The sequence below is a fragment of the Schistocerca piceifrons genome, chromosome X (genome assembly GCF_021461385.2).
Source record: "Schistocerca piceifrons isolate TAMUIC-IGC-003096 chromosome X, iqSchPice1.1, whole genome shotgun sequence".
In the NCBI taxonomy this organism is placed as follows: domain Eukaryota; kingdom Metazoa; phylum Arthropoda; class Insecta; order Orthoptera; family Acrididae; genus Schistocerca; species Schistocerca piceifrons.
Genome location: NC_060149.1, coordinates 940,513,069 through 940,585,157, shown reverse-complemented (window position 1 = coordinate 940,585,157; position 72,089 = coordinate 940,513,069).

Below are 72,089 nucleotides of genomic sequence, written 5' to 3'. Positions count from 1 at the left end.
GGACTGTAACTCTCTCTTTCTATGATTTGAACCTCTCCTGTGAGTCCAGTTTTAGATTCCGATGGTTCACTTCAGGTTTACTGTAACCCTTGGACCTTCTTATTGACGATAAAACACAGAAATTGCATTCGAATTTGATACAAAAGGCACAATGCCGACTTAAGTAAAAGAGGACTGACACTCTCTCTTTCTACGATTTGAACCTCTCCTGTGAGTCCAGTTTTAGAATCGGATACTTCACTTCAGGTTTACTGTATCCCTTGGACCTTCTTACTGACGATGAAACACAGAAATTGCATCGGAATTTAATACAAAAGGCACAATGCCGGCATAGGTAAAAGAGGACTGACACTCTCACTTTCTCTGATTTGAACCTCTCCTATGAGTACAGTTATAGATTCCAATGCTTCACTTCAGGTTTACTGTATCCCTTGGACCTTCTTATTGACGATAAAACACAGAAATTGCATCCGAATTTAATACAAAAGGCACAATGACGACTTAAGTAAAAGAGGACTGACACTCTCTCTTTCTATGATTTGAACCTCTCCTGTGAGTCCAGTTTTGGATTCGCATGCTTCACTTCAGGTTTACTGTATCCCTTGGACCTTCTTATTGACGATGAAACACAGAATTTGCATCGGAATTTAATACAAAAGGCACAATGTCGTCTTAGGTAAAAGAGGACTGACACTCTCTCTTTCTATGATTTGAACCTCTCCTGTGATTCCAGTTTTAAATTCCGATGCTTCACTTCAGGTTTACTGTATCCCTTGGACCTTCTTATTGACGATGAAACACAGAAATTGCAACTGAATTTAATACAAAAGGCACAATGCAGACTTAAGTAAAAGAAGACTGACACTCTCACTTTCTATGATTTGAACCTCTCCTGTGAGTCCAGTTTTAGATTCAGAAGCTTCACTTCAGGTTTACTGTATACCTTGCACCTTCTTATTGACGATGAAACACAGAAATTGCATCGGAATTTAAATCAAAAGGCACAATGCCGACTTAAGTACAAGAGGACTAACACTCTAACTGTCTATGATTTGAACCTCACCTGTGAGTCCAGGTTTAGATTCCGATGCTTCACTTCAGGTTTACTGTATCCCTTGGACCTTCTTATAGACGATGAAATACAGAAATTTCATCCGAATTTAATACAAATGGCACAATGCCGACTTAAGTTAAAAGGGACTGACACTCTCCCTTTCTATGATTTGAACCTCTCCTGTGAGTCCAGTTTTAGATTCCGATGCTTCACATCAGGTTTACTGTATACATTGCACCTTCTTATTGACGATGAAACACAGAAACTGCATCGGATTTAAATTCAAAAGGCACAATGCCGACTTAAGTACAAGAGGACTGGCACTCTAACTCTCTATGATTTGAACCTCTCCTGTGAGTCCAGTTTTGGATTCCGATGCTTCACTTCAGGTTTACTGTATACATTGCACCTTCTTATTGACGTTGAAACTCAGAAACTGCATCGGAATTTAATTCAAAAGACACAATGCCGAATTAAGTACAAGAGGACTGAAACTCTAACTATCTATGATTTGAACGTCTCCAGTGAGTCCAGTTTTAGATTCCGATGCTTCACTTGAGGTTTACTGTATCCCTTGGACCTTCTTATTGACGATGAAATACAGAAATTGCATCCGAATTTAATACAAAAGGCACAATGCCGACTTAAGTAAAAGAGGACTGTCACTCCCTCTTTCTATGATTTGAGCCTCTCCTGTGAGTCCAGTTTTAGATTCCGATGCTTCACTTCAGGTTCACTGTATACCTTGCAACTTCTTATTGACGATGAAACACAGAAATGGCTTCCGCCTTTAATATAAAATTCACAACGCCGACTTAAGTACTGGAGGACTGACACTCTCACTTTCTTTGATTTGAACCTCTCCTGTGTGTCCAGTGTTAGATTGCGATGCTTCACTTCAGGTTTACTGTATACCTTGCACCGTCTTATTGACGATGAAACACAGAAATTGCATCGGATTTAAATTCAAAAGGCACAATGCCGACTTAAGTACAAGAGGACTGACACTCTAACTGGCTGTGTTTTGAACCTCTCCAGTGAGTACAGTTTTAGATTCCGATGCTTCACTTGAGGTTTACAGTATCCCTTGGACCTTCTTATTGACGATGAAATACAGAAATTGCATCCGAATTTAATACAAAAGGCACAATGCCGACTTAAGTAAAAGAGGACTGTCACTCCCTCTTTCTATGATTTGAGCCTCTCCTGTGCGTCCAGTTTTAGATTCCGATGCTTCACTTCAGGTTTACTGTATACTTTGCACCTTCTTATTGGCGATGAAACACAGAAATTGCATCGGAATTAAGTTCAAAAGGCACAATGCCGACTTAGCTACAAGAAGACTGACACTCTAACTATCTATGATTTGAACGTCTCCAGTGAGTCCAGTTTTAATTTCCATTGCTTCGCTTCAGGTTTACCGTATCCCTTGTGCCTTCTAATTGACGATAAAACACAGAAATTGCATCCGAATTTAATACAAAAGGCACAATGCCCACTTTAGTAAAAGAGGACTGTAACTCTCTCTTTCTATGATTTGAAACTCTCCAGTGTGTCCAGTTTTGGATTCCGATGCTTCACCTCAGGTTTACTGTATATGTTGCACCTTCTTATTGACGATGTAATACAGAAATGTCATCGGAATTTAATACAAAAGGCACAATGCCGACTATAGTACATGAGGACTGACACTCTCACTTCCTATGATTTGAACCTCTCCTGTGAGTCCAGTTTTAGATTCCGATGGTTCACTTCAGGTTTACTGTATACCTTGCACCATCTTATTGTCGATCAAACACAGAAATTGCATCCGAATTTAATACAAAAGGCACAATGCCGACTTACGTACAAGAGGACTGACACTCTCCCTTTCTAAGATTTGAACCTCTCCTGTGAGTCCAGTTTTGGATTCCAATGCTTGACTACAGGGTTTGCTGTATCCCTTGGACCTTCTTATTGACGATGAAACACAGAAATTGCATCCGAATTCAATACAAAAGGCACAATGCCGACTTAAGTAAAAGAGGACTGACACTCTCTCTTTCAATGATTTGAACCTCTCCTGTGCGTCCAGTTTTAGATTCCGATGCCTCACTTCAGGTTGACGGTATATCTTGCATCTTCTTATTAACGATGAAACACAGAAATTGCATCGGAAATTAATACAAGGGTTACAATGCCACTTAAGTACAAGAGGACTGACACTCTCACATTCTGTGATTTGAACCTCTACTGTGACTCCAGTTTTAGATTCCGACGCTTCACTTCAGGTTTACTGTATCTCTTGGACCTTCTTATTGACGATGAAATACAGAAATTGCATCCGAATCTAATACAAAAGGCACAATGCCGACTTAAGTAAAAGAGGACTGACACTCCCTCTTTCTATGATTTGAACCTCTCCTGTGAGTCCAGTTTTAGATTCCGATGGTTCACTTCAGGTTTACTGTAACTCTTGGACCTTCTTATTGACGATAAAACACAGAAATTGCATTCGAATTTGATACAAAAGGCACAATGCCGACTTAAGTAAAAGAGGACTGACACTCTCTCTTTCTATGATTTGAACCTCTCCTGTGAGTCCAGTTTTAGAATCGGATACTTCACTTCAGGTTTACTGTATCCCTTGGACCTTCTTACTGACGATGAAACACAGAAATTGCATCGGAATTTAATACAAAAGGCACAATGCCGGCATAGGTAAAAGAGGACTGACACTCTCACTTTCTATGATTTGAACCTCTCCTATGAGTACAGTTATAGATTCCAATGCTTCACTTCAGGTTTACTATATCCCTTGGACCTTCTTATTCACGATGAAACACAGAATTTGCATCGGAATTTAATACAAAAGGCACAATGTCGTCTTAGGTAAAAGAGGACTGACACTCTCTCTTTCTATGATTTGAACCTCTCCTGTGATTCCAGTTTTAAATTCCGATGCTTCACTTCAGGTTTACTGTATCCCTTGGACCTTCTTATTGACGATGAAACACAGAAATTGCATCTGAATTTAATACAAAAGGCACAATGCAGACTTAAGTAAAAGAAGACTGACACTCTCACTTTCTATGATTTGAACCTCTCCTGTGAGTCCAGTTTTAGATTCAGAAGCTTCACTTCAGGTTTACTGTATACCTTGCACCTTCTTATTGACGATGAAACACAGAAATTGCATCGGAATTTAAATCAAAAGGCACAATGCCGACTTAAGTACAAGAGGACTAACACTCTAACTGTCTATGATTTGAACCTCACCTGTGAGTCCAGGTTTAGATTCCGATGCTTCACTTCAGGTTTACTGTATCCCTTGGACCTTCTTATAGACGATGAAATACAGAAATTTCATCCGAATTTAATACAAATGGCACAATGCCGACTTAAGTTAAAAGGGACTGACACTCTCTCTTTCTATGATTTGAACCTCTCCTGTGAGTCCAGTTTTAGATTCCGATGCTTCACATCAGGTTTACTGTATACATTGCACCTTCTTATTGACGATGAAACACAGAAACTGCATCGGAATTAAATTCAAAGGACACAATAATGACTTACGTACAAGAGGACTGACACTCTAACTCTCTATGATTTGAACCTCTCCTGTGAGTCCAGTTTTGGATTCCGATGCTTCACTTCAGGTTTACTGTATACATTGCACCTTCTTATTGACGTTGAAACTCAGAAACTGCATCGGAATTTAATTCAAGACACAATGCCGAATTAAGTACAAGAGGACTGAAACTCTAACTATCTATGATTTGAACGTCTCCAGTGAGTCCAGTTTTAGATTCCGATGCTTCACTTGAGGTTTACTGTATCCCTTGGACCTTCTTATTGACGATGAAATACAGAAATTGCATCCGAATTTAATACAAAAGGCACAATGCCGACTTAAGTAAAAGAGGACTGTCACTCCCTCTTTCTATGATTTGAGCCTCTCCTGTGAGTCCAGTTTTAGATTCCGATGCTTCACTTCAGGTTCACTGTATACCTTGCAACTTCTTTTTGACGATGAAACACAGAAATGGCTTCCGCCTTTAATATAAAATTCACAACGCTGACTTAAGTACTGGAGGACTGACACTCTCACTTTCTTTGATTTGAACCTCTCCTGTGTGTCCAGTGTTAGATTGCGATGCTTCACTTCAGGTTTACTGTATACCTTGCACCGTCTTATTGACGATGAAACACAGAAATTGCATCGGATTTAAATTCAAAAGGCACAATGCCGACTTAAGTACAAGAGGACTGGCACTCTAACTTTCTAAGATTTGAACCCCTTTTGTGAGACCTGTTTTAGATTCCGATGCTTCACTTCTGGTTTACTATATTCCTTGGACCTTCTTATTGACGATGAAACACAGAAATTGCGTCCGAATTTAATACAAAAGGCACTATTCCGACTTAAGTACAAGAGGACTGACACTCTCCCTTCCTATAATTTGAACCTCTCCTGTGAGTCCAGTTTTAGATTCCGATGCTTCACTTCAGGTTTACTGTATATCTTGGACCTTCTTATTGACGATGAAACACAGAAATTGCATCCGAATTTAATACAAAAGGCAGAGAGACGGCTTTAGTAAAAGAGGACTGACACTCTCACTTTCTGTGGTTTGAACCTGTCCTGTCAGCCCAGTTTTAGATTCCGATGCTTCACTTCAGGTTTACTGTATACCTTGCACCTTCTTATTGACGATGAAACACAGAAATTGCATCGGAATTAAATTCATAAGGCACAATGCCGACTTAAGTACAAGAGGACTGACACTCTAACTTTCTAAGATTTGAACCCCTTTTGTGAGTCCTGTTTTAGATTCCGATGCTTCACTTCTGGTTTACTATATTCCTTGGACCTTCTTATTGACGATGAAACACAGAAATTGCGTCCGAATTTAATACAAAAGGCACTATTCCGACTTAAGTACAAGAGGACTGACACTCTCCCTTCCTATAATTTGAACCTCTCCTGTGAGTCCAGTTTTAGATTCCGATGCTTCACTTCAGGTTTACTGTATACCTTGCACCTTCTTATCGACGATGAAACACAGAAATTGGATCAGAATTAAATTAAAAGGCACAATGCCGACTAAAGTACAAGAGGACTGACACTCTAACTTTCTAACATTTGATCCTCTCCTGTGAGTCCAGTTTTAGATTCCGAAGCTTCACTTCAGGTTTACTGTATCCCTTGGACCTTCTTATTGACGATGAAATACAGAAATTTCATCCGAAATTAATACAAAAGGCACAATGCCGGCTTAAGTAAAAGAGGACTGACACTCTCTCATTCTATGATTTGAACCTCTCCTGAGAGTCCAGTTTTAGATTCTGATGCTTCACTTCAGGTTTACTGTATACATTGCACCTTCATATTGACGATGAAACATAGAAATTGCATCGGAATTAAATTCAAAAGGCACAAAGCCGCCTTAAGTACAAGAGGACAGACACACTAACTATCTATGATGTGAACCTCTCCTGTGAGATCAGTTTTAGATTCCGATGCTTCACTTCAGGTTAACTGCATCCCTTGGACCTTCTTATTAACGATGAAACACAGAAATTGCATCCGAATTTAATACAAAAGGCACAATGCCGACTTTACTAAAGAGGACTGACACTCTCACTTTCTGTGGTTTGAACCTCTCCTGTCAGTCCAGTTTTAGATTCCGATGCTTCACTTCAGGTTTACTGTATACCTTGCACCTTCTTATTGACGATGTAACACAGAAATTGCATCGGAATTAAATTCAAAAGGCACAATGCCGATTTAAGTACAAGAGGACTGACACTCAAACTTTCTAAGATTTGAACCTCCCCTGTGAGTCCTGTTTTAGATTCCGATGCTTCACTTCAGGTTTACAGTATCCCTTGGACCTTCTTATTGACGATGAAACACACAAATTGCATCCGAATTTAATACAAAGGGCACAATGCCGACTTAAGTAAAAGAGGTCTGTCACTCTCTCTTTCTAAGATTTGAACCTCACCTGTGACTCCAGTTTTAGATTCCGATGCTTCGCTTCAGGTTTACTGTGTACCTTGCACCTTCTTATTGACGATGAAACACAGAAATTGCATCCGAATTTAATACAAAAGGCACAATGCCGACTATAGTAAAAGAGGACTGACACTCTCACTTTCTGTGGTTTGAACGTCTCCTGTGAGTCCAGTTTTAGAATCCGATGCTTCACTTCAGGTTTACTGTATACCTTGCACCGTCTTATTGACGATGAAACACAGAAATTGCATCGGAATTAAATTCAAAATGCACAATGTCGACTTAAGTACAAGAGGACTGACACTCTAACTTTCTAAGATTTGAACCCCTTTTGCGAGTCCTGTTTTAGATTCCGATGCTTCACTTCAGGTTTACTATATTCCTTGGACCTTCTTATTGACGATGAAACACAGAAATTGCGTCCGAATTTAATACAAAATTCACAATGTCGACTTAAGTACAAGAGGACTGACACTCTCGTTTTCAATGATTTGAACCTCTCCTGTGTGTCCGGTCTTAGATTCCGATGCTTCACTTCAGGTCTACTGTATACCTTGCACCTTCTTATTGACGATGAAACACAGAAATTGCATCCGAATTTAATACAAAAGGCACAGGGCCGATATAAGTACAAGAGGACTGACACTCTCCCTTCCTATAATTTGAACCTCTCCTGTGAGTCCAGTTTTAGATTCCGATGCTTCACTTCAGGTTTACTGTATCCCTTGTACCTTCTTATTGACGATGAAGCACAGAAATTGGATCGGAATTAAATTAAAAGGCACAATGCCGACTAAAGTACAAGAGGACTGACACTCTAACTTTCTAAGATTTGATCCTCTCCTGTGAGTCCAGTTTTAGATTCCGATGCTTCACTTCATGTTTACTGTATCCCTTGGACCTTCTTATTGACGATGAAATACAGAAATTGCATCCGAATTTAATACAAAAGGCAAAATGCCGGCTTAAGTAAAAGAGGACTGACACTCTCTCATTCTATGATTTGAACATCTCCTGTGAGTCCAGTTTTAGATTCCGATTTTTCACTTCAGGTTTGCTGTATACATTGCACCTTCATATTGACGATGAAACATAGAAATTGCATCGGAATTAAATTCAAAAGGCGCAATGCCGACTTAAGTACAAGAGGACTGAGACACTAATTATCTATGATGTGAACCTCTCCTGTGAGTCCAGTTTTAGATTCCGATGCTTCACTTCAGGTTAACTGCATCCCTTGGACCTTCTTATTAACGATGAAACACAGAAATTGCATCCGATTTTAATACAAAAGACACAATGCCGACTTTAGTAAAAGAGGGCTGACACTCTCACTTTCTGTGGTTTGAACCTCTCCTGTCAGTCCAGGTTTAGATTCCGATGCTTCACTTCAGGTTTACTGTATACCTTGCACCTTCTTATTGACGATGTAACACAGAAATTGCATCGGAATTAAATTCAAAAGGCACAATGCCGACTTAAGTACAAGAGGACTGACACTCAAATTTTTACGATTTGAACCTCTCCTGTGAGTCCTGTTTTAGATTCCGATGCTTCACTTCAGGTTTACTGTATCCCTTGGACCTTCTTATTGACGATGAAACACAGAAATTGCATCCGAATTTAATGCAAAAGGCACAATGCCGACTTAAGTAAAAGAGGTCTGTCACTCTCTCCTTCTAAGATTTGAGCCTCACCTGTGAGTCCAGTTTTAGATTCCGATGCTTCACTTCAGGTTTACTGTGTACCTTGCACCTTCTTATTGACGATGAAACACAGAAATTGCATCCGAATTTAATACAAAAGGCACAATGCCGACTTTAGTAAAAGAGGACTGACACTCTCACTTTTTGTGGTTTGAACCTCTCCTGTGAGTCCAGTTTTAGAATCCGATGCTTCACTTTAGGTTTACTGTATACCTTGCACCGTCTTATTGACGATGAAACACAGAAATTGCATCGGAATTAAATTCAAATGCACAATGCCGACTTAAGTACAAGAGGACTGACACTCTAACTTTCTATTATTTCAACCTCTCCTGTGAGTCCAGTTTTAGATTCCGATGCTTCACTTCAGGTTCACTGTATTCCTTGGACTTTCTTATTGACGATGAAACACAGAAATTGCTTTCGCATTTAATATAAAAGGCTCAATGCCGACTTAAGTACTAGAGGACTGACACTCTCACTTTCTATGATTTGAACCTCACCTGTGAGTCCAGTTTTAGATTCCGATGCTTCACTTCAGGTTTACCGTATACAATGCACCTTGTTATTGACGATGAAACATAGAAGTTGCATCGGAATTAAATTCAAAAGGCACAATGCCGACTTAAGTACAAGAGGACTGACACTCTTACTCTCTATGATTTGAACCCCTCCAGTGAGTCCTGTTTTAGATTCCGATGCTTCAGTTCAGGTTTACTGTATACCTTACACCTCCTTAGTGAGGATGAAACACAGAAATTGCATCGGAATTAAATTCAAAAGGCACAATGCCGACTTAAGTACAAGGGGACTGACACTCTATCTATGATTTGAATCTCTCCTGTGAGTCCAGTTTTATATTCCGATGCCACACTTCAGGTTTACTGTATCCCTTGGACCTTATTGGGGACGATGAAACACAGAAATTGCATCCGAATTTAATACAAAGGTCACAATGCCGATTTTAGTGAAAGAGGACTGACTCTCTCTCTTTCAATGATTTCAACCTCTCCTGTGAGTCCAGTTTTAGATTCCGATGCATCACTTAAGGTTTACTGTATCCCTTGGACCTTCTTATTGACGATGAAACGCAGAAATTGCATCGGAATTTAATACAAAAGTCACAATGCCGACTTAAGTAATAGAAGACTGACAATCTCTCTCTCTATGATTTGAACCTCTCCTGTGAGTCCAGTTTTAGATTCCGATGCTCCACTTCAAGTTTACTGTATACCTTGCACCTTCTTATTGACGATGAAACACAGAAATTGCATCCGAATTTAATACAAATGGCACAATGCCGACTTAAGTACAAGTGGACTGACACTCTCACTTTCTATGATTTGAACCACTCCTGTAAGTCCAGTTTTAGATTCCGATGCTTCACTTCGGGTTTACTGTATACCTTGGACCTTCTTATTGACGATGAAACAGAGAAATTGCATCCGAATTTAATTCAAAATGCACAATGCCGACTTTAGTAAAAGAGTACTGACACTCTCACTTTGTGTGGTTTGAACCTGTCCTGTCAGACCAGTTTTAGATTCCGATGCTTCACTTCAGGTTTACTGTATACCTTGCACCTTCTTATTGACGATGAAACACAGAAATTGCATCGGAATTAAATTCAAAAGGCACAATGCCGACTTAAGTACAAGAGGACTGACACTCTCGATTTCTATGATTTGAACCTCTCATGTGGGTCCAGTCTTAGATTCCGATGCTTCACTTCAGGTCTACTGTATACATTGCACCTTCTTATTGACGATGAAACACATAAATTGCATCCGAATGTAATACAAAATGCACAGGGCCGACATAAGTACAAGAGGACTGACACTCTCCCATTCTATAATTTGAACCTCTCCTGTGAGTCCAGTTTAAGATTCCGATGCTTCACTTCAGGTTTACTGTATCCCTAGACCTTCTTATTGACGATGAAACACAGCAATTGCTTTCGCATTTAATATAAACAGCACAATGCCGAGTTAAGTACTAGAGGACTGACACTCTCACTTTCTATGTTTTGACCCTCTCCTGTGAGTCCAGTTTTAGATTCCGATGCTTCACTTCAGGTTTACTGTATTCGTTGGACCTTCTTATTGACAATGAAATACAGAAAATGCATCCGAATTTAATACAAAAGGCACAATGCCGGCTTAAGTAAAAGAGGACTGACACTCTCTCTTTCTATGATTTGAACCTCTCCTGTGAGTCCTGTTTTAGATTCCGATGCTTAACTTCAGGTTACTGTATACCTTGCCCCTCCTTATTGACGATGAAACACAGAAATTGCATCGGAATTAATATCAAAAGGCACAATGCCGAGTTAAGAACAAGAGGACTGACACACTAACTATCTATGATGTGAACCTCTCCTGTGAGTCCAGTTTTAGATTCCGATGCTTCACTTCAGGTTAACTGTATCCCTTGGACCTTCTTATTAACGATGAAACACAGAAATTGCATCCGAATTTAATACAAAAGGCACAATGCCGACTTAAGTACAAGAGGACGAACACTCAAACTTTCTAAGATTTGAAACTCTCCTGTGAGTCCTGTTTTAGATTCCGATGCTTCACTTCAGGTTTACTGTATCCCTTGGACCTTCTTATTGACGATGAAACACAGAAATTGCATCCGAATTTAATACAAAAGGCACAATGCCGACTTAAGTACAAGAGTACTGACACACTCGTTTTCTATGATTTGAACCTCTCCTGTGGGTCCAGTTTTAGATTCCGATGCTTCACCTCAGGTCAACTGTATACCTTGTACCTTCTTATTGACGATGAAACACAGATATTACATCGGAATTTAATACAAGAAGCACAATGCCGACTTAAGTACAAGAGAAATGACAGTCTAACTTTCTATGATTTGAACCTCTCCTGTGAGTATTGTTTTAGATTCCGATGCTTCACTTCAAGTTTACTGTATCCCTTGGACCTTCTTATTGACGATGAAACACAGAAACTGCTTCCGCATTTAATTTAAAAGGCACAATGCCGACTAAAGTAATAGAGGACTGACACTCTCACTTTTTATGATTTGAACCACTCCTGTGAGTCCAGTATTTGAATCCGATGCTTCACTTCAGGTTTACTGTATACCTTGCACCGTCTTATTGACGGTGAAACACAGAAATTGCATCGGAATTAAATTCAAATGCACAATGCCGACTTAAGTACAACGTAACTTTCTATTATTTCAACCTCTCCTGTGAGTCCCGTTTTAGATTCCGATGCTCACTTCAGGTTTACTGTATCCCTTGGAATTCTTATTGACGATTAAACACAGAAATTGCTTTCGCATTTAATATAAAAGGCACAATGCCGACTTAAGTACTAGAGGACTGACACTCTCACTTTCTATGATTTGAACAACTCCTGTGAGTCAAGTTTTAGATTCCGATGCTTCACTTCAGGTTTACTGTATACCTTGCACCTTCTTATTGACGATGAAACACAGAAATTGCATCGGAATTTAATACAAAAGGCACAATGCCGACTTAAGTAAAAGAGGACTGACACTCTCACTTTCTAAGATTTGAACCTCTCCTGTGAGTCCTGTTTTAGATTCCGATGCTCACTTCAGGTTTACTGTATCTCTTGGACTTCTTATTGACGATGAAACACAGAAATTGCTTTCGCATTTAATATAAAAGGCACATTGCCGACTAAAGTACAGGAGGACTGACACTCTCGTTATCTATGATTTGAACCTCCCCTGTGAGGCCAGTTTTAGATTCCGATTCTTCACTTCAGGTTTACTGTATACCTTGCACCTTCTTACTGACAATGAAACACAGAAGTTGAATCCGAATTTGATACAAAAGGCACAATGCCGACCTAAGTACAAGAGGACTGACACTCTACCTTTCTATGATTTGAACCTCTCCTGTGAGTCCGGTTTTAGATTCCGATGCTTCACTTCAGGTTTACTGTATCCCTTGGACCTTCTTATTGACGATGAAACACAGAAATTGCTTTCGCATTTAATATAAAAGGCACATTGCCGACTAAAGTACAGGAGGACTGACACTCTCACTTTCTATGATTTGAACCTCTCCTGTGGGTCCAGTTTTAGATTCCGATGCTTCTCTTCAGGTTTACTGTATACATTGCTCCTTCTTATTGGCGTTGAAACATAGAAATTGCATCGCAATTATATTCAAAAGGCACAATGCCGACTTAAGTACAAGAGGACTGACACTCTAACTCTATGATTTGAAACTCTCCTGTGAGTCCCGTTTTAGATTCCGATGCTTCACTTCAAGTTTACTGTATCCCTTGGACCTTCTTATTGACGATGAAACACAGAAACTGCTTCCGCATTTAATATAAAAGGCACAATGCCGACTTAAGTACTAGAGGACTGACACTCTCATTTTCTATGATTTGAACCTCTCCCGTGAGTCCAGTTCTAGATTCCGATGCTTCGCTTCATTTTTACTGTATACCTGGCACCGTCTTATTGACGATGAAACACAGAAATTGCATCGGAATTAAATTCAAAAGGCACAATGCCGACTTAAGTACAAGAGGACTGACACTCTAACTGTCTATGTTTTGAACCTCTCCTGTGAGTACAGTTTTAGATTCCGATTCTTCACTTCAGGTTTACTGTATCCCTTGGACTTTCTTATTGACGATGAAACACAGAGTTTGCATCCGAATTTAATACAAAAAGCACAATGACGACTTAAGTACAAGAGGACTGACACTTTAACTTTCTATGATTTGAACCTCTGCTGTAAGTCCAGTATTAGATTCCCATGCTTCATTTCAGGTTTACTGTATACCTTGGACCTTCTTATTGACGATGAAACACAGAAATTGCATCCGAATTTAATACAAATGGCACAATGCCGACTTAAGTACAAGTGGACTGACACTCTCACTTTCTATGATTTGAACCACTCCTGTAAGTCCAGTTTTAGATTCCGATGCTTCACTTCGGGTTTACTGTATACCTTGGACCTTCTTATTGACGATGAAACAGAGAAATTGCATCCGAATTTAATTCAAAATGCACAATGCCGACTTTAGTAAAAGAGTACTGACACTCTCACTTTGTGTGGTTTGAACCTGTCCTGTCAGACCAGTTTTAGATTCCGATGCTTCACTTCAGGTTTACTGTATACCTTGCACCTTCTTATTGACGATGAAACACAGAAATTGCATCGGAATTAAATTCAAAAGGCACAATGCCGACTTAAGTACAAGAGGACTGACACTCTCGATTTCTATGATTTGAACCTCTCATGTGGGTCCAGTCTTAGATTCCGATGCTTCACTTCAGGTCTACTGTATACATTGCACCTTCTTATTGACGATGAAACACAGAAATTGCATCCGAATGTAATACAAAATGCACAGGGCCGACATAAGTACAAGAGGACTGACACTCTCCCATTCTATAATTTGAACCTCTCCTGTGAGTCCAGTTTAAGATTCCGATGCCTCACTTCAGGTTTACTGTATCCCTAGGACCTTCTTATTGACGATGAAACACAGCAATTGCTTTCGCATTTAATATAAACAGCACAATGCCGAGTTAAGTACTAGAGGACTGACACTCTCACTTTCTATGTTTTGACCCTCTCCTGTGAGTCCAGTTTTAGATTCCGATGCTTCACTTCAGGTTTACTGTATTCGTTGGACCTTCTTATTGACAATGAAATACAGAAAATGCATCCGAATTTAATACAAAAGGCACAATGCCGGCTTACGTAAAAGAGGACTGACACTCTCTCTTTCTATGATTTGAACCTCTCCTGTGAGTCCTGTTTTAGATTCCGATGCTTAACTTCAGGTTACTGTATACCTTGCCCCTCCTTATTGACGATGAAACACAGAAATTGCATCGGAATTAATATCAAAAGGCACAATGCCGAGTTAAGTACAAGAGGACTGACACACTAACTATCTATGATGTGAACCTCTCCTGTGAGTCCAGTTTTAGATTCCGATGCTTCACTTCAGGTTAACTGTATCCCTTGGACCTTCTTATTAACGATGAAACACAGAAATTGCATCCGAATTTAATACAAAAGGCTCAATGCCGACTTTAGTAAAAGAGGACTGACACTCTCACTTTCTGTGGTTTGAACCTCTCCTGTCAGTCCAGATTTAGATTCCGATGCTTCACTTCAGGTTTACTGTATACCTTTCACCTTCTTATTGACGATGAAACACAGAAATTGCATCGGAATTAAATTCAAAAGGCACAATGCCGACTTAAGTACAAGAGGACAAACACTCAAGCTTTCTAAGATTTGAAACTCTCCTGTGAGTCCTGTTTTAGATTCCGATGCTTCACTTCAGGTTTACTGTATCCCTTGGACCTTCTTATTGACGATGAAACACAGAAATTGCATCCGAATTTAATACAAAAGGCACAATGCCGACTTAAGTACAAGAGTACTGACACACTCGTTTTCTATGATTTGAACCTCTCCTGTGGGTCCAGTTTTAGATTCCGATGCTTCACTTCAGGTCAACTGTATACCTTGTACCTTCTTATTGACGATGAAACACAGATATTACATCGGAATTTAATACAAGAAGCACAATGCCGACTTAAGTACAAGAGAAATGACAGTCTAACTTTCTATGATTTGAACCTCTCCTGTGAGTATTGTTTTAGATTCCGATGCTTCACTTCAAGTTTACTGTATCCCTTGGACCTTCTTATTGACGATGAAACACAGAAACTGCTTCCGCATTTAATTTAAAAGGCACAATGCCGACTTAAGTAATAGAGGACTGACACTCTCACTTTTTATGATTTGAACCACTCCTGTGAGTCCAGTATTTGAATCCGATGCTTCACTTCAGGTTTACTGTATACCTTGCACCGTCTTATTGACGGTGAAACACAGAAATTGCATCGGAATTAAATTCAAATGCACAATGCCGACTTAAGTACAACGTAACTTTCTATTATTTCAACCTCTCCTGTGAGTCCCGTTTTAGATTCCGATGCTCACTTCAGGTTTACTGTATCTCTTGGACTTCTTATTGACGATGAAACACAGAAATTGCTTTCGCATTTAATATAAAAGGCACATTGCCGACTAAAGTACAGGAGGACTGACACTCTCGTTATCTATGATTTGAACCTCCCCTGTGAGTCCAGTTTTAGATTCCGATTCTTCACTTCAGGTTTACTGTATACCTTGCACCTTCTTACTGACGATGAAACACAGAAGTTGAATCCGAATTTGATACAAAAGGCACAATGCCGACCTAAGTACAAGAGGACTGCCACTCTACCTTTCTATGATTTGAACCTCTCCTGTGAGTCCGGTTTTAGATTCCGATCCTTCACTTCAGGTTTACTGTATCCCTTGGACCTTCTTATTGACGATGAAACACAGAAATTGCTTTCGCATTTAATATAAAAGGCACATTGCCGACTAAAGTACAGGAGGACTGACACTCTCACTTTCTATGATTTGAACCTCTCCTGTGGGTCCAGTTTTAGATTCCGATGCTTCTCTTCAGGTTTACTGTATACATTGCTCCTTCTTATTGGCGTTGAAACATAGAAATTGCATCGCAATTATATTCAAAAGGCACAATGCCGACTTAAGTACAAGAGGACTGACACTCTAACTCTATGATTTGAAACTCTCCTGTGAGTCCCGTTTTAGATTCCGATGCTTCACTTCAAGTTTACTGTATCCCTTGGACCTTCTTATTGACGATGAAACACAGAAACTGCTTCCGCATTTAATATAAAAGGCACAATGCCGACTTAAGTACTAGAGGACTGACACTCTCATTTTCTATGATTTGAACCTCTCCCGTGAGTCCAGTTCTAGATTCCGATGCTTCGCTTCATTTTTACTGTATACCTGGCACCGTCTTATTGACGATGAAACACAGAAATTGCATCGGAATTAAATTCAAAAGGCACAATGCCGACTTAAGTACAAGAGGACTGACACTCTAACTGTCTATGTTTTGAACCTCTCCTGTGAGTACAGTTTTAGATTCCGATTCTTCACTTCAGGTTTACTGTATCCCTTGGACTTTCTTATTGACGATGAAATACAGAGTTTGCATCCGAATTTAATACAAAAAGCACAATGACGACTTAAGTACAAGAGGACTGACACTTTAACTTTCTATGATTTGAACCTCTGCTGTAAGTCCAGTATTAGATTCCCATGCTTCATTTCAGGTTTACTGTATACCTTGGACCTTCTTATTGACGATGAAACACAGAAATTGCATCCGAATTTAATACAAATGGCACAATGCCGACTTAAGTACAAGTGGACTGACACTCTCACTTTCTATGATTTGAACCACTCCTGTAAGTCCAGTTTTAGATTCCGATGCTTCACTTCGGGTTTACTGTATACCTTGGACCTTCTTATTGACGATGAAACAGAGAAATTGCATCCGAATTTAATTCAAAATGCACAATGCCGACTTTAGTAAAAGAGTACTGACACTCTCACTTTGTGTGGTTTGAACCTGTCCTGTCAGACCAGTTTTAGATTCCGATGCTTCACTTCAGGTTTACTGTATACCTTGCACCTTCTTATTGACGATGAAACACAGAAATTGCATCGGAATTAAATTCAAAAGGCACAATGCCGACTTAAGTACAAGAGGACTGACACTCTCGATTTCTATGATTTGAACCTCTCATGTGGGTCCAGTCTTAGATTCCGATGCTTCACTTCAGGTCTACTGTATACATTGCACCTTCTTATTGACGATGAAACACAGAAATTGCATCCGAATGTAATACAAAATGCACAGGGCCGACATAAGTACAAGAGGACTGACACTCTCCCATTCTATAATTTGAACCTCTCCTGTGAGTCCAGTTTAAGATTCCGATGCCTCACTTCAGGTTTACTGTATCCCTAGGACCTTCTTATTGACGATGAAACACAGCAATTGCTTTCGCATTTAATATAAACAGCACAATGCCGAGTTAAGTACTAGAGGACTGACACTCTCACTTTCTATGTTTTGACCCTCTCCTGTGAGTCCAGTTTTAGATTCCGATGCTTCACTTCAGGTTTACTGTATTCGTTGGACCTTCTTATTGACAATGAAATACAGAAAATGCATCCGAATTTAATACAAAAGGCACAATGCCGGCTTACGTAAAAGAGGACTGACACTCTCTCTTTCTATGATTTGAACCTCTCCTGTGAGTCCTGTTTTAGATTCCGATGCTTAACTTCAGGTTACTGTATACCTTGCCCCTCCTTATTGACGATGAAACACAGAAATTGCGTCGGAATTAATATCAAAAGGCACAATGCCGAGTTAAGTACAAGAGGACTGACACACTAACTATCTATGATGTGAACCTCTCCTGTGAGTCCAGTTTTAGATTCCGATGCTTCACTTCAGGTTAACTGTATCCCTTGGACCTTCTTATTAACGATGAAACACAGAAATTGCATCCGAATTTAATACAAAAGGCTCAATGCCGACTTTAGTAAAAGAGGACTGACACTCTCACTTTCTGTGGTTTGAACCTCTCCTGTCAGTCCAGATTTAGATTCCGATGCTTCACTTCAGGTTTACTGTATACCTTTCACCTTCTTATTGACGATGAAACACAGAAATTGCATCGGAATTAAATTCAAAAGGCACAATGCCGACTTAAGTACAAGAGGACGAACACTCAAGCTTTCTAAGATTTGAAACTCTCCTGTGAGTCCTGTTTTAGATTCCGATGCTTCACTTCAGGTTTACTGTATCCCTTGGACCTTCTTATTGACGATGAAACACAGAAATTGCATCCGAATTTAATACAAAAGGCACAATGCCGACTTAAGTACAAGAGTACTGACACACTCGTTTTCTATGATTTGAACCTCTCCTGTGGGTCCAGTTTTAGATTCCGATGCTTCACTTCAGGTCAACTGTATACCTTGTACCTTCTTATTGACGATGAAACACAGATATTACATCGGAATTTAATACAAGAAGCACAATGCCGACTTAAGTACAAGAGAAATGACAGTCTAACTTTCTATGATTTGAACCTCTCCTGTGAGTATTGTTTTAGATTCCGATGCTTCACTTCAAGTTTACTGTATCCCTTGGACCTTCTTATTGACGATGAAACACAGAAACTGCTTCCGCATTTAATTTAAAAGGCACAATGCCGACTTAAGTAATAGAGGACTGACACTCTCACTTTTTATGATTTGAACCACTCCTGTGAGTCCAGTATTTGAATCCGATGCTTCACTTCAGGTTTACTGTATACCTTGCACCGTCTTATTGACGGTGAAACACAGAAATTGCATCGGAATTAAATTCAAATGCACAATGCCGACTTAAGCACAACGTAACTTTCTATTATTTCAACCTCTCCTGTGAGTCCCGTTTTAGATTCCGATGCTCACTTCAGGTTTACTGTATCTCTTGGACTTCTTATTGACGATGAAACACAGAAATTGCTTTCGCATTTAATATAAAAGGCACATTGCCGACTAAAGTACAGGAGGACTGACACTCTCGTTATCTATGATTTGAACCTCCCCTGTGAGTCCAGTTTTAGATTCCGATTCTTCACTTCAGGTTTACTGTATACCTTGCACCTTCTTACTGACGATGAAACACAGAAGTTGAATCCGAATTTGATACAAAAGGCACAATGCCGACCTAAGTACAAGAGGACTGACACTCTACCTTTCTATGATTTGAACCTCTCCTGTGAGTCCGGTTTTAGATTCCGATCCTTCACTTCAGGTTTACTGTATCCCTTGGACCTTCTTATTGACGATGAAACACAGAAATTGCTTTCGCATTTAATATAAAAGGCACATTGCCGACTAAAGTACAGGAGGACTGACACTCTCACTTTCTATGATTTGAACCTCTCCTGTGGGTCCAGTTTTAGATTCCGATGCTTCTCTTCAGGTTTACTGTATACATTGCTCCTTCTTATTGGCGTTGAAACATAGAAATTGCATCGCAATTATATTCAAAAGGCACAATGCCGACTTAAGTACAAGAGGACTGACACTCTAACTCTATGATTTGAAACTCTCCTGTGAGTCCCGTTTTAGATTCCGATGCTTCACTTCAAGTTTACTGTATCCCTTGGACCTTCTTATTGACGATGAAACACAGAAACTGCTTCCGCATTTAATATAAAAGGCACAATGCCGACTTAAGTACTAGAGGACTGACACTCTCATTTTCTATGATTTGAACCTCTCCCGTGAGTCCAGTTCTAGATTCCGATGCTTCGCTTCATTTTTACTGTATACCTGGCACCGTCTTATTGACGATGAAACACAGAAATTGCATCGGAATTAAATTCAAAAGGCACAATGCCGACTTAAGTACAAGAGGACTGACACTCTAACTGTCTATGTTTTGAACCTCTCCTGTGAGTACAGTTTTAGATTCCGATTCTTCACTTCAGGTTTACTGTATCCCTTGGACTTTCTTATTGACGATGAAACACAGAGTTTGCATCCGAATTTAATACAAAAAGCACAATGACGACTTAAGTACAAGAGGACTGACACTTTAACTTTCTATGATTTGAACCTCTGCTGTGAGTCCAGTATTAGATTCCCATGCTTCATTTCAGGTTTACTGTATACCTTGGACCTTCTTATTGACGATGAAACACAGAAATTGCATCCGAATTTAATACAAAAGGCACAATGCCGACTTAAGTACAAGAGGACTGACACTCTCACTTTCTATGATTTGAACCTCTCCTGTAAGTCCAGTTTTAGATTCCGATGCTTCACTTCAGCTTTACTGTATACCTTGGACCTTCGTATTGACGATGAAACACAGAAAGTGCATCCGAATTTAATACAAAGGGCACAATGCCGACTTAAGTAAAAGAGGATGACACTCTCACTTTCAGGGATTTGAACCTTTCCTGTCAGTCCAGTTTTAGATTCCGATGCTTCACTTCAGGCTTACTGTATACTTTGGACCTTCTTGTTGACGATGAAACACAGATATTGCATCGGAATTAAATTCAAAAGGCACGATGCCGACTTAAGTACAGTAGGACTGACACTCTAAGTTTGTAAGATTAGAACCTCTCCTGTGAGTCCAGTTTTAGAATCCGATGCTTCACTTCAAGTTTTACTGTATACCTTGCACCTCCTTATTGACGATTAAACACAGAAATTGCATCCGAATATAATACAAAAGGCACAATGCCGACTTAAGTACAAGAGGACTCACACTCTCACTTTCTGCGATTTGAACCTCTCCTGTGAGTCAAGTTTTAGATTCTTATGCTTCACTTCGGGTTTACTGTATACCTTGCACCTTCTTATTGACGATGAAACACAGAAATTGCATCGGAATTTAATACAAAAGGCACAACGACGACTTAAGTACAAGAGGACTGACACTCTCACTTTCTATGATGGAACCTCTCCTGTGAGTCCAGTTTTAGATTCCGATGATTCACTTCAGGTTTACTGTACACCTTGCACCTTCTCATTGACGATGAAACACACAAATTGCATCGGAATTTAATACAAAATTCACAATGCCGACTTAAGTACAAGAGGACTGACACTCTTACTCTCTATGATTTGAACCTCTCTTGTGAGTCCAGTTTTAGATTCCGATGCTTCACTTCATGTTTACTGTATACCTTGCACCATCTTATGGATGACGAAACACAGAAATTGCATCCGAATTTAATACAAAAGGCACAATGCCGACTTAAGTACAAGAGTACTGACACTCTCTCTTTCTATGATTAGATCCTCTATTGTGAGTCCAGTTTTAGATTCCGATGCTTCACTTCAGGTTTACTGTATCCCTTGGACCTTCTTATTGACGACGAAACACAGAAATTGCATCCGAATTTAATACAAAATGCACAATGCCGACTTAAGTACAAGAGGACTGACACTCTAACTTTCAATGATTTGAATGTCTCCTGTGAGTCCAGTTTTAGTTTCCGATGCTTCACTTCAGGTTTACTGTATCCCTTGGCCCTTCTTATTGACGATGAAACACAGAAATTGCATCCGAATTTAATACAAAAGGCACAATGCCGAATTAAGGACATGAGGACTGACACTCTCATTTTCTAAGATTTGAATGTCTCCTGTGAGTCCAGTTTTAGATTCCGATGCTTCACTTCAGGTTTACTGTATCCCTTGGACCTAATTATTGACGATGAAACACAGAAATTGCATCGGAATTTAATACAAAAGTCACAATGCCTACTGAAGTACAAGAGGATTGACATCCTAACTTTCTATGATTTGAACCTCTCTTGTGAGTCCAGTTTTAGATTCCGATGCTTCACTTCTGGTTTACTGCCTACCTTGCACCTTCTTATTGACGATGAAACTCAGAAATTGCATCGGAATTTAATACAAAAGGCAAATTGCCGACTTAAGTAAAAGAGGTCTGTCACTCTCTCCTTGTAAGATTTGAACCTCACCTGTGAGTCCAATTTTAGATTCCGATGCTTCACTTCAGGTTTACAGTTTCCGTTGGACCTTCTTATTGACGATGAAACACAGAAATTGCATCCGAATTTAATACAAAAGGCACAATGCCGACTTAAGTAAAAGAGGACTGACACTCTCCATTTCTGAAATACGAACCTCTCCTGTGAGTCCAGTTTTAGATTCCGATGCTTCACTTCAGGTTTGCTGTATACCTTGCACCCTCTTATTGACGATGAAACACAGAAATTGCATCGGAATTTAATACAAAACGCACATAGCCGACTTAAGTAAAAGAAGACTGACAATCACTCTCTCTATGATTTTAACCTCTCCTGTGAGTTCAGTTTTAGATTTCGATGCTCCACTTCAAGTTTACTGTATACCTTGTACCTTCTTATGGACGATGAAACACAGAAATTGCATCGGAATTTAATACAAAAGGCACAATGCCGATTTAAGTAAAAGAGGACTGACACTCTCACTTTCTATGATTTGAACCTCTCGTGTGAGTCCAGTTTTAGATTCCGATGCTTCACTTCAGGTTTACTGTATCCCTTGGACCTTCATATTGACGACGAAACACAGAAATTGCATCCGAATTTAATGCAAAGGGCACAATGCCGACTTAGGTAAAAGAGGACTGACACTCTCACTTTCTGTGCTTTTAACCTCTCCTGTGAGTGCAGTTTTAGATTCCGATTCTTCACTTCAGGTCTACTGTATACCTTGGACCTTCTTATTGACGATGAGACACTGAAATTGCATCCGAATTTAATACAAAAGGAACAAAGCCGACTTAAGTAAAAGAGGACTGTCACTCTCTCGTTCTATGAATTGAACCTCTCCTGTGAGTCCAGTTTTAGATTCCGATGCTTCACTTCAGGTTTACTGTATACCTTGCACCGTCTTATTGGCGATGAAACACAAAAATTGCATTGGAATTAAATTCAAAAGGCACAATGCCGACTTAAGTTCAAAAGGACTGACACTCTAAATATCTATGATTTGAAGCTCTCCTGTGAGTCCAGCTTTAGATTCCGATGCTTCACTTCTGGTTTACTGTATCCCTTGGACCTTCTTATTGACGATGAAATACAGAAATTGCTTCCGAATTTAATACAAAAGGCACAATGCCGACTTAAGTACAAGAGGACTCACACTCACGTTTTCTTTGATTTGAACCTCTCCTGTGAGTCCAGTTTAGATTCCGATGCTTCACTTCAGGTTTACTGTATACCTTGCACCTTCTTATTGACGATGAAACACAGAAATGGCATCTGAATTTAATACAAAAGGCATAATGCCGACTTAAGTACCAGAGGACTGACACTCTCCCTTTCTATGATTGGAACCTCTCCTGTGAGTCCAGTTTTAGATTCCGATGCTTCACTTCAGGTTTACTCTATCCCTTGGACCTTCTTATTGACTATGAAACACAGAAATTGCATCCGAATTTAATACAAAAGGCACAATGCCGACTTAAGTAAAAGAGGACTGTCACTCTCTCGTTCTATGAATTGCACCTCTCCTGTGAGTCCAGTTTTAGATTCCGATGCTTCACTTCAGGTTTACTGTGTACCTTGCACCTTCTTATAGTCGATGAAACACAGAAATTGCATCGGAATGTAATACAAGAGGCACAATGCCGACTTAAGTCCAAAGGACTGACAGTCTAACTTTCTATGATTTGATCCTCTCCTGTGAGTCCAGTTTTAGAATCCGATGCTTCACTTCAGGTTTACTGTATACCTTGCACCGTCTTATTGACGATGAAACACGGAAATTTCATCGGAATTACATTCAAATGCACAATGCCGACTTAAGTACAACTTAACTTTCTATTATTTCAACCTCTCCTGTGAGTCCAGTTTTAGATTCCGATGCTTCACTTCAGGTTTACTGTATCCCTTGGACCTTCTTATTAACGATGAAACACAGAAATTGCTTTCGCATTTAATATAAAAGGCACAATGCCGACTTAAGTACTAGAGGACTGACACACTCACTTTCTACGATTTGAACCTCTCCTGTGAGTCAAGTTTTAGATTCCGATGCTTCCCTTCAGGTTTACTGTATACCTTGCACCTTCTTATTGACAATTAAACACATAAATTGCATCGGAATGAAATTCAAAAGCCACAATGCCGACTTAAGTACAAGAGGACAGACACTCTGACTTTCTATGATTTGAACCTCTCCTGTGAGTTCAGTTTTAGATTCCGATACTTTACTTCAGGTTTGCTGTATACCTTGGACCTTTTTATTGACGATGAAACACAGAAATTGCATCCGAATTTAATACAAAAATCACTTTGCCGACTTAAGTAAAAGAGGACTGACACTCTCACTTTCTGTGATTTGAACCTCTCCTGTCAGACCAGTTTTAGATTCCGATGCTTCACTTCAGGTTTACTGTATACCTTGCACCTTCTTATTGACGATGAAACACAGAAATTGCCTGGGAATTAAATTCAAAAGGCACAATGCCGACTTAAGTACAAGAGGCATGACACTCAAACTTTCTAATATTTGAACCTCTCCTTTGAGTCCTGTTTTAGATTACGATGCTTCACTTCAGGTTTACTGTATCCCTTGGACTATCTTATTGACGATGAAACACAGAAATTGCATCCGAATTTAATATAAAAGGCACATTGCCGACTTAAGTACAGGAGGACGGACACTCTCGTTTTCTATGATTTGAACCTCTCCTGAGAGTCCAGTTTTAGATTCCGATGCTTCACTTCAGGTTTACTGTATACTTTGCACCTTCTTACTGACGATGAAACACAGAAATGGAATCCGAATTTAATACAATAGGCACAATGCCAACTTCAGTACAAGAGGACTGACACTCTCCCTTTCAATGATTTGAACTTCTCCTGTGAGTCCAATTTTAGATTCCGATGCTTCAGTTCAAAATAACTGTATCCCTTGGATCTTCTTATTGACGATGAAACACAGAAACTGCTTCCGCATTTAATATAAAAGGCACAGTGCCGACTTAAGTACTAGAGGACTGACACTCTCACTTTCTATGATTTGAACCTCTCCCGTGAGTCCAGTTCTAGATTCCGATGCTTCGCTTCATTTTTACTGTATACCTGGCACCGTCTTATTGACGATGAAACACAGAAATTGCATCGGAATTAAATTCAAAAGGCACAATGCCGACTTCAGTACAAGAGGACTGACACTCTAACTTTCTATGATTTGAAGCTCTCCTGTGAGTCCAGTTATAGATTCCGATGCTTCACTTTGGGTTTACAGTATCCCTTGAACCTTCTTATTGACGATGAAACAAAGAAATTGCATCCGAATTCAATACAAAAGGAACAATGCCGACTTAAGTACAAGAGGACTGACACTCCCACTTTCTATGATTTGAAACTCTCCTGTAAGTCCAGTTTTAGATTCCGATGCTTCACTTCGGGTTTACTGTATACGTTGCACCTTCTTATTGACGATGAAACACAGAAATTGCATCGGAATTTGATACAAAAGGCACAATGACGACTTAAGTAAAAGAGGACTGACACTCTCACTTTCAGTGATTTGAACCTCTCCTGTCAGTCCAGTTTTAGATTCCGATGCTTCACTTCAGGCTTACTGTATACTTTGCACCTTCTTGTTGACGATGAAACACAGATATTGCATCGGAATTAAATTCAAAAGGCACGATGCCGACATAAGTACAGTAGGACTGACACTCTAATTTTCTAAGATTAGAACCTCTCCAGTGAGTCCAGTTTTAGATTCCGATGCTTCACTTCACGTTTTACTGTATACCTTGCACCTCCTTATTGACGATTAAACACAGAAATTGCATCCGAATATAATACAAAAGGCACATTGCCGACTTAAGTACAAGAGGACTCACACTCTCACTTTCTGCGATTTAAACCTCTCCTGTGAGTCCAGTTTTAGATTCCGATGCTTCACTTCGGGTTTACTGTATACCTTGCATCTTCTTATTGACGATGAAACACAGAAATTGCATCGGAATTTAATACAAAAGGCACAATGCCGACTTAAGTAAAAGACGACTGACACTCTCACTTTCTATGATTTGAACTTCTTGTGTGAGTCCAGTTTTAGATTCCATGCTTCACTTCAGGTTTACTGTATACCTTGCACCTTCTTATTGACGATGAAACACAGAAATTGCATCCGAATGTAATACAAAAGGCACAATGCCGACTTAAGTACAAGAGGACTGACACTCTCACTTTCTGCGTTTTGAACCTCTCCTGTGAGTCCAGTTTTAGATTCCGATGCTTCACTTCGGGTTTACTGTATACCTTGCACCTTCTTATTGACGATGAAACACAGAAATTGCATCGGAATTTGATACAAAAGGCACAATGACGACTTAAGTACAAGAGGACTGACACTCTTACCCTCTATGATTTGAACCTCTCCTGTGAGTCCAGTTTTAGATTCCGATGCTTCACTTCATGTTTACTGCATACCTTGCACCTTCTTATGGACGATGAAACACAGAAATTGCATCCGAATTTAATACAAAAGGCACAATGCCGACTTAAGTAAATGAGTACTGACCCTCTCTCTTTCTATGATTAGAACCTCTATTGTGAGTCGAGTTTTAGATTCCGATGCTTCACTTCAGGTTTACTGTATCCCTTGGACCTTCTTATTGATGATGAAACACAGAAATTGCATCCGAATTTAATACAAAATGCACAATGCCGACTTAAGTACAAGAGGACTGACACTCTAAATTTCTATGATTTGAATGTCTCCTGTGAGTCCAGTTTTAGTTTCCGATGCTTCACTTCAGGTTTACTGTATCCCTTGGACCTTCTTATTGACGATGAAACACAGAAATTGCATCCGAATTTAATACAAAAGGCACAATGCCGACTTAAGTAAAAGAAGACTGACACTCTCCATTTCTGAAATACGAACCTCTCCTGTGAGTCCAGTTTTAGATTCCGATGCTTCACTTCAGGTTTGCTGTATACCTTGCACCTTCTTATTGACGATGAAACACAGAAATTGCATCGGATTTAAATTCAAAAGGCACAATGCCGACTTAAGTACAAGAGGACTGACACTCTAACTTTCTAAGATTTAAACCTCACCTGTGAGTCCAGTTTGATATTCCGATGCTTCACTTCAGGATTACTTTATACCTTGGACTTTCTTATTGACGATCAAACACAGAAATTGCATATGAATTTAATACAAAATGCACAATGCCGACTTAAGTACAAGAGGACTGACACTCTAACGCTCTATGATTTGAACCTCTCCTGTGAGTCCAGTTTTAGATTCCGATGCTTCACTTCAGGTTTACTGTATACCTTGCACCTTCTTATTGACGATGAAACACAGAAATTGCATCGGAATTAAATTCAGAAGACACAATGACGACTTAAGTACAAGAGGACTGAAACTCTAACTATCTATGATTTGAACCTCACCTGTGAGTCCAGTTTTAGATTCCGATGCTTCACTTCAGCTTCACTGTATACCTTGGACCTTCGTATTGACGATGAAACACAGAAAGTGCATCCGAATTTAATACAAAGGGCACAATGCCGACTTAAGTAAAACGGGACTGACACTCAAACTTTTGGTGATTTGAACCTCTCCTGTCAGTCCAGTTTTAGGTTCCGATGCTTCACTTCAGGCTTACTGTATACCTTGCACCTTCTTGTTGACGATGAAACACAGAAATTATATCGGAATTTAATACAAAAGGCACAATGCCGACTTAAGTAAACGAGGACTGACACTCTCACTTTCTATGATTTGAACTTCTTGTGTGAGTCCAGTTTTAGATTCCATGCCTCACTTCAGGTTTACTGTATACCTTGCACCTTCTTATTGCCGATGAAACACAGAAATTGCATCCGAATTTAATACAAAAGGCACAATGCCGACTTAAGTACAAGAGGACTGACACTCTCACTTTCTGCGAATTGAACCTCTCCTGTGAGTCAAGTTTTAGATTCCGATGCTTCACTTCGGGTTTACTGTATACCTTGCACCTTCTTCTTGACGATGAAACACAGAAATTGCATCCGAATTTAATACAAAAGGCACAATGACGACTTAAGTACAAGAGGACTGACACTCTCACTTTCTATGATTTGAACCTCTCCTGTGAGTCCAGTTTTAGATTCCGATGATTCACTTCAGGTTTACTGAATACCTTGCACCTTCTTATTGATGATGAAACACAGAAATTGCATCGGAATTAAATTCAAAAAACACAATGGCGACTTAAGTACAAGAGGACTGACACTCCAACTATCTATGATTTGAACCTCTCCTGTGAGTCCAGTTTTAGATTCCGATGCTTCACTTCTTTTTTACTGTATCCCTTGGACCTTCTTATTGACGATGAAACACAGAAATTGCATCCGAATTTAATACAAAAGGCACAATGCCCACTTCAGTGAAAGAGGACTGACACACTTCCCTTCTATGATTTGAACCTCTCCTGTGAGTCCAGTTTTAGATTCCGATGCTTCACTTCAGGTTTACTGTGTACCTTGCACCTTCTTATTGACGATGAAACACAGAAATTGCATCGGAATTAAATTCACAAGACACAATGACGACTTAAGTACAAGAGGACTGAAACTCTAACTATCTATGATTTGAACCTCACCTGTGAGTCCAGTTTTAGATTCCGATGCTTCACTTCAGCTTTACTGTATACCTTGGACCTTCGTATTGACGATGAAACACAGAAAGTGCATCCGAATTTAATACAAAGGGCACAATGCCGACTTAAGTAAAACAGGACTGACACTCAAACTTTTGGTGATTTGAACCTCTCCTGTCAGTCCAGTTTTAGGTTCCGATGCTTCACTTCAGGCTTACTGTATACCTTGCACCTTCTTGTTGACGATGAAACACAGAAATTATATCGGAATTTAATACAAAAGGCACAATGCCGACTTAAGTAAACGAGGACTGACACTCTCACTTTCTATGATTTGAACTTCTTGTGTGAGTCCAGTTTTAGATTCCATGCCTCACTTCAGGTTTACTGTATACCTTGCACCTTCTTATTGCCGATGAAACACAGAAATTGCATCCGAATTTAATACAAAAGGCACAATGCCGACTTAAGTACAAGAGGACTGACACTCTCACTTTCTGCGATTTGAACCTCTCCTGTGAGTCAAGTTTTAGATTCCGATGCTTCACTTCGGGTTTACTGTATACCTTGCACCTTCTTCTTGACGATGAAACACAGAAATTGCATCCGAATTTAATACAAAAGGCACAATGACGACTTAAGTACAAGAGGACTGACACTCTCACTTTCTATGATTTGAACCTCTCCTGTGAGTCCAGTTTTAGATTCCGATGATTCACTTCAGGTTTACTGTATACCTTGCACCTTCTTATTGATGATGAAATACAGAAATTGCATGGATATTAAATTGAAAGGGCACAATGCCGACTTAAGAACAAGTGGACTGAAACTCTAACTCTCTATGATTTGAACCTCTCCATTGAGTCCAGTTTTAGATTCCAATGCTTCACTTCAGGTTTACTGAATACCTTGCACCTTCTTATTGATGATGAAACACAGAAATTGCATCGGAATTAAATTCAAAAAACACAATGGCGACTTAAGTACAAGAGGACTGACACTCCAACTATCTATGATTTGAACCTCTCCTGTGAGTCCAGTTTTAGATTCCGATGCTTCACTTCTTTTTTACTGTATCCCTTGGACCTTCTTATTGACGATGAAACACAGAAATTGCATCCGAATTTAATACAAAAGGCACAATGCCCACTTCAGTGAAAGAGGACTGACACACTTCCCCTCTATGATTTGAACCTCTCCTGTGAGTCCAGTTTTAGATTCCGATGCTTCACTTCATGTTTCTGTATCCCTTGGACCTTCTTATTGACAATGAAACACAGAAATTGCATCGGAATTTAATACAAAAGCACAATGCCGACTTAAGTAAAAGAGGACTGACACTCTCTCTCTCTATGATTTGAACCTCTCCTGTGAGTCCAGTTTTAGATTCCGATGCTTCACTTCAGTTTTACTGTATACCTTGCACCTTCTTATTGACGATGAAACACAGCAATTGCATCGGAATTTAATACAAAAGTCACAATGCCTACTGAAGTACAAGAGGACTGACATCCTAACTTTCTATGATTTGAAACTCTCCTGTGAGTCCAATTTTAGATTCCGATGCTTCACTTCAGGTTTACAGTATCCCTTGAACCTTCTTATTGACGATGAAACACAGAAATTGCATCCGAATTTAATACAAAAGGCACAATGCCGACTTAAGTAAAAGAAGACTGACACTCTCCATTTCTGAAATACGAACCTCTCCTGTGAGTCCAGTTTTAGATTCCGATGCTTCACTTCAGGTTTGCTGTATACCTTGCACCTTCTTATTGACGATGAAACACAGAAATTGCATCGGATTTAAATTCAAAAGGCACAATGCCGACTTAAGTACAAGAGGACTGACACTCTAACTTTCTAAGATTTAAACCTCACCTGTGAGTCCAGTTTGATATTCCGATGCTTCACTTCAGGATTACTTTATACCTTGGACCTTCTTATTGACGATCAAACACAGAAATTGCATATGAATTTAATACAAAATGCACAATGCCGACTTAAGTACAAGAGGACTGATACTCTAACGCTCTATGATTTGAACCTCTCCTGTGAGTCCAGTTTTAGATTCCGATGCTTCACTTCAGGTTTACTGTATACCTTGCACCTTCTTATTGACGATGAAACACAGAAATTGCATCGGAATTAAATTCAGAAGACACAATGACGACTTAAGTACAAGAGGACTGAAACTCTAACTATCTATGATTTGAACCTCACCTGTGAGTCCAGTTTTAGATTCCGATGCTTCACTTCAGCTTTACTGTATACCTTGGACCTTCGTATTGACGATGAAACACAGAAAGTGCATCCGAATTTAATACAAAGGGCACAATGCCGACTTAAGTAAAACAGGACTGACACTCTCACTTTTGGTGATTTGAACCTCTCCTGTCAGTCCAGTTTTAGGTTCCGATGCTTCACTTCAGGCTTACTGTATACCTTGCACCTTCTTGTTGACGATGAAACACAGAAATTGCATCGGAATTTAATACAAAAGGCACAATGCCGACTTAAGTAAACGAGGACTGACACTCTCACTTTCTATGATTTGAACTTCTTGTGTGAGTCCAGTTTTAGATTCCATGCCTCACTTCAGGTTTACTGTATACCTTGCACATTCTTATTGACGATGAAACACAGAAATTGCATCCAAATTTAATACAAACGGCACAATGCCGACTTAAGTACAAGAGGACTGACACTCTCACTTTCTGCGATTTGAACCTCTCCTGTGAGTCAAGTTTTAGATTCCGATGCTTCACTTGGGGTTTACTGTATACCTTGCACCTTCTTCTTGACGATGAAACACAGAAATTGCATCCGAATTTAATACAAAAGGCACAATGACGGCTTAATTACAAGAGGACTGACACTCTCACTTTCTATGATTTGAACCTCTCCTGTGAGTCCAGTTTTAGATTCCGATGATTCACTTCAGGTTTACTGTATACCTTGCACCATCTTATTGACGATGAAACACAGAAATTGCAACCGAATTTAATACAAAAGGTACAATGCCGACTTAAGTAAAAGAGGACTGACACTCTCTCTTTCTATGATTTGGACCTCTCCTGTGAGTCCAGTTTTAGATTCCGATGCTTCACTTCAGGTTTACTGTATCCCTTGGCCCTTCTTATTGACGATGAAACACAGAAATTGCATCCGAATTTAATACAAAAGGCACAATGCCGACTTAAGGACATGAGGACTGACACTCTCACTTTCTAAGATTTGAGCGTCTCCTGTGAGTCCAGTTTTAGATTCCGATGCTTCACTTCAGGTTTACTGTATCCCTTGGACCTAATTATTGACGATGAAACACAGAAATTGCATCCGAATTTAATGCAAAAAGCACCATGCCGACTTCAGTAAAAGAGGACTGACACTCTCACTTTCTATGAATTGAACTTCTCCTGTGAGTCCAGTTTTAGATTCCGATGCTTCACTTCTTATTGACGATGTAACACAGAAATTGCATCGGAATTTAATTCAATAGGCACAATGCCGACTTAAGTACAAGAAGACTAACACTCTCACTTTCTATGATTTGAACCTCTCCTGTGAGTCCAGTTTTAGATTCCGATGCTACACTTCAGGTTTACTGAATACCTTGCACCTTCTTATTGATGATGAAATACAGAAATTGCATCGGAATTAAATTGAAAGGGCACAATGCCGACTTAAGAACAAGTGGACTGACACTCTAACTCTCTATGATTTGAACCTCTCCATTGAGCCCAGTTTTAGATTCCGATGCTTCACTTCAGGTTTACTGAATACCTTGCACCTTCTTATTGATGATGAAACACAAAAATTGCATCGGAATTAAATTCAAAAAACATAATGCCCACTTAAGTACAAGAGGACTGACACTCTAACTATCTATGATTTGAACCTCTCCTGTGAGTCTAGTTTTAGATTCCGATGCTTCACTTCTGGTTTACTGTATCCCTTGGACCTTCTTATTGACGATGAAACACAGAAATTGCATCCGAATTTAATACAAAAGGCACAATGCCGACTTAAGTGAAAGAGGACTGACACACTTCCCTTCTATGATTTGAACCTCTCCTGTGAGTCCAGTTTTAGATTCCGATGCTTCACTTCATGTTTCTGTATCCCTTGGACCTTCTTATTGACGATGAAACACAGAAATTGCATCGGAATTTAATACAAAAGTCACAATGCCTACTGAAGTACAAGAGGACTGACATCCTAACTTTCTATGATTTGAACCTCTCCTGTGAGTCCAGTTTTAGATTTCGATGCTTCACTTCAGGTTTACAGTATCCCTTGGACCTTCTTATTGACGATGGAACACAGAAATTGCATCCGAATTTAATACAAAAGGCACAATGCCGACTTAAGTAAAAGAGGACTGACACTCTCCATTTCTGAAATACGAACCTCTACTGTGAGTCCAGTTCTAGATTCCGATGATTCACTTCAGGTTTGCTGTATACCTTGCACCTTCTTATTGACGATGAAACACAGAAATTGCATCGGATTTAAATTCAAAAGGCACAATGCCGACTTAAGTACAAGAGGACTGACACTCTAACTTTCTAAGATTTAAACCTCTCCTGTGAGTCCAGTTTGATATTCCGATGCTTCACTTCAGGTTTACTGTATACCTTGGACCTTCTTATTGACGATCAAACACAGAAATTGCATCCGAATTTAATACAAAATGCACCATGCCGACTTAAGTACAAGGGGACTGACACTCTAACGCTCTATGATTTGAACCTCTCCTGTGAGTCCAGTGTTAGATTCCGATGCTTCACTTCAGGTTTACTGTATACCTTGCACCTTCTTATTGACGATGAAACACAGAAATTGCATCGGAATTAACTTCAGAAAACACAATGACGGCTTAAGTACAAGAGGATTGAAACTCTCACTATCTATGATTTGAACCTCTCCTGTGTGTCCAGTTTTAGATTCCGATGCTTCACTTCAGGTTTACTGTATCCCTTGGATCTTCTTATTGACGACGAAACACAGAAATTGCATCCGAATTTAATACAAAAGGCACAATGCCGACTTATGTACAAGAGGACTGACTCTCACTTTCTATGAATTGAACCTCTCCTGTGAGTCCAGTTTCAGATTCCGATGCTTCACTTCAGGTTTCCTGTATACCTTGCACCTTCTTATTGACGATGAAACACAGAAATTGCATACGAATTTAATACAAAAGGCACAATGCCGACTTAAGTACAAGAGGACTGACACTCTCCCTTCCTATGATTTGAACCTCTCCTGTGAGTAGAGTTTTAGATTCCGATGCCTCAATTCAGGTTTACTGGATCCCTCGGACCTCCTTATTGACGATGAAACACAGAAATTGCATCCGAATTTAATACAAAAGGCACAATTCCGACTTAAGTAAAAGAGGACTGACACTCTCTCTATCTATGATTTGAACCTCTCCTGTGAGTCCAGTTTTAGATTGAGACGCTTCACTTCAGGTTTACTGTATACCTTGCACCTTCTTATTAACGATGAAACAAAGGAATTGCATCGGAATTAAATAAAAGTGACACAATGCCGACTTAAGTATAAGAGGACTGACTGTCTAACTATCTATGCTTTGAACCCCTCCTGTGAGTCCAGTTTTAGATTCCGATGCTTCACTTCAGGTTTACTGTATCCCTTGGACCTTCTTATTTACGATGAAAAACAGAAATTGCATCCGAATTTAATACAAAAGGCACAATGCCGACTTAAGTTAAAGAGGACTGACACTCTCACTATATATGATTTGAACTTCTCCTGGGAGTCCAGTTTTAGATTCCGATGCGTCACTTCAGGTTTACCGTATACCTTGCACCTTCTTATTGACGATGAGACACAGAAATTGCATCGTTATTAAATTCAAATGACACAATGCTGACTTAAGTATAAGAGGACTGACACTCTAACTAACAATGTTTTGAACCCCTCCTGTGTGTCCTGTTCTAGATTCCGATGCTTCACTTCTGGTTTACTGTATCCATTGGACCTTCTTATTGACAATGAAACACAGAAATTGCATCCGAATTTAATACAAAAGGCACAAAGCCGACTTAGGTACAAGAGGACTGACACTGTCCCTTTCTATGATTTTAACCTCTCCTGTGAGTCCAGTTTAGATTCCGATGCTTCACTTCAGGTTTACAGTATACCTTGGACCATCTTATTGACCATGAATCACAGAAACTGCATCCGAATTTAGTACAAAAGGCACAATGCCGACTTAAGTATAAGAGGACTGACACTCTCAATTTCTATGATTTGAACCTCTCCTGTGAGTCCAGTTTTGGATTCCGATGCATCACTTCAAGTTTACTGTATCCCTTAGACCTTCTTATGGACGATGAAACACGGAAATTGCATCGGAATTTAATACAAAAGGCACAATGCCGACATAAGTACTAGCGGACTACACTCTAACTTTCTATGATTTGAACCTCTCCTGTGTGTCCAGTTTTAGATTCAGATGCTTCACTTCAGGTTTACTGTATCAATTGGACCTTCTTATTGACGATGAAATAAAGAAATTGCATCGGAATTAAATTCAAAAGGCATAATGCCGACTTAAGTACAAGAGGACTGACACTCTAACTTTCTATGATTCGAACCTCTCCTGTGAGTCCAGATTTAGATTCCGATGCTTCACTTCAGGTTTACTGTATACCTTGCAAATTCTTATTGACGATGTAGCACAGTAATTGAATCCGATTTTAATACATAAGGCACAATGCCGACTTAAGTACAAGAGGACGGACACTATCACTTTCTATGATTTGAACCTCTCGTGTGAGTCCTGTTTTAGATTCCGATGCTTCACTTCAGGTTTACATTATCCCTTGGATCTTCTTATTGACGATGAAACACAGAAATTGAATCCGAATTTAATACAAAAGGCACAATGCCGACTTAAGTACAAGAGGACTGACACTCAAACTATCTATGATTTGAACCACTCCTGTGAGTCCAGTTTTAGATTTCGATGCTTCACTTCAGGTTTACTGTATACCTTGCACCTTCTTATTGACGATAAGACGCAGAAATTGCATCGTAATTAAATTCAAATGACACAATGCCGACTTAAGTATAAGGGGACTGACACTCTCACTTTCTATGATTTGAACCTCTCCTATGAGTCCAGTTTTAGATTCCGATGCATCCCTTCAGGTTTGCTGAATCCCTTAGACCTTCTTATGGACGATGAAACACAGAAATTGCATCGGAATTTAATACAAAAGGCACAATGCCGACATAAGTACTAGCGGACTACACTCTAACTTTCTATGATTTGAACCTCTCCTGTGTGTCCAGTTTTAGATTCAGATGCTTCACTTCAGGTTTACTGTATCAATTGGACCTTCTTATTGACGATGAAATAAAGAAATTGCATCGGAATTAAATTCAAAAGGCATAATGCCGACTTAAGTACAAGAGGACTGACACTCTAACTCTCTATGATTTGAACCTCTCCTGTGAGTCCAGTTTTAGATTCCGATGCTTCACTTCAGGTTTACTGGCTACCTTGCACCTTCGTATTGACGATGAAACACAGAAATTGCATTGGAATTAAATTCAAAAGGCACAATGCCGACTTAAGTACTAGAGGACTGACACTCTAACTATCTATGATTTGAACCCCTCCTATGAGTCCAGTTTTAGATTCCGATGCTTCACTTCAGGTTTGCTGAATCCCTTGGATCTTCTAATTGACGATGAAACACAGAAATTGCATCCGAATTTAATACAAAAGGCGCAATGCCGACTTAAGTACAAGAGGACAGACACTCTCACTTTCTATGATTTGAACCTCTCCTGTGAGTCTAGTTTTAGATTCCGATGCTTCACTTCAGGTTCACTGTATACCTTGCACATCCTATTGACGATGAAACACAGAAATTGCATTGGAATTAAATTCAAAAGGCACAATGCCGACTTAAGTACTAGAGGACTGACACTCTAACTATCTATGATTTGAACCTCTCCTGTGAGTCAAGTTTTAGATTCCGATGCTTCACTTCGGGTTTACTGTATACCTTGCACCTTCTTCTTGACGATGAAACACAGAAATTGCATCCGAATTTAATACAAAAGGCACAATGACGACTTAAGTACAAGAGGACTGACACTCTCACTTTCTATGATTTGAACCTCTCCTGTGAGGCCAGTTTTAGATTCCGATGATTCACTTCAGGGTTACTGTATACCTTGCACCATCTTATTGACGATGAAACACAGAAATTGCATCCGAATTTAATACAAAAGGTACAATGCCGACTTAAGTAAAAGAGGACTGACACTCTCTCTTTCTATGATTTGGACCTCTCCTGTGAGTCCAGTTTTAGATTCCGATGCTTCACTTCAGGTTTACTGTATCCCTTGGCCCTTCTTATTGACGATGAAACACAGAAATTGCATCCGAATTTAATACAAAAGGCACAATGCCGACCTAAGGACATGAGGACTGACACTCTCACTTTCTAAGATTTGAGCGTCTCCTGTGAGTCCAGTTTTAGATTCCGATGCTTCACTTCAGGTTTACTGTATCCCTTGGACCTAATTATTGACGATGAAACACAGAAATTGCATCCGAATTTAATGCAAAAAGCACCATTCCGACTTAAGTAAAAGAGGACTGACACTCTCACTTTCTATGAATTAAACTTCTCCTGTGAGTCCAGTTTTAGATTCCGATGCTTCACTTCTTATTGACGATGTAACACAGAAATTGCATCGGAATTTAATACAATAGGCACAATGCCGACTTAAGTACAAGAAGACTAACACTCTCACTTTCTATGATTTGAACCTCTCCTGTGAGTCCAGTTTTAGATTCCGATGCTACACTTCAGGTTTACTGAATACCTTGCACCTTCTTATTCATGATGAAATACAGAAATTGCATCGGAATTAAATTGAAAGGGCACAATGCCGACTTAAGAACAAGTGGACTGACACTCTAACTATCTATGATTTGAACCTCTCCTGTGAGTCTAGTTTTAGATTCCGATGCTTCACTTCTGGTTTACTGTATCCCTTGGACCTTCTTATTGACGATGAAACACAGAAATTGCATCCGAATTTAATACAAAAGGCACAATGCCGACTTAAGTGAAAGAGGACTGACACACTTCCCTTCTATGATTTGAACCTCTCCTGTGAGTCCAGTTTTAGATTCCGATGCTTCACTTCATGTTTCTGTATCCCTTGGACCTTCTTATTGACGATGAAACACAGAAATTGCATCGGAATTTAATACAAAAGTCACAATGCCTACTGAAGTACAAGAGGACTGACATCCTAACTTTCTATGATTTGAACCTCTCCTGTGAGTCCAGTTTTAGATTTCGATGCTTCACTTCAGGTTTACAGTATCCCTTGGACCTTCTTATTGACGATGGAACACAGAAATTGCATCCGAATTTAATACAAAAGGCACAATGCCGACTTAAGTAAAAGAGGACTGACACTCTCCATTTCTGAAATACGAACCTCTACTGTGAGTCCAGTTCTAGATTCCGATGATTCACTTCAGGTTTGCTGTATACCTTGCACCTTCTTATTGACGATGAAACACAGAAATTGCATCGGATTTAAATTCAAAAGGCACAATGCCGACTTAAGTACAAGAGGACTGACACTCTAACTTTCTAAGATTTAAACCTCTCCTGTGAGTCCAGTTTGATATTCCGATGCTTCACTTCAGGTTTACTGTATACCTTGGACCTTCTTATTGACGATCAAACACAGAAATTGCATCCGAATTTAATACAAAATGCACAATGCCGACTTAAGTACAAGAGGACTGACACTCTAACGCTCTATGATTTGAACCTCTCCTGTGAGTCCAGTGTTAGATTCCGATGCTTCACTTCAGGTTTACTGTATACCTTGCACCTTCTTATTGACGATGAAACACAGAAATTGCATCGGAATTAACTTCAGAAAACACAATGACGGCTTAAGTACAAGAGGATTGAAACTCTAACTATCTATGATTTGAACCTCTCCTGTGTGTCCAGTTTTAGATTCCGATGCTTCACTTCAGGTTTACTGTATCCCTTGGATCTTCTTATTGACGACGAAACACAGAAATTGCATCCGAATTTAATACAAAAGGCACAATGCCGACTTATGTACAAGAGGACTGACTCTCACTTTCTATGAAATGAACCTCTCCTGTGAGTCCAGTTTCAGATTCCGATGCTTCACTTCAGGTTTCCTGTATACCTTGCACCTTCTTATTGACGATGAAACACAGAAATTGCATACGAATTTAATACAAAAGGCACAATGCCGACTTAAGTACAAGAGGACTGACACTCTCCCTTCCTATGATTTGAACCTCTCCTGTGAGTAGAGTTTTAGATTCCGATGCCTCAATTCAGGTTTACTGGATCCCTCGGACCTCCTTATTGACGATGAAACACAGAAATTGCATCCGAATTTAATACAAAAGGCACAATTCCGACTTAAGTAAAAGAGGACTGACACTCTCTCTATCTATGATTTGAACCTCTCCTGTGAGTCCAGTTTTAGATTGAGACGCTTCACTTCAGGTTTACTGTATACCTTGCACCTTCTTATTGACGATGAAACAAAGGAATTGCATCGGAATTAAATAAAAGTGACACAATGCCGACTTAAGTATAAGAGGACTGACTGTCTAACTATCTATGCTTTGAACCCCTCCTGTGAGTCCAGTTTTAGATTCCGATGCTTCACTTCAGGTTTACTGTATCCCTTGGACCTTCTTATTTACGATGAAAAACAGAAATTGCATCCGAATTTAATAGAAAAGGCACAATGCCGACTTAAGTTAAAGAGGACTGACACTCTCACTATATATGATTTGAACTTCTCCTGGGAGTCCAGTTTTAGATTCCGATGCGTCACTTCAGGTTTACCGTATACCTTGCACCTTCTTATTGACGATGAGACACAGAAATTGCATCGTTATTAAATTCAAATGAAACAATGCTGACTTAAGTATAAGAGGACTGACACTCTAACTATCAATGATTTGAACCCCTCCTGTGTGTCCTGTTTTAGATTCCGATGCTTCACTTCTGGTTTACTGTATCCATTGGACCTTCTTATTGACAATGAAACACAGAAATTGCATCCGAATTTAATACAAAAGGCACAGAGCCGACTTAGGTACAAGAGGACTGACACTGTCCCTTTCTATGATTTGAACCTCTCCTGTGAGTCCAGTTTAGATTCCGATGCTTCACTTCAGGTTTACAGTATACCTTGGACCATCTTATTGACCATGAAACACAGAAACTGCATCCGAATTTAGTACAAAAGGCACAATGCCGACTTAAGTATAAGAAGACTGACACTCTCAATTTCTATGATTTGAACCTCTCCTGTGAGTCCAGTTTTGGATTCCGATGCATCACTTCAAGTTTACTATATCCCTTAGACCTTCTTATGGACGATGAAACACGGAAATTGCATCGGAATTTAATACAAAAGGCACAATGCCGACATTAGTACTAGCGGACTACACTCTAACTTTCTATGATTCGAACCTCTCCTGTGAGTCCTGATTTAGATTCCGATGCTTCACTTCAGGTTTACAGTATACCTTGCAAATTCTTATTGACGATGTAGCACAGTAATTGAATCCGATTTTAATACATAAGGCACAATGCCGACTTAAGTACAAGAGGACTGACACTATCACTTTCTATGATTTGAACCTCTCGTGTGATTCCTGTTTTAGATTCCGATGCTTCACTTCAGGTTTACATTATCCCTTGGATCTTCTTATTGACGATGAAACACAGAAATTGCATCCGAATTTAATACAAAAGGCACTATGCCGACTTAAGTACAAGAGGACTGACACTCAAACTATCTATGATTTGAACCTCTCCTGTGAGTCCAGTTTTAGATTTCGATGCTTCACTTCAGGTTTACTGTATACCTTGCACCTTCTTATTGACGATAAGACGCAGAAATTGCATCGTAATTAAATTCAAATGACACAATGCCGACTTAAGTATAAGGGGACTGACACTCTCACTTTCTATGATTTGAACCTCTCCTATGAGTCCAGTTTTAGATTCGGATGCATCCCTTCAGGTTTGCTGAATCCCTTAGACCTTCTTATTGACGATGAAACACAGAAATTGCATCGGAATTTAATACAAAAGGCACAATGCCGACATAAGTACTAGCGGACTACACTCTAACTTTCTATGATTTGAACCTCTCCTGTGTGTCCAGTTTTAGATTCAGATGCTTCACTTCAGGTTTACTGTATCAATTGGACCTTCTTATTGACGATGAAATAAAGAAATTGCATCGGAATTAAATTCAAAAGGCATAATGCCGACTTAAGTACAAGAGGACTGACACTCTAACTCTCTATGATTTGAACCTCTCCTGTGAGTCCAGTTTTAGATTCCGATGCTTCACTTCAGGTTTACTGGCTACCTTGCACCTTCGTATTGACGATGAAACACAGAAATTGCATTGGAATTAAATTCAAAAGGCACAATCCCGACATATGTACTAGCGGACTGACACTCTAACTCTCTACGATTTGAACCTCTCCTGTGAGTCCAGTTTTAGATTCCGATGCATCACTTCAGGTTTACCGTATACCTTGCACCTTCTTATTGACGAGGAGACACAGAAATTGCACCGTAATTAAATTCAAATGACACAATGCCGACTTAAGTATAAGAGGACTGACACTCTAACTATCAATGATTTGAACCCCTCCTGTGTGTCCTGTTTTAGATTCCGATGCTTCACTTCAGGTTCACTGTATACCTTGCACATCCTATTGACGATGAAACACAGAAATTGCCTCGGAATTAAATTCAAAAGGCACAATCCCGACATATGTACTAGCGGACTGACACTCTAACTCTCTACGATTTGAACCTCTCCTGTGAGTCCAGTTTTAGATTCCGATGCATCACTTCAGGTTTACCGTATACCTTGCACCTTCTTATTGACGAGGAGACACAGAAATTGCACCGTAATTAAATTCAAATGACACAATGCCGACTTAAGTATAAGAGGACTGACACTCTAACTATCAATGATTTGAACCCCTCCTGTGTGTCCTGTTTTAGATTCCGATGCTTCACTTCTGGTTTACTGTATACATTGGACCTTCTTATTGACAATGCAACACAGAAATTGCATCCGAATTTAATACAAAAAGCACAAAGCCGACTTAGGTACAAGAGGACTGACACTGTCCCTTTCTATGATTTGAACCTCTCCTGTGAGTCCAGTTTATATTCCGATGCTTCACTTCAGGTTTACTGTATACCTTGGACCCTCTTATTGACCATGAAACACAGAAATTGCATCCGAATTTAGTTCAAAAGGCACAATGCCGACTTAAGTATAAGAGGACTGACACTCTCACTTTCTATGATTTGAACCTCTCCTGTGAGTCCAGTTTTAGATTCCGACGCATCACTTCAGGTTTACTATATCCCTTAGACCTTCTTATGGACGATGAAACACAGAAATTGAATCGGAATTTAATACAAAAGGCACAATGCCGACATAAGTACTAGCGGACTACACTCTAACTTTCTATGATTTGAACCTCTCCTGTGTGTCCAGTTTTAGATTCAGATGCTTCACTTCAGGTTTACTGAATGCCTTGGACCTTCTTATTGACGATGAAATACAGAAATTGCATCCGAATTTAATACAAAAGGCACAATGCCGACTTAAGTAAAAGAGGCCTGACACTCTCTCTTTCTATGATTTGAACCTCTCCTGTGAGTCCAGATTTAGATTCCGAAGCTTCACTTCAGATTTACTGTATACCTTGCACCTTCTTATTGACGATGAAACATAAAAATTGCATCGGAAATAAATTCAAAAGTCACATTGCCGACTTAAGTACAAGAGGACTGACACTCTAACTCTCTATGATTTGAACCTCTCCTGTGACTCCAGTTTTAGATTCCGATGCTTCACTTCAGGTTTACTTTCTACCTAGCACCTTCTTATTGACGATGAAACACAGAAATAGCATTGGAATTAATTTCAAAAGGCACAATGCCGACTTAAGTACAAGAGGACTGACACTCTAACTTTCTATGATTTGAACCCCTCCTGTGAATCCAGTTTTAGATTCCGATGCTTCACTTCTGGTTTGCTGCATCCCTTGGATCTTCTAATTGACGATGAAACACAGAAATTGCATCCGAATTTAATACAAAAGGCACAATGCCGACTTAAGTACAAGAGGACTGACACTCTCACTTTCTATGATTTGAACCTCTCCTGTGAGTCCAGTTTTAGATTCCGATGCTTCACTACAGGTTTACTGCATACCTTGCAACTTCTTATTGACGATGTAGCACAGAAATTGCATCCGAATTTAATACATAAGGCACAATGCCGACTTAAGTACAAGAGGACTGACACTATCACTTTCTATGATTTGAACCTCTCCTGTGAGTCCAGTTTTAGATTCCGATGCTTCACTTCAGGTTTACTGTATCCCTTGGACCTTCTTATTGACGATGAAACACAGAAATTGCATCCGAATTTAATACAAAAGGCACAATGCCGACTTAAGTACAATTGGACTGACACTCTAACGCTCTAACTCTCTTTGATTTGAACCTCTCCTGCGAGTCCAGTTTTGGATTCCGATGCTTCACTTCAGGTTTACTGTATACCTTGCGCCTTGTTATTGACGATAAGACGCAGAAATTGCATCGTAATCAAATTCAAATGACACAATGCCGACTTAAGTATAAGGGGACTGACACTCTCACTTTCTATGTTTTGAACCTCTCCTATGAGTCCAGTTTTAGATTCCGATGAAACACTTTAGGTTTACTGAATCCCTTAGACCTTCGTATGGACGATGAAACACAGAAATTGCATTGGAATTTAATACAAAAGGCACAATGCCGACATAAGTACTAGCGGACTACACTCTAACTTTCTATGATTTGAAACTCTCCTGTGTGTCCAGTTTTAGATTCAGATGCTTCACTTCAGGTGTACTGTATCCCTTGGACCTTCTTATTGACGATGAAATACAGAAATTGCATCGGAATTAAATTCAAAAGGCACAATGCCGACTTAAGTACAAGAGCACTGACACTCTAACTCTCTATGATTTGAACCTCTCCTGTGAGACCAGTTTTAGATTCCGATGCTTCACTTCAGGTTTGCTGCATCCCTTGGATCTTCTAATTGACGATGAAACACAGAAATTGCATCCGAATTTAATACAAAAGGCACAATGCCGACTAAAGTACAAGAGGACTCACACTCTCACTTTCTATGATTTGAACCTCTCCTGTGAGTCTAGTTTTAGATTCCGATGCTTCACTTCAGGTTTACTGTATACCTTGCACATCCTATTGACGATGAAACACAGAAATTGCCTCGGAATTAAATTCAAAAGGCACAATCCCGAAATAAGTACTAGCGGACTACACTCTAATTTTCTATGATTTGAACCTCTCCAGTGTGTCTAGTTTTAGATTCAGATGCTTCACTTCTGGTTTACTGTATGCATTGGACCTTCTTATTGACAATGAAACACAGAAATTGCATCCGAATTTAATACAAAAGGCACAAAGCCGACTTAGGTACAAGAGGACTGACACTGTCCCTTTCTATGATTTGAACCTCTCCTGTGAGTCCAGTTTTAGATTCCGATGCTTCACTTCAGGTTTACTGTATCCCTTGGACCTTCTTATTGACGATGAAACACAGAAATTGCATCCGAATATAATACAAAAGGCACAATGCCGACTTAAGTACAAGAGGACTGACACTCAAACTATCTATGATTTGAACCGCTCCTGTGAGTCCAATTTTAGATTTCGATGCTTCACTTCAGGTTTACTGTATCCCTTGGACCGTCTTATTGACGCTGAATCACAGAAATTGCACCGGAATTAAATTCAAAAGGCACAATCCCGACATAAGTACTAGCGGACTACACTCTAACTTTCTATGATTTGAACCTCTCCTGTGTGTCCAGTTTTAGATTCAGATGCTTCACTTCTAGTTTACTGTATCCATTGGACCTTCTTATTGACAATCAAACACAGAAATTGCATCCGAATTTAATACAAAAAGCACAAAGCCGACTTAGGTACAAGAGGACTGACACTGTCCCTTTCTATGATTTGAACCTCTCCTGTGAGTCCAGTTTTAGATTCCGATGCTTCACTTCAGGTTTACTGACTCCCTTAGACCTTCTTATGGACGATGAAACACAGATATTGCATCGGAATTTAATACAAAAGGCACAATGCCGACATAAGTACTAGCGGACTACACTCTAACTTTCTATGATTTGAACCTCTCCTGTGTGTCCAGTTTTAGATTCAGATGCTTCACTTCTAGTTTACTGTATCCATTGGACCTTCTTATTGACAATGAAACACAGAAATTGCATCCGAATTTAATACAAAAAGCACAAAGCCGACTTAGGTACAAGAGGACTGACACTGTCCCTTTCTATGATTTGAACCTCTCCTGTGAGTCCAGTTTATATTCCGATGCTTCACTTCAGGTTTACTGTATACCTTGGACCTTCTTATTAACCATGAAACACAGAAATTGCATCCGAATTTAGTACAAAAGGCACAATGCCGACTTAAGCATAAGAGGTCTGACACTCTCACTTTCTATTATTTGAACCTCTCCTGTGAGTCCAGTTTTAGATTCCGATGCAACACTTCAGGTTTACTGTATCCCTTAGACCTTCTTATGGACAATGAAACACAGAAATTGCATCGGAATTTAATACAAAAGGCACAATGCCGACATAAGTACTAGCGGACTACACTCTAAGTTTCTATGATTTGAACCTCTCCTGTGTGTCCAGTTTTAGATTTAGATGCTTCACTTCAGGTTTACTGTATCCCTTGGACCTTCTTATTGACGATGAAATACAGAAATTGCATCCGAATTTAATACAAAAGGCACAATGGCAACTTAAGTAAAAGAGGCCTGACACTCTCTCTTTCTATGATTTGAACCTCTCCTGTAAGTCCAGATTTAGATTCCGATGCTTCACTTCAGGTTTATTGTATACCTTGCACCTTCTTATTGACGATGAAACAAAGAAATTGCATCGGAAATAAATTCAAAAGGCACAATGCCGACTTAAGTACAAGAGGACTGACACTCTAACTCTCTATGATTTGAACCTCTCCTGCGACTCCAGTTTTAGATTCCGATGCTTCACTTCAGGTTTACTTGCTACCTTGCACCTTCTTATTGACGATGAAACACAGAAATTGCATCCCAATTTAATACAAAAGGCACAATGCCGACTTAAGTACAAGAGGACTGACACTCAAGCTATCTATGATTTGAACCTCTCCTGTGAGTCCCGTTTTAGAATTCGATGCTTCACTTCAGGTTTACTGTATCCCTTGGACCGTCTTATTGACACTGAATCACAGAAATTGCATCGAAATTAAATTTAAATGGCACAATGCCGACTTAAGTACAAGAGGACTGACACTCTAACGCTCTAACTCTCTATGATTTGAACCTCTCCTGCGAGTCCAGTTTTGGATTCCGATGCTTCACTTCAGGGTTACTGTATACCTTGCACCTTCTTATTGACGATAAGACGCAGAAATTGCATCGTAATTAAATTCAAATGAAACAATGCCGACTTAAGTATAAGGGAAGTGACACTCTCACTTTCTATGATTTGAACCTCTCCTATGAGTCCAGTTTTAGATTCCGATGCATCACTTCAGGTTTACTGAATCCCTTAGACCTTCTTATGGACGATGAATCACAGAAATTGCATCGGAATTTAATACAAAAGGCACAATGCCGACATAAGTACTAGCGGACTACACTCTAACTTTCTATGATTTGAACGTCTCCTGTGTGTCCAGTTTTAGATTCAGATGCTTCACTTCAGGTGTACTGTATCCCTTGGACCTTCTTATTGACGATGAAATACAGAAATTGCATCGGAATTAAATTCAAAAGGCACAATGCCGACTTAAGTACAAGAGGACTGACACTCTAACTCTCTATGATTTGAACCTCTCCTGTGAGACCAGTTTTAGATTCCGATGCTTCACTTTAGGTTTGCTGCATCCGTTGGATCTTCTAATTGACGATGAAACACCGAAATTGACTCTGAATATACAAAAGGCACAATGCCGACTTAAGTACAAGAGGACTGACACTCTCACTTTCTATGATTTGAACCTCTCCTGTGAGTCTAGTTTTAGATTCCGATGCTTCACTTCAGGTGTACTGTATACCTTGCACATCCTATTGACGATGAAACACAGAAATTGCCTCGGAATTAAATACAAAAGGCACAATCCCGACATAAGTACTAGTGGACTACACTCTAACTTTCTATGATTTGAACCTCTCCAGTGTGTCCAGTTTTAGATTCAGATGCTTCACTTCAGGTTTACTGAATCCTTTAGACCTTCTTATGGACGATGAAACACAGATATTGCATCGGAATTTAATACAAAAGGCACAATGCCGACATAAGTACTAGCGGACTACACTCTAACTTTCTATGATTTGAACCTCTCCTGTGTGTCCAGTTTTAGATTCAGATGCTTCACTTCTGGTTTACTGTATCCATTGGACCTTCTTATTGACAATGAAACACAGAAATTGCATCCGAATTTAATACAAAAACACAAAGCCGACTTAGGTACAAGAGGACTGACACTGTCCCTTTCTATGATTTGAACCTCTCCTGTGAGTCCAGATATTGATTCCGATGCATCACTTCAGGTTTACTGAATCCCTTAGACCTTCTTATGGACGATGAAACACAGAAATTGCATCAGAATTTAATACAAAAGGCACAATGCCGACATAAGTAATAGCGGACTACACTCTAACTTTCTTTGATTTGAACCTCTCCTGTGTGTCCAGTTTTAGATTCAGATGCTTCACTTCTGGTTTACTGTATCCATTGGACCTTCTTATTGACAATGAAACACAGAAATTGCATCAGAATTTAATACAAAAAGCACAAAGCCGACTTAGGTACAAGAGGACTGACACTGTCCCTTTCTATGATTTGAACCTCTCCTGTGAGTCCAGTTTATATTCCGATGCTTCACTTCAGGTTTACTGTATACCTTGGATCTTCTTATTAACCATGAAACACAGAAATTGCATCGGAATTTAATACAAAAGGCACAATGCCGACACAAGTACTAGTGGACTACACTCTAACTTTCTATGATTTGAACCTCTCCTGTGTGTCCAGTTTTAGATTCAGATGCTTCACTTCAGGTTTGCTGCATCCCTTGGATCTTCTAATTGACGATGAAACACAGAAATTGCCTCGGAATTAAATTCAATAGGCACAATCCCGACATATGTACTAGCGGACTGACACTCTAACTCTCTATGATTTCTATGATTTGAACCTCTCCTGCGAGTCCAGTTTTAGATTCCGATGCATCACTTCAGGTTTGCGTATACCTTGCACCTTCTTATTGACGATGAGACACAGAAATTGCATCGTAATTAAATTCAAATGACACAATGCCGACTTAAGTATAAGAGGACTGACACTCTAACTATCAATGATTTGAACCCGTCCTGTGTGTCCTGTTTTAGATTCCGATGCTTCACGTCAGGTTTACTGGCTACCTTGCACCTTCTTATGGACGATGAAACACAGAAATGCATCGGAATTTAATATAAAAGGCACAATGCCGACATAAGTACTAGCGGACTACACTCTAACTTTCTATGATTTGAACCTCTCCTGTGTGTCCAGTTTTAGATTTAGATGCTTCACTTCAGGTTTACTGTATGCCTTGTACCTTCTGATTGACGATGAAATACAGAGATTGCATCCGAATTTAATACAAAAGGCACAATGCCGACTTAAGTAAAAGAGGCCTGACACTCTCTCTTTCTATGATTTGAACCTCTCCTGTGAGTCCAGATTTAGATTCCGATGCTTCACTTCAGGTTTAGTGTATACCTTGCACCTTCTTATTGACGATGAAACAAAGAAATTGCACCGGAAATAAATTCAAAAGGCACAATGCCGACTTAAGTACAAGAGGACTGACACTCTAACTCACTATGATTTGAACCTCTCCTGCGACTCCAGTTAGAGATTCCGATGCTTCACTTCAGGTTTACTGGCTACCTTGCACCTTCTTATGGACGATGAAACACAGAAATTGCATTGGAATTAAATTCAAAAGGCACAGTGCCGACTTAAGTACAAGAGGACTGACACTCTAACTTTCTATGATTTGAACCCCTCCTGTGAATCCAGTTTTAGATTCCGATTCTTCTCTTCAGGTTTGCTGCATCCCTTGGATCTTCTAATTGACGATGAAACACAGAAATTGCATCCGAATTTAATACAAAAGGCACAATGCCGACTTAAGTACAAGAGGACTGACACTCACACTTTCTATGATTTGAACCTCTCCTGTGAGTCCAGTTTTAGATTCCGATGCTTCACTACAGGTTTACTGCATACCTTGCAACTTATTATTGACGATGTAGCACAGATATTGCATCCAAATTTAATACAGAAGTCACAATGCCGACTTAAGTACAAGAGGACTGACTCTATCACTTACTATGATTTGAACCTCTCCTGTGAGTCCTGTTTTAGATTCCGATGCTTCACTTCAGGTTTACTGTATCCCTTGGACGTTCTTATTGATGATGAAACACAGAAATTGCATCCAAATTTAATACAAAAGGCACAATGCCGACATAAGTACAAGAGGACTGACACTCAAACTATCTATGATTTGAACCTCTCCTGTGAGTCCCGTTTTAGATTTCGATGCTTCACTTCAGGTTTACTATATCCCTTGGACCGTCTTATTGACACTGAATCACAGAAATTGCATCGAAATTAAATTTAAATGGCACAATGCCGACTTACGTACAAGAGGACTGACACTCTAACGCTCTAACTCTCTATGATTTGAACCTCTCCTGCGAGTCCAGTTTTGGATTCCGATGCTTCACTTCAGGGTTACTGCATACCTTGCACCTTCTTATTGACGATATACCGCAGAAATTGCATCGTAATTAAATTCAAATGACACAATGCCGACTTAAGTATAAGGGGACTGACACTCTCACTTTCTATGATTTGAACCTCTCCTATGAGTCCAGTTTTAGATTCCGATGCATCACTTCAGGTTTACTGAATCCCTTAGACTTTCTTATGGACGATGAAACACAGAAATTGCATCGGAATTTAACACAAAAGGCACAATGCCGACTTAAGTGAAAGAGGACTGAGACACTTTCCTTCTACGATTTGAACCTCTCCTGTGAGTCCACTTTTAGATTCCGATGCTTCACTTAATGTTTCTGTATCCCATGGATCTTCTTAGTGACGATGAAACACAGAAATTGCTTCGGAATTTAATACAAAAGGCACAATGCCGACTTAAGCAAAAGAGGACTGACACTCTCTCTCTCTGTGATTTGAACCTCTCTTGTGAGTCAAGTTTTAGATTCCGATGCTTCACTTCAGTTTTACTGTACACCTTGCACCTTCTTATTGACGATGAAACACAGCAATTGCATCGGAATTTATCACAAAACTCACAATGCCGACTGAAGTACAAGAGGACTGACATCCTAACTTTCTATGATTTGAACCTCTCCTGTGAGTCCAGTTTGATATTCCGAAGCTTCACTTCAGGTTTACTGTTTACCTTGGACCTTCTTATTGACGATCAAACACAGATATTGCATCCGAATTTAATACAAAATGCACAATGCCGACTTAAGTACAAGAGGACTGACACTCCAACTCTCTATGATTTGAACCTCTCCTGTGAGTCCAGTTTAAATTCCGATGCTTCACTTCAGGTTTACTGTATCCCTACGACCTTCTTATTGACGAGGAAACACAGAAATTGCATCCGAATTTAATACAAAAGTCAAAATGCCGATTTAAGTAAAAGAGGACAGTCACTCTCTCTTTCTATAATTTGAACCTCTCCTGTGAGTCCAGTTTTAGATTCCGATGCATCACTTCAGGTTTACTGTATACCTTGCACCTTCTTATTGACGATGAAACACAGAAATTGTATCGGAATTAAATTCAAAAGCACAATGCCGACTTAAGTACAAGAGGACTGACACTCTAACTATCAATGATTTGAACCCCTCCTGTGAGTCCAGTTTTAAATTCCGATGCTTCACTTCTGGCTTACTGTATCCCTTGGACCTTCGTATTGACGATGAAACACATAAATTGCATCAGAATTTAATACAAAAGGCACAAAGCCGACTTAGGTACAAGAGGACTGACACTGTCCTCTGCTATGATTTGAACCTCTCCTGTGAGTCCAGTTTCAGATTCCGATGCTGCACTTCAGGTTTACTGTATACCTTGGACCTTCTTATTAACGACGAAACACAGAAATAGCCTCCGAATTTAGTACAAAAGGCACAATGCCGACTTAAGTATAAGAGGACTGACACTCTGACTTTCTATGTTTTGAACCTCTCCTATGAGTCCAGTTTTAGATTCCGATGCATCACTTCAGGTTAACTGTATCCCTTAGACCTTCTTATGGACGATGAAACACAGAAATTGCATCGGAATTTAATACAAAAGGCACAATGCCGACATAAGTACTAGCGGACTACACTCTAACTTTCTATGATTTGAACCTCTCCTGTGTTTCCAGTTTTAGATTCAGATGCTTCACTTCAGGTTTACTGTATCCCTTGGACCATCTTATTGACGAAGATGTACAGAAATTGCATCCGAATTTAATACAAAAGGCACAATGCCGACTTAAGTAAAAGAGGCCTGACACTCTCTCTTTCTATTATTTGAACCTCACCTGTGAGTCCAGATTTAGATTCCTATGCTTCACTTCAGGTTTACTGTATACCTTGCACCTTCTTATTGACGATGAAGCATAGAAATTGCATCGGAATTAAATTCATAAGGCACAATGCCGACTTAAGTACAAGAGGACTGACACTCTAACTCTCTATAATTTGAACCTCTCCTGTGACTCTAGTATTAGATTCCGATGCTTCACTTCAGGTTTACTGGCTACCTTGCACCTTCTTATTGACGATGAAACACAGAAATCGCATTGGAATTAAATTCAAAAGTCACAATGCCGACTTAAGTACAAGAGGACTGACACTCTAACTATCTATGATTTGAACCCCTCCTGTGAGTCCAGTTTTAGATTGCGATGCTTCACTTCAGGTTTGCTGCATCCCTTTGATCTTCTAATTGACGATGAAACACAGAAATTGATCCGAATTTAATACAAAAGGCACAATGCCGACTTAAGTATAAGGGGACTGACACTCTCACTTTCTATGATTTGAACCTCTCCTGTGAGTCCAGTTTTAGATTCCGATGCTTCACTACAGGTTTACTGCATACCTTGCAACTTCTTAATGACGATGTAGCACAGAAATTGCATCTGAATTTAATACAAAAGGCACAATGCCGACTTAAGTACAAGAGGACTGATACTCAAACTATCTCTGATTTGAACCTCTCCTGTGAGTCCAGTTTTAGATTCCGATGCTTCACTTCTGGTATACTGTATATCTTGCACCGTCTTATTGACGATGAAACACAGAAATTGTATCGGAATTAAATTCAAAAGCACAATGCCGACTTAAGTACAAGTGGACTGACACTCTAACGCTCTAACTCACTATGATTTGAACCTCTCCTGCGAGTCCAGTTTTGGATTCCGATGCTTCATTTCAGGTTTACAGTATACCTTGCACCTTCTTATTGACGATAAGACACAGAAATAGCATCGTAATTAAATTCAAATGACACAATGCCGACTTAAGTATAAGAGGACTAACACTCTAACTATCAATGATTTGAACCCCTCCTGTGAGTCCTGTTTTAGATCCCGATGCTTCACTTCTGGCTTACTGTATCCCTTGGACCTTCTTATTGACGATGAAACACAGAAATTGCATCAGAATTAATACAAAAGGCTCAAAACCGCCTTAGGTGCAAGAGGACTGACACTGTTCTGTTCTATGATTTGAACCTCTCCTGTGTGTCCAGTTTTAGATACCGATGCTGCACTTCAGGTTTACTGTATACCTTGGACCTTCTTATTAACGATGAAACACAGAAATTGCATCCAAATTTAGTACAAAAGGCACAATGCCGACATAAGTATAAGAGGACTGACACTCTCACTTTCTATGATTTGAACCTCTTCTATGAGTCCAGTTTTAGATTCCGATGCATCACTTCAGGCTTACTGTATCCCTTAGACCTTCATATGGACGATGAAACATAGAAATTGCATCGGAATTTAATACAAAAGGCACAATGCCGACATATGTACTAGAGGACTCTACTCTAACTTTCTATGATTTGAACCTCACCTGTGTGTCCAGTTTTAGATTCAGATGCTTCACTTCAGGTTTACTGTAACCCTTGGACCTTCTTATTGACGATGAAATACAGTAATTGCATCCGAATTTAATACAAAAGGCACAATGCCGACTTAAGTAAAAGAGGCCTGACACTCTCTCTTTCTATGATTTGAACCTCTCCTGTGAGTCCAGATGTAGATTCCGATGCTTCACTTCAGCTTTACTGTATACCTTGCACCTTCTTATTGACGATGAAACATAGAAATTACATCGGAATTAAATTCAAAAGGCACTATGCCGACTTAAGTACAAGAGGACTGACACTCTAACTCTCTATGATTTGAAACTCTCCTGTGACTCCAGTTTTAGATTCCGATGCTGCACTTTAGGTTTATTGGCTACCTTGCACCTTCTTATTGACGATGAAACACAGAAATTGCATTGGAATTAAATTCAAAATGCACAATGCCGACTTAAGTACAAGAGGACTGACACTTTAACTAACTATGATTTGAACCCCTCCTGTGAGTTCAGTTTTAGATTCCGATGCTTCACTTCAGGTTTGCTGCATCCCTTAGATCTTCTAATTGACGATGAAACTCAGAAATTGCATCAGAATATAATACAAAAGGCACAATGCCGACTTAAGTACAAGAGAACTCACACTCTCACTTTCTATGATTTGAACCTCTCCTGTGAGTCCAGTTTTACATTCCTATGCTTCACTACAGGTTTACTGCATACTTTGCAACTTCTTATTGACGATGTAGCACAGAAATTGTATCCGAATTTAATACAAAAGGCACAATGCCGACTTAAAGACAAGAGGACTGACACTATCACTTTCTATGATTTGAACCTCTCCTGTGAGTCCAGTTTTAGATTCCGATGCTTCACTTCAGGTTTACTGTATCCCTTGGACCTTCTTATTGACGATGAAACACAGAAATTGCATCCGAATTTATTACAAAAGGCACAATGCCGACTTAAGTACAAGAGGACTGACACTCAAACTATCTATGATTTGAACCTCTCCTGTGAGTCCAGTTTTAGGTTTCGATACTTCACTTCAGGTTTATTGTATCCCTTGGACCGTCTTATTGACGCTGAAACACAAAAATTGCATCGGAATTAAATTTAAAAGGCACAATGCCGACTTAGGTACAAGAGGACTGACACTCTAACTTTCTATGATTTGAACCTCTCCTGTGAGTCCAGTTTTAGATTCCGATGCTTCACTTCTGGTTTACTGTATACCTTGCACCTTCTTATTGACGATGAAACACAGAAATTGTATCGGAATTAAATTCAAAAGCACAATGCCGACTTAAAACAAGAAGACTGACACTCTAACGCTCTAACTCTCTATGATTTGAACCTCTCCTGCGAGTCCCGTTTTGGATTCCGATGCTTCCCTTTAGGTTTACAGTATACCTTGCACCTTCTTATTGACGATAAGACACAGAAATTGCATCGTAATTAAATTCAAAGGACACAATGCCGACTTAAGTATAAGAGGACTGACACTCTAAGTGTCAATGATTTGAACCCGTCCTGTGAGTCCTGTTTTAGATTCCGATGCTTCACTTCTGGCTTACTGTTTCCCTTGGACCTTCTTATTGACGATGAAACACAGAAATTGCATCAGAATTTAATACAAAAGGCACAAAGCCGACTTAGGTACAAGAGGTTTGACACTGTCCATTTCTATGATTTGAACCGCTCCTGTGAGTCCAGTATTAGATTCCGATGCTGCACTTCAGGTTTACTGTATACCTTGGACCTTCTTATTGACGATGAAACACAGAAATTGCATCCAAATTTAGTACAAAAGGCACAATGCCGACTTAAGTATAAGAGGACTGACACTCTCACTTTCTGTGATTTGAACCTCTCCTATGAGTCCAGTTTTAGATTCCGATGCATCACTTCAGGTTTACCGTATCCCTTAGACCTTGTTATGGACCATGAAACACAGAAATTGCATGGGAATTTAATACAAAAGGCACAATGCCGTTATAAGTACTAGCGGACTACACTGTATCTTTCTATGATTTGAACCTCTCCTGTGTGTCCAGTTTTAGATTCAGATACTTCACTTCAGGTTTACTGGCTACCTTGCACCTTCTTATTGACGATGAAACATAGAAATTGCATAGGAATTAAATTCAAAAGGCACAATGCCGACTTAAGTACAAGAGGACCGACACTCTAACTCTCTATGATTTGAACCTCTCCTGTGATTCCAGTTTTAGATTCCGATGCTTCACTTCAGGTTTACTGGCTACCTTGCATCTTCTTATTGACGATGAAACACAGATATTGTATTGGAATTAAATTCAAAAGGCACAATGCCGACTTAAGTACAAGAGGACTGTCACTCTAACTATCTATGATTTGAACCCCTCCTGTGAGTCCAGTTTTAAATTCCAATGCTTCACTTCAGGTTTGCTGCATCCCTTGGACCTTCTTATTGACGATGAAACACAGAAATTGCATCCGAATTTAATACAAAAGGCACAATGCCGACTTAAGCACAATAGGACTGGCACTCTCACTTTCTGTAATTTGAACCTCTCCTGTGAGTCCAGTTTTAGATTCCGATGCTTCACTTCAGGTTTACTGTATACCTTGTACATCCTATTGACGATGAAACATAGACATTGCCTCGGAATTAAATTCAAAAGGCACAATGCCGACATAAGTACTAGCGGACTGACACTCTAACTCTCTTTGATTTGAACCACTCCTGTGACTCCAGTTTTCGATTCCGATGCTTCACTTCAGGTTTACTGTATACCTTGCACCTTCTTATTGACGATGAAACACAGAAATTGCATTGGAATTAAATTCAAAAGGCACAATGCCGACTTAAGTACAAGAGGACTGACACTCTAACTATCTATGATTTGAACCCCTCCTGTGAGTCCAGTTTTAGATTCCGATGCGTCTCTTCAGGTTTGCTGCATCCCTTGCACCTTCTAATTGACGATGAAACACAGAAATTGCATCCGAATTAAATACAAAAAGGACAATGCCGACTTAAGTACAAGAGGACTGACACTCTGTCGTTCTATGAATTGAACCTCTCCTGTGAGTCCAGTTTCAGATTCCGATGCTTCACTACAGGTTTACTGTATACCTTGCACTTTCTTATTGACGATGAGACATGGAAATTGCATCGGAATTAAATTCAAAAGGCACAATGCCGACTTAAGTACAAAAGGACTGACACTCTAACTCTCTATGATTTGAACCTCTCCTGTGAGTCCAGTTTTAGATTCCGATGGTTCACTTCAGGTTTACTGTATATCTTGCAACTTCTTATTGACGATGTAACACAGAAATTGCATCCGAATTTAATACAAAAGGCACAATGCCGACTTCAGTACAAGAGGACTGACACTCTAAGTTTCTAAGATTTGAAACTCTCCTGTGAGTCCAGTTTTAGATTCTGATGCTTCACTTCAGGTTTACTGTACACCTTGGACCTTCTTATTGACGATGAAACACAGAAATTGCATCCGAATTTAATACAAAAGGCACAATGCCGACGTAAGTAAAAGAGGACTGACACTCTCACTATATATGATTTGATTTTCTCCTGTGAGTCCAGTTTTAGATTCCGATGCGTCACTTCAGGTTTACTGTATCCCTTGGACCTTCTTATTGACGAAAAAATACAGAAATTGCATCCGAATTTAATAGAAAAGGCACAATGCCGACTTAAGTAAAAGAGGCCTGACACTCTCTCTTTCTATAATTTGAACCTCTCCTGTGAGTCCAGATTTAGATTCCGATGCTTCACTTCAGGTTTACTGTATACCTTGCACCTTCTTATTGACGATGAAACATAGAAATTGCATCGGAATTAAATTCATAAGGCACAATGCCGACTTAAGTACAAGAGGACTGACACTCTAACTCTCTAAGATTTGAACCTCTCCTGTGACTCCACTTTTAGATTCCGATGCTTCACTTCAGGTTTACTGGCTACTTTGCACCTTCTTATTGACGATGAAACACAGAAATTGCATTGGAATTAAATTCAAAAGGCACAATGCCGACTTAAGTACAAGAGGACTGACACTCTAACTATCTATGATTTGAACCCCTCCTGTGAGTCCAGTTTTAGATTCCGATGCTTCACTTCAGGTTTGCTGCATCCCTTTGATCTTCTAATTGACGATGAAACACAGAAATTGATCCGAATTTAATACAAAAGGCACAATGCCGACTTAAGTACAAGAGGACTGACACTCTCACCTTCTATGATTTGAACCTCTCCTGTGAGTCCAGTTTTAGATGCCGATGCTTCACTACAGGTTTACTGCATACATTGCAACTTCTTAATGACGATGTAGCACAGAAATTGCATCCGAATTTAATACAAAAGGCACAATGCCGACTTAAGTACAAGAGGACTGATACTCAAACTATCTCTGATTTCAACCTCTCCTGTGAGTCCAGTTTTAGATTTCGATGCTTCACTTCAGGTTTACTGTATCCCTTGGAGCGTCTAATTGACGCTGAAACACAAAAATTGCATCGGAATTAAATTTAAAAAGCACAATGCCGACTTATGTACAAGAGGACTGACACTCTAACTTTCTATGATTTGAACCTCTCCTGTGAGTCCAGTTTTAGATTCCGATGCTTCACTTCTGGTATACTGTATACCTTGCACCGTCTTATTGACGATGAAACACAGAAATTGTATCGGAATTAAATTCAAAAGCACAATGCCGACTTAAGTACAAGAGGACTGACACTCTAACCCTCTAACTCTCTATGATTTGAACCTCTCCTGCGAGTCCAGTTTTGGATTCCGATGCTTCATTTGAGGTTTACTGTATACCTTGCACCTTCTTATTGACGATAAGACACAGAAATAGCATCGTAATTAAATTCAAATGACACAATGCCGACTTAAGTATAAGAGGACTGACACTCTAACTATCAATGATTTGAACCCCTCCTGTGAGTCCTGTTTTAGATTCCGATGCTTCACTTCTGGCTTACTGTATCCCTTGGACCTTCTTATTGACGATGAAACACAGAAATTGCATCAGAATTAATACAAAAGGCTCAAAGCCGACTTAGGTACGAGAGGACTGACACTGTTCTTTTCTATGATTTGAACCTCTCCTGTGAGTCCAGTTTTAGATACCGATGCAGCACTTCAGGTTTACTGTATACCTTGGACCTTCTTATTAACGATGAAACACAGAAATTGCATCCAAATTTAGTACAAAAGGCACAATGCCGACATAAGTATAAGAGGACTGACACTCTCACTTTCTATGATTTCAACCTCTCCTATGAGTCCAGTTTTAGATTCCGATGCATCACATCAGGTTTACTGTATCCCTTAGACCTTCTTATGGACGATGAAACACAGAAATTGCATCGGAATTTAATTCAAAAGGCACAATGCCGACATATGTACTAGCGGACTACACTGTATCTTTCTATGATTTGAACCTCTCCTGTGTGTCCAGTTTTAGATTCAGATGCTTCACTTCAGGTTTACTGGCTACCTTGCACCTTCTTATTGACGATGAAACACAGAAATTGCATTGGAATTAAATTCAAAAGGCACAATGCCGACTTAAGTACAAGAGGACTGACACTCTAAGTATCTATGATTTGAACCCCTCCTGTGAGTCCAGTTTTAGATTCCGATGCTTCACTTCAGGTTTGCTGCATCTGTTGGATCTTCTAATTGACGATGAAACACAGAAATTGCATCCGAATTTAATACAAAAGGCACAATGCCGACTTAAGTATAAGAGGACTGACACTCTCACTTTCTATGATTTGAACCTCTCCTGTGAGTCCAGGTTTAGATTCCGATGCTTCACTTCAGGTTTACTGTATACCTTGCACATCCTATTGACGATGAAACACAGAAATTGCCCCAAAATTAAATTCAAAAGGCACAATGCCGACATAAGTACTAGCGGACTGACACTCTAACTCTCTATGATTTGAACCTCTCCTGTGATTCCAGTTTTAGATTCCGATGCTTCACTTCAGGTTTACTGTATACCTTGCACCTTCTTATTGACGATGAAACACAGAAATTGCATTGGAATTAAATTCAAAAGGCACAATGCCGACTTAAGTAAAAGAGGCCTGACACTCTCGCTTTCTATGATTTGAACCTCTCCTGTGAGTCCAGTTTTAGATTCCGATGCTTCACTTCAGGTTTACTGTATACCTTGCATCTTCTTATTGACGATGAAACATAGAAATTGCATCGGAATTAAATTGAAAAGGCACAAAGCCGACTTAAGTACAAGAGGACTGACACTCTAACTCTCTATGATTAGAACCTCTCCTGTGATTCCAGTTTTAGATTCCGATGCTTCACTTCAGGTTTACTGGCTACCTTGCATCTTCTTATTGACGATGAAACACAGATATTGCATTGGAATTAAATTCAAAAGGCACAATGCCGACTTAAGTACAAGAGGACTGACACTCTAACTATCTATGATTTGAACCCCTCCTGTGAGTCCAGTTTTAAATTCCGATGCTTCACTTCAGGTTTGCTGAATCCCTTGGACCTTCTTATTGACGATGAAACACAGAAATTGCATCCGAATATAATACAAAAGGCACAATGCCGACTTAAGTACAATAGGACTGGCACTCTCGCTTTCTATGATTTGAACCTCTCCTGTGAGTCCAGTGTTAGATTCCGATGCTTCACTTCAGGTTTATTGCATACCTTGCAACTTCTTATTGACGATGTAGCACAGAAATTGCATCCGAATTTAACACAAAAGGCACAATGCCGACTTAAGTACAAGAGGACTGACACTCTCCCTTTCTCTGATTTGAACCTCTCCCGTGAGTCCAGTTTTAGATTCCGATGCTTCACTTCTGGTTTACTGAATACCTTGCACCTTCTTATTGACGATGAAACACAGAAATTGTATCGGAATTAAATTCAAAAGCACAATGCCGACTTAAAACAAGAAGACTGACACTCTAACGCTCTAACTCTCTATGATTTGAACCTCTCCTGCGAGTCCAGTTTTGGATTCCGATGCTTCACTTTAAGTTTACAGTATACCTTGCACCTTCTTATTGCCGATAAGACACAGAAATTGCATCGTAATTAAATTCAAATGACACAATGCCGACTTAAGTATAAGAGGACTGACACTCTAAGTATCAATGATTTGAACCCGTCCTGTGAGTCCTGTTTTAAATTCCGATGCTTCACTTCAAGGCTTACTGTATCCCTTCGACCTTCTTATTGACGATGAAACACAGAAATTGCATCAGAATTTAATACAAAAGGCACAATGCCGACTTAAGTCTAAGAGGACTGACACTCTCACTTTCTCTGATTTGAACCTCTCCTATGAGTCCAGTTTTAGATTCCGATGCATCACTTCAGGTTTACCGTATCCCTTAGACCTTCTTATGGACGATTAAACACAGAAATTGCATCGGAATTTAATACAAAAAGCACAATGCCGACATAAGTACTAGCGGACTACACTGTATCTTTCTATGATTTGAACCTCTCCTGTGTGTCCAGTTTTAGATTTAGATGCTTCACTTCAGGTTTACTGGCTACCTTGCACCTTCTTATTGACGATGAAACACAGAAATTGCATTGGAATTAATTTCAAAAGGCACAATGCCGACTTAAGTACAAGAGGACTGACACTCTAAGTATCTATGATTTGAACCCCTCCTGTGAGTCCAGTTTTAGATTCCGATGCTTCACTTCAGGTTTGCTGCATCCGTTGGAACTTCTAATTGACGATGAAACACAGAAATTGCATCCGAATTTAATACTAAAGGCACAATGCCGACTTAAGTACAAGAGGACTGACACTCTCACTTTCTATGATTTGAACCTCTCCTGTGAGTCCAGTTTTAGATTCCGATGCTTCACTTCAGGTTTACTGTATACCTTGCACATCCTATTGACGATGAAACACAGAAATTGCCTCAAAATTAAATTCTAAAGGCACAATGCCGACATAAGTACTAGCGGACTGACACTCTAACTCTCTATGATTTGAACCTCTCCTGTGATTCCAGTTTTAGATTCCGATGCTTCACTTCAGGTTTACTGTATACCTTGCACCTTCTTATTGACGAAGAAACACAGAAATTGCATTGGAATTAAATTCAAAAGGCACAATGCCGACTTAAGTAAAAGAGGCCTGACACTCTCGCTTTCTATGATTTGAACCTCTCCTGTGAGTCCAGTTTTAGATTCCGATGCTTCACTTCAGGTTTACTGTATACCTTGCACCTTCTTATTGACGATGAAACATAGAAATTGCATCGGAATTAAATTCAAAAGGCACAATGCCGACTTAAGTACAAGAGGACTGACACTCTAACTCTCTATGATTTGAACCTCTCCTGTGATTCCAGTTTTAGATTCCGATGCTTCACTTCAGATTTACTAGCTACCTTGCATCTTCTTATTGACGATGAAACACAGATATTGCATTGGAATTAAATTCAAAAGGCACAATGCCGACTTAAGTACAAGAGGACTGACACTCTAACTATCTATGATTTGAACCCCTCCTGTGAGTCCAGTTTTAAATTCCGATGCTTCACTTCAGGTTTGCTGCATCCCTTGGACCTTCTAATTGACGATGAAACACAGAAATTGCATCCGAATATAATACAAAAGGCACAATGCCGACTTAAGTACAATAGGACTGGCACTCTCGCTTTCTATGATTTGAACCTCTCCTGTGAGTCCAGTGTTAGATTCCGATGCTTCACTTCAGGTTTATTGCATACCTCGGAAATTCTTATTGACGATGTAGCACAGAAATTGCATCCGAATTTAATACAAAAGGCACAATGCCGACTTAAGTACAAGAGGACTGACACTCTCCCTTTCTATGATTTGAACCTCTCCTGTGAGTCCAGTTTTAGATTCCGATGCTTCACTTCAGGTTTACTGTATCCCTTGGACCTTCTTATTGACGATGAAACACAGAAATTGCATCCGAATTTAATACAAAAGGCACAATGCCGACTTAAGTACTAGAGGACTGACACTCTCCCTTTCTATGATTTGAAACTCTCCTGTGAGTCCAGTTTTACATTCCGATGCTTCATTTCAGGTTTACTGTATCCCTTGGACCTTCTTATGGACGATGAAACACAGAAATTGCATCCGAATTTAATACAAAAAGCACAATGCCGACTTAAGTAAAAGAGGACTGACACTCTCACTTTCTGTAATTTGATCCTCTCCTGTGAGTCCAGTTTTAGATTCCGATGCTTCACTTCAGGTTTACTGTATACCTTGCACATCCTATTGACGATGAAAGATAGACATTGCCTCGGAATTAATTTCAAAAGGCACAAAGCCGACATAAGTACTAGCGGACTGACACTCTAACTCTCTTTGATTTGAACCACTCCTGTGATTCCAGTTTTCGATTCCGATGCTTCACTTCAGGTTTACTGTATACCTTGCACCTTCTTATTGACGATGAAACACAGAAATTGCATTGGAATTAAATTCAAAAGGCACAATGCCGACTTAAGTACAAGAGGACTGACACTCTAACTATCTATGATTTGAACCCCTCCTGTGAGTCCAGTTTTAGATTCCGATGCGTCTCTTCAGGTCTGCTGCATCCCTTGGACCTTGTAATAGTCGATGAAACACAGAAATTGCATCCGAATATAATACAAAAGGCACAAAGCCGACTTAAGTACAATAGGACTGGCACTCTCGCTTTCTATGATTTGAACCTCTCCTGTGAGTCCAGTTTTAGATTCCGATGCTTCACTTCAGGTTTGCTGCATCCCTTGGGCCTTCTAATTGACGATGAAATACAGAAATAGCATCCGAATTTAATACAAATGGCACAATGCCGGCTTAAGTACAAGAGGACTGGCACTCTCACTTTCTATGATTTGAACCTCTCCTGTGAGTCCAGTTTTAAATTCCGATGCTTCACTTCAGGTTAACTGTATCCCTTGGACCTTCTTATTGACGATGAAACACAGAAATTGCATCCGAATTTAATACAAAAGGCACAATGCCGACTTAAGTACTAGAGGACTGACACTCTCCCTTGCTATGATTTGAAACTCTCCTGTGAGTCCAGTTTTAGATTCCGAAGCTTCATTTCAGGTTTACTGTATCCCTTGGACCTTCTTATTGATGATGAAACACAGAAATTGCATCCGAATTTAATACAAAAAGCACAATGCTGACTTAAGTAAAAGAGGACTGACACTCTTACTTTCTGTGATTTGAACCTCTCCTGGGAGTCCAGTTTTAGATTCCGATACTTCACTTCAGGTTTACTATATACCTTGCACAACCTATTGACGATGAAACACAGACATTGCCTCGGAATTAAATTCAAAAGGCACAATGCCGACATAAGTACTAGCGGACTGACACTCTAATTCTCTATGATTTGAACCACTCGTGTGATTCCAGTTTTCGATTCCGATGCTGCACTTCAGGTTTACTGTATACCTTGCCCCTTCTTATTGACGATGAAACACAGAAATTGCATTGGAATTAAATTCAAAAGGCACAATGCCGACTTAAGTACAAGAGGACTGACACTCTAACTATCTATGATTTGAACCCCTCCTGTGAGTCCAGTTTTAGATTCCGATGCGTCTCTTCAGGTTTGCTGCATCCCTTGGACCTTGTAATAGTCGATGAAACACAGAAATTGCATCCGAATTAAATACAAAAAGGACAATGCCGACTTAAGTACAAGAGGACTGACACTCTGTCGTTCTATGATTTGAACCTCTCCTGTGAGTCCAGTTTTAGATTCCGATGCTTCACTTCAGGTTTACTGTATACCTTGCACATCCTATTGACGATGAAACACAGAAATTGCCTCAAAATTAAATTCAAAAGGCAGAATGCCGACATAAGTACTGGCGGACTGACACTCTAACTCTCTATGATTTGAACCTCTCCTGTGATTCCAGTTTTAGATTCCGATGCTGCACTTCAGGTTTACTGTATACCTTGCACCTTCGTATTGACGATGAAACACAGAAATTGCATTGGAATTAAATTCAAAAGGCACAATGCCGACTTAAGTAAAAGAGGCCTGACACTCTCGCTTTCTATGATTTGAACCTCTCTTGTGAGTCCAGTTTTAGATTCCGATGCTTCCCTTCTGGTTTACTGTATACCTTGAACCTTCTTATTGACGATGAAACATAGAAATTGCATCGGAATTAAATTCAAAAGGCACAATGCCGACTTAAGTACAAGAGGACTGACACTCTAACTCTCTATGATTTGAACCTCTCCTGTGATTCCAGTTTTAAATTCCGATGCTTCACTTCAGGTATACTGGCTACCTTGCATCTTCTTATTGACGATGAAACACAGAAATTGCATTGGAATTAAATTCAAAAGGCACAATGCCGACTTAAGTACAAGAGGACTGACACTCTAACTATTGATTTGAACCCCTCATGTGAGTCCAATTTTAGATTCCGATGCTTCACTTCAGGTTTACTGTATACCTTGCACATCCTATTGACGATGAAACACAGACATTGCCTCGGAATTAAATTCAAAAGGCACAATGCCGACATAAGTACTAGCGGACTGACACTCGAATTCTCTATGATTTGAACCACTCGTGTGATTCCAGTTTTCGATTCCGATGCTTCACTTCAGGTTTACTGTATACCTTGCTCCTTCTTATTGACGATGACACACAGAAATTGCATTGGAATTAAATTCAAAAGGCACAATGCCGACTTAAGTACAAGAGGACTGACACTCTAACTCTTTATGATTTGAACCTCTCCTGTGAGCCAAGTTTTAGATTCCGATGCTTCACTTCAGGTTTACTGGCTACCTTGCACCTTCCTTTTGACGGTGAAACACAGAAATTGCATTGGAATTAAATTCAAAAGGCACAATGCCGACTTAAGTACAAGAGGACTGACACTCTAACTCTCTACGATTTGAACCCCTCCAGTGAGTCCAGTTTTAGATTCCGATGCTTCACTTCAGGTTTACTGTACATCTTGCAACATCTTATTGACGATGTAACACAGAAATTGCATCCGAATTTAATACAAAAGTCACAATGCCGACTTAAGTACAAGAGGACTGACACTCTCCCTTTCTATGATTTGAACCTGTCCTGTGAGTCCAGTTTTAGATACCGATGCTTCACTTCAGGTTTACTGTATCCCGTGGACCTTCCTTTTGACGATGAAACCCAGAAATTGCATCCGAATTTAATACAAAAGTCACAATGACGACTTAAGTACAAGAGAACTGACACTCTTCCTTTCTATGATTTGAACCACTCCTGTGATTCCAGTTTTCGATTCCGATGCTTCACTTCAGGTTTACTGTATACCTTGCATATCCTATTGACGATGAAACACAGGAATTGCCTCGGAATTAAATTCAAAAGGCACAATGCCGACTTAAGTACAAGAGGACTGACACTCTAAGTTTCTAAGATTTGAACCTCTCCTTTGAGTCCAGTTTTAGATTCTGATGCTTCACTTCAGGTTTACTGTACACCTTGGACCTTCTTATTGACGATGAAACACAGAAATTGCATCCTAATTTAGTACAAAAGGCACAAAGCCGACTTAAGTACAAGAGGACTGACACTCTCACATTCTATGATTTGAACCTCTCCAGTGAGTCCAGTTGTATTTTCTGATGCTTCACTTCAGATTTACTGTATCCCTTGGACCATCTTATTGACGATGAAACACAGAAATTGCATCCAAATTTAATACAAAAGGCACAATGCCGACTTAAGTAAAAGAGGACTGACACTCTCACTATATATGATTTGATTTTCTCCTGTGAGTCCAGTTTTAGATTCCGATGCGTCACTTCAGGTTTACCGTATACCTTGCACCTTCTTATTGACGATGAAAAACAGAAATTGCATCGGAATTTAATACAAAAGGCACAATTCCGACATAAGTACTAGCGGACAGACACTCTAAATCTCTATGATTTGAACGTCTCCTGTGATTCCAGTTTTGGTTTCCGATGCTTCACTTCAGGTTTACTGTATACCTTGCACCATCTTATTGACGATGAAACACAGAAATTGCATTGGAATTAAATTCAAAAGGCACAATGCCGACTTAAGTACAAGAGGACTGACACTCTAACTATCTATGATTTGAACCCCTCCTGTGAGTCCATTTTTAGATTCCGATACGTCACTTCAGGTTTGCTGCATCCCTTGGACTTTGTAATTGACGATGAAACACAGAAATTGCATTCGAATTAAATACAAAAGGGACGATGCCGACTTAAGTACAAGAGGACTGACACTCTCACTTTCTATGATTTGAACCTCTCCTGTTAGTCCAGTTTTAGATTCCGATTGTTCACTTCAGGTTTACTGTATACCTTGCACCTCCTTATTGACGATGAAACACAGAAATTTCATCCGAATTTAATACAATAGGCACAATGCCGACTTAAGTACAAGAGGACTGACACTCTCCCTTTCTATGATTTGAACCTCTCCTGTGAGTGCAGTTTTAGATTCCGATGCTTCACTACAGGTTTACTGTATCCCTTGGACCTTCTTATTGACGATGAAACACAGAAATTGCATCTGAATTTTATACAAAAGGCACAATGCCGACTTAAGTAATAGAGGACTGACCCACTCTCTTTCTATGATTTAAACACCTCCTGTGAGTCCAGTTTTAGATTCCGATGCTTCACTTCAGGTTTGCTGTATACCTTGCACCTTCTTATTGACGATGAAACACAGAAATTGCATCCGAATTTAATACAAAAGGCTCAATGCCGACTTAAGTACAAGTGGACTGACACTATCACTTTCTATGATTTGAACCTCTCCTGTGAGTCCAGTTTTAGATTCTGATGCTTCACTTCAGGTTTACTGTATCCCTTGGACCTTCTTATTGACGATGAAATACAGAATTTGCAACCGAATTTAATATAAAAGGCACAATGCCGACATAAGTGAAAGAGGACTGACACTCTCACTTTCTGTGATTTGAACCTCTCCTGTGAGTCCAGTTTTAGATTTCAATGCTTCACTTCAGGTTTTCTGTATACCTTGCACCCTCTTATTAACAATGAAACACAGAAATTGCATCGGAATTTAATACAAAAGGCACAATGCCGACTGAAGTAAAAGACGACTGACACTATCTCTTTCTATGATTTGAACCTCTCCTGTGAGTCCAGTTTTAGATTCCGATGCTTCACTTCAGGTTTACTGTATCCCTTGGACCTTCTTATTGACGATGAAACACAGAAATTGCATCTGAATTTTATACAAAAGGCACAATGCCAACTTAAGTACAAGAGGACTGACACTCTCACTTTCTATGATTTGAACCTCTCCTGAGAGTCCAGTTTTAGATTCCGATGGTTCACTTCAGGTTTACTGTATACCTTGCACCTCCTTATTGACGATGAAACACAGAAATTTCATCCGAATTTAATACAATAGGCACAATGCCGACTTAAGTACAAGAGGACTGACACTCTCCCTTTCTATGATTTGAACCTCTCCTGTGAGTCCAGTTTTAGATTCCGATGCTTCACTATAGGTTTACTGTATCCCTTGGACCTTCTTATTGACGATGAAACACAGAAATTGCATCTGAATTTTATACAAAAGGCACAATGCCGACTTAAGTAATAGAGGACTGACCCTCTCTCTTTCTATGATTTAAACACCTCCTGTGAGTCCAGTTTTAGATTCCGATGCTTCACGTCAGGTTTGCTGTATACCTTGCACCTTCTTATTGACGATGAAACACAGAAATTGCATCCGAATTTAATACAAAAGGCTCAATGCCGACTTAAGTACAAGTGGACTGACACTATCACTTTCTATGATTTGAACCTCCCCTGTGAGTCCAGTTTTAGATTCTGATGCTTCACTTCAGGTTTACTGTATCCCTTGGACCTTCTTATTGATGATGAAATACAGAATTTGCAACCGAATTTAATATAAAAGGCACAATGCAGACATAAGTAAAAGAGGACTGACACTCTCACATTCTGTGATTTGAACCTCTCCTGTGAGTCCAGTTTTAGATTCCAATGCTTCACTTCAGGTTTACTGTATACCTTGCACCCTCTTATTGACAATGAAACACAGAAATTGCATCGGAATTTAATACAAAAGGCACAATGCCGACTTAAGTGCAAGAGGACTGACACTATCACTTTCTATGATCTGAACCTCTCCTGTGAGTCCAGTTTTAGATTCCGATGCTTCACTTCTGGTTTACTGTATCCCTTAGACCTTCTTATTGACGATGAAATACAGAAATAGCATCCGAATTTTATACAAAAGTACAATGCCGACTTAAGTACAAGAGGACTGACACTCTCTCTTTCTATGATTTGCACCTTTCCTGTGAGTCCATTTTTTGATTCCGATGCTTCACTTCAGGTTAACTGTATCCCTTGGACCTTCTTATTGACGATGCAACACAGAAATTGCATCCGAATTTAATACAAAAGGCACAATGCCGACTTAAGTAAAAGACGACTGACACTCTCTCTTTCTATGATTTGAACCTCTCCTGTGCGTCCAGTTTTAGATTCCTATGCTTCACTTCAGGTTTACTGTATACCTTGCACCTTCTTATTGACGATGAAACACTGAAATTGCATCAGAATTTAATACAAAAGGCACAATGCCGACTTAAGTAAAAGAGGACTGACACGCTCACTTTCTATGATTAGAACCTCTCCTGTGAGTCCAGTTTTGGATTACAATGCTTCACTTCAGGTTTACTGTATCGCTTGGACCTTCTTATTGACGATGAAACACAGAGTGCATCCGAATTAATTAAAAAAGGCACAATGCCAACTTAAGTACAAGAGGACTGACACTCTAACTTTCTATGATTTGAACCTCTCCTGTGAGTCCAGTTTTAGATTCCGATGCTTCACTTCAGGTTTACTGTATCCCTTGGACCTTCTTATTGACGATGAAACACAGAAACTGCATCCGACTTTAATACAAAAGGCACAATGCTGACTTAAGTAAAAGAGGACTGACACTCTCACTTTCTGTTATTTGAACCTCTCCTGTGAGTCCAGCTTTAGATTCCGATGCTTCTCTTCAGGTTTACTGTATCCCTTGGACCTTCTTATTGGCGATCAAACACAGATATTGCATCCGAATCTAATACAAAAGGCACAATGCCGACATAAGTACAAGAGGACTGACAGTCTCACTTTCTATGATTTGAACCTCTCCTGTGAGTCCAGTTTTAGATTCCGATGTTTCACTTCAGGTTTACTGTATACCTTGCACCTTCTTATTGACGATGAAACACTGAAATTTCATCCGAATTTAATTCAAAAGGCACAATGCCGACTTAAGTACAAGAGGACTGACACTCTCCATTTCTATGATTTGAACCTCTCCTGTGAGTGCAGTTTTAGATTCCGATGCTTCACTTCAGGTTTACTGTATCCCTTGGACCTTCTTATTGACGATGAAACACAGAAACTGCATCCGAATTGAATACAAAATTCACAATGCCGGCTTAAGTGAAAAAAGAGGACTGACACTCTCACTTTATGTGATTTGAACCTCTCCTGTGAGTCCAGTTTTCGATTCCGATGCTTCACTTCAGGTTTACTGTATACCTTGCATATCCTATTGACGATGAAACACAGAAATTGCCTCGGAATTAAATTCAAAAGGCACAATGCCGACTTTAGTACAAGAGGACTGGCACTCTAAGTTTCTAAGATTTGAACCTCTCCTTTGAGTCCAGTTTTAGATTCTGATGCTTCACTTCAGGTTTACTGTACACCTTGGACCTTCTTATTGACGATGAAACACAGAAATTGCATCCTAATTTAGTACAAAAGGCACAAAGCCGACTTAAGTACAAGAGGACTGACACTCTCACTTTCTATGATTTGAACCTCTCCAGTGAGTCCAGTTTTATTTTCCGATGCTTCACTTCAGGTTTAGTGTATCCCTTGGACCATCTTATTGACGATGAAACACAGAAATTGCATCCGAATTTAATACAAAAGGCACCATGCCGACTTAAGTAAAAGAGGACTGACACTCTCACTATATATGATTTGATTTTCTCCTGTGAGTCCAGTTTTAGATTCCGATGCGTCACTTCAGGTTTACCATATACCTTGCACCTTCTTATTGACGATGAAAAACAGAAATTGCATCGGAATTTAATACAAAAGGCACAATTCCGACATAAGTACTAGCGGACAGACACTCTAAATCTCTATTATTTGATCGTCTCCTGTGATTCCAGTTTTGGATTCCGATGCTTCACTTCAGGTTTACTGTATACCTAGCACCTTCTTATTGACGATAACACACAGAAATTGCATTGGAATTAAATTCAAAGGGCACAATGCCGACTTAAGTACAAGAGGACTGACACTCTAATTATCTATGATTTGAACCCCTCCTGTGAGTCCATTTTTAGATTCTGATACGTCACTTCAGGTTTGCTGCATCCCTTGGACTTTCTAATTGACGATGAAACACAGAAATTGCATTCGAATTAAATACAAAAGGGACGATGCCGACTTAAGTACAAGGGGACTGACACTCTCACTTTCTATGATTTGAACCTCTCCTGTGAGTCCAGTTTTAGATTCCGATTGTTCACTTCAGGTTTACTGTATCCCTTGGACCTTCTTATTGACGATGAAACACAGAAATTGCATCCAAATTTAATACAAAAGGCACAATGCCGACTTAAGTAAAAGGGGACTGACCCTCTCTCTTTCTATGATTTAAACCCCTCTTGTGAGTCCAGTTTTAGATTCCGATGCTTCACTTCAGGTTTACTGTATACCTTGCACCTTCTTATTGACGATGAAACACAGAAATTGCATCCGAATTTAATACAAAAGGCTCAATGCCGACTTAAGTACAAGTGGACTGACACAATCACTCTCTATGATTTGAACCTCTCCTGTGAGTCCAGTTTTAGATTCCGATGGTTCTCTTCTGGTTTACTGTATACCTTGCACCTTCTTATTGACGATGAAACACAGAAATTTCATCCAAATTTAATACAAAAGGCACAATGCCGACTTACGTACAAGAGGACTGACACTCTCCCTTTCTATGATTTGAACCTCTCCTGTGAGTCCAGTTTTAGATTCCGATGCTTCACTTCAGGTTTACTGTATCCCTTGGACCATCTTATTGACGATGAAACACAGAAATTGCATCTGAATTTTATACAAAAGGCACAATGCCGACTTAAGTAAAAGAGGACTGACCCTCTCTCTTTCTATGATTTAAACACCTCCTGCGAGTCCAGTTTTAGATTCCGATGCTTCACTTCAGGTTTACTGTATACCTTGCACCTTCTTATTTACGATGAAACACAGAAATTGCATCCGAATTTAATACAAAAGGCTCAAGGCCGACTTAAGTACAAGTGGACTGACACTATCACTTTCTATGATTTGAACCTCTCCTGTGAGTCCAGTTTTAGATTCTGATGCTTCACTTCAGGTTTACTGTATCCCTTGGACCTTCTTATTGACGATGAAATACAGAATTTGCAACCGAATTTAATATAAAAGGCACAATGCCGACATAAGTAAAAGAGGACTGACACTCTCATATTCTGTGATTTGAACCTCTCCTGTGAGTCCAGATTTAGATTCCAATGCTTCACTTCAGGTTTACTGTATACCTTGCACCCTCTTATTGACAATGAAACACAGAAATTGCATCGGAATTTAATACAAAAGGCACAATGCCGACATAAGTGCAAGAGGACTGACACTATCACTTTCTATGATGTGAACCTCTCCTGTAGGTCCAGTTTTAGATTCCGATGCTTCA